This window comes from Ceratotherium simum, chromosome 17 (assembly GCF_057802395.1).
Source record: "Ceratotherium simum simum isolate JZ-2026a chromosome 17, ASM5780239v1, whole genome shotgun sequence".
NCBI lineage: Eukaryota > Metazoa > Chordata > Mammalia > Perissodactyla > Rhinocerotidae > Ceratotherium > Ceratotherium simum.
This window is the reverse complement of record NC_141916.1, coordinates 10918881-10990969: the sequence shown is the minus strand read 5'-3', so window position 1 is coordinate 10990969 and position 72089 is coordinate 10918881.

The following is a 72089-nucleotide window of genomic DNA, read 5'->3' as shown; positions in this document are numbered from 1 at the left end:
GGTATTCTGTTGTATGGACGTACCACAGTTTGTTTACCCAATCGCCTGATGGACATTTGGATTGTTTCCAGTCTTTGGCTATTACAAGGAAACTTCTAAGAACATCCATGTACAAGTATTTGTGCACTTTCATTTCCCTTGGATAAATACATTGGGGTAGGCTGATCATGTGGTACACATGTGTTTAACTTTTAAAGAAATTGCCAAACTGTTTTCTTCAGTGGTTGTACCATTTTGCATTCCCACCAACAATGTAAGAGAGTTCCAGTTCCTCCATATCCTGTGAACACTTGATATAGTCTGCCTTTAAAATTTTAGCCACTCAATATAGTTAAGTATTTTTTCATGTGTTTATTTACCATCTGTATATCTTCTTTGGTAAAGTGTCTCTTCAAATATTTTGCCCATTTTTAAAAATTGGGTTGTTTATTTTCTTGTAGTTGAGTTTTGAGAATTCTTTATATATTCTAGATACAAGTCTTTTTAGCCAATAATTTTGCAAATATTTCTTTCCAATCTGTGGCTTGTCTTTCATTCTCTTTATAGTATCTTTCAAAGAACAGAAGTTTTAATTTTTTATGAAGTTCAGTTTATTTGCTTTTGACTTAAAAAAATATATTCTTGTTGGGTATATAATGTAGGTTAACAGTTTTCTTCTTTCAGTATTTTAGATGTTGTTCAATTGACTTCCTGCTTATATTATTTCCAAGGAGAAATCTGTTTTCATCTTTATCTTTGTTCCACTTCAAGTTATGTGCCTTTTTTCTCTGTCTGATTTTAAGATTTTTCTCTTTATCACCAGTTTTGAGCAATTTGATTATAATGTGTCTTGATATAGTTTTCCTCATATTTCTTACATTTGGAATTCTGAGCTTCTGGGATCTGTGAGTTGGTATTTTCATCAGATTTGAAAAAAATTTTGTTCGTGATTTTTTCAAATATTTTTTCTGTGTACCCTGTCCCACCTTGAGGGACTCCACTTGAAGCTTTCTCATGGCTCACTGATGCTGTGTTCATTTTTTAAAATTCACTTCTCTCTCTATGTTTCATTTTGGACATTTTCTATTCTATTGTTTACAAGTTTACTGAATCTTTTATTCTGCAATGTCTAATTTGCCATTAATTCCATCCAGTGTATTTTTCATCTCAGACATTGTTGTATGCAACTAGACAAGTTCAATTTGGGTCTTTTTATATTTCCGTGTCTATTTAACATTTAAACACATGGAATACAGTTATGATAACTATTTAAATGTCTTGTCTGTTAATTCTAACATCTGTGTCAATTCTGATTTGATTTTTCATCTCATTTTTGGTTTTATTTTCCTGGTTCTTTGCATGTCCAGTAATTTTCTGATTGGATAGAAGACATTGTGAATTTTACCTTGTTACATGCTGAATATTTTTGTATTCCTGTTAATATTCTTGAGCTTTGTTCATGGGCACAATTAAGTTACTTGAAACATTTGATCTTTTTGGGTCTTGGTTTTAAGGTTTATTTATGGGGCAGAACAACGTTTAGTCTAGGGCTAATTATTTCCCAGTGTTGATGCAAGTCACTTCTGTGTACTCTACCCAGTGCTCCATGAATTGTGAGGTTTTCCAGTCTGGCTGGCAGGAACAGCTGGGCATCGTTACCTTTAATCCTTTCAGGTGGTCTTTCCCTGGCCTTCCAGGTGGTTTCTTCACACATATACACTGATTGATGCTCAGCTGAATCAATCAGTGGGGGAGACCCTCTGCAGATATCCAGAGTTATGTCTTGGTGCATCTCCCTCCTCTCCAATACTCTGTCCCGTATACTCCAGCTGTCTTGGTCTCCCCACGTGCCTGCTCTATCTCCTTGTCTCAGGTTGTGTGCTGGGCCCTGTCAGGATTCCCCCTCCCTGTGTAATGTCATGGAAACTCTATCAAGGCAGTAAGCTGTAGCAATTGTGGGGTTCATCTCATTTGTTTTCTGTCTTTTTGGAATCACTGTTCTTTGTTGCTTATGTGCTATGTCTTAAAAACCATTATTTCATATACTTGTCCATTTTTTGGGTTGTTTTAAGTGGGAAGGTAAATCTAATTCCTGCTTTCCAATCTTGGCCAGCAGTGAGAGTCTCTGGGGAGTGTTTTAAACACCAACTTGCTTCATTAGTATTGTGACTGAGCCTGAAGACCAAGTTACACGTGGCTCCTAAATAGACCTTTTCTTCTCTCAAAAAATATTCCATTAATTTGTTACTTTTATCACTTGACATCCATGATTATACTGATATTTTCTTGCCATAATTAAATCAATTTGCTCTTTAGCAGGGTGCCAATTGAATGGATTCTACTTTTAATTGGAAAGATACTATTGTGGCCATTCTGAGAAGGAGAAAATTACTCTCTTTTTGGAAGAACATCAATGTTTCAGTTCTATTTAATATGTGAGAGTGAAAGTCTATTCAGTGTACTGGCCTGACTTGAGAGTTCACCTGCCATTAGATAGTGGGCAATTATCCACTGGTTTAACCAAGCCCCAAATTTGTCTGACTTTGTCTTTCTTGGATATTTCCCTCTGTTTCTGAGAAGATGAAATAATTTTGTGATATGTTTGTATTGGTAGAATGATATAAGAGTAAAAAGCATCAGAGTGGGACTCAGGAGAGCTGGTTTCTACACCTACTTCTGCCACTAATAAATCCTTTAACCTGGGGCAAGTCACGAGACTCCTATAGGTCTCATGTTCTTAATCTATAAAATGAGGTTGACCGCTAATTTCTAATATCCTTCCCAGTGCAAACGTTCTATCACTTGTCAACAGCTTTTCGGATCCATGGTTCAGAGTACAAACTTTGAAGAAGTATACATAATAAAAAATGTAAGTTTTTTGACACTTCCACGAACATGCACTAATTCCTTGGATGAAGATGACAATGATGGCCATTTGAAGCTGTGAGACAAACTGAGTGATAAAAACAGATCAACCAACCAACCAACAAAATCACACCATCAAAATCAAGCTCCTGTTAGATATTTGATAAAAAGACTAACTGGAAGTAGCAAACTAGTGTCATAAAGTTTTTCATTTACATTATTTTAGGATGCCAGAACTCATGCAAACTGTTCACCTATTAGTATCACTGATATTGGCTAGGTCTCCCCTTCTATTTTTCACTTTTTTTTGACGTGTAACATACCTAAAATAAAGTGTGTAAAGTGCACTAGTCTTAAGTATACAGCATGAAAGATTTTTACATATGTACACATCCACATAACCATCACCCTAATCAAGAAATGGAACATTTCTATCACCTCACAAATTTCCTTCTTGCCTCTTTCTAGTCAGTTCTTCCCCTTCCCCCACCCCTACCAGAGGCAACCGTTCTTCTAATTTCTACCACTATTAATGTTGAACTTTATATGAATGTAATCATACGGCGTGTGGTCTTCTGGGTCTAGCTTTGTTCACTGAACATAATCTGTGCTGTCGTGTGTATTGGTAGTATGTTTTTTTTTTAAATTGTTGTTTAGAGTTCAGTAGCATGAATATACCACAATTTATTTGTCTATTTACCTGTTGATGGGCATTTGACTTGTTTCCAGTTTTTGGTTGTTATGGTTATGAGCAATCTTTTACATGTCTTTTGTGGACGTACACACTCATTTCCCTTGGGTATTTACGCAGGGGTACAATTGCTGTAGGGAGGGTGTATGTTTAGCTTTACTAAATATTGGCATGGACCTGATTTGAGGTCTTAAGCAGCTTAGGAATTTTCATTTTCTGAGAGAAAAGAATCACTTTAAAGAATCACAGAATCGAAGGATGGAAAGTGGGGCCTAAAGAAGAGGTACAGAGTGATTTGGTTTAGACTCAGTGTACGCTGGGTGGTTTGGCAATGACAGGTGGGAGGTCCAGGCCAGACAAGCAGGCATGTCACACTGGGGAGAATGAGAATGTGGGCTTGGACCTCCCGAGGGAGCACAGGAAATAGGGGGGGCCCACTTACAACATAGGCCAAAAGAATGATTTTATTTACACTCTTTGAATGCTGGGCTGTTAAATGATGACAGAAGGTAAGTGGACAAAATTAGAAGCATCCGTCTCAAGGGGTTAAAATGGTCAGTCAAAATTTAGAGACTGGTTAGTCTTTCCAAACCATTTCTCCTTGAGAATTGTACCAGACAAGTAGGCTTGTAGCTGATGCTATAGCAAATTCAATTAGAAATTAAGTCTAATATTTACTATCTTTAAAAGAGATCCCAAGGGTTATAACATACAAAAGCTGCTTGCATAATTCTCTCTCTTCTACAAATACCACTAAAACCAGCAAGGAGGAATTCCCTAGGGAAATCCATCCGTTTTCAACTGCTATGATCATGGCAGTCCTGGTTTCATGACCCCTCCCTGTCCACCTCCCCCACCTGCCACTCTCAAAGAAAAAGCCCTGAGCAAGGAGGGATTCCTGGGCAGTCTAGAGTTTGCACCTGGTGCATCCAGGAGGCAGGTAAGTCACAGTGAAGAGAGAGATAGGAGCTCGATGTAGGATGATTTTACAAAGAGAAAGATAGCCTCTTTTCTCCTCAGATTTGTGGCACACAATGGGAGAATTACTTGGGTAAATGTGCAAAATCGTTTTGGGGAATATTCTTAGATAGAATTTGCCTAGTGCCAGATACAAAGTATTTTTTTCTAAAGTGATTTCTGAGAAACCTTTATTTCATTCTTTTTTCTCAGAATGTTGATAGATGTTCTATGAAAAAAAGATGTTTTGTTGCCAAATGTTTGGCATTGTTAATCTGGTGCATTTGCTGCAAAGCTCTGAGCCTTGCTATGCTAATGTGCATGTGGTTCTCCAAGAGTGGGGCACAGTATGAGGCTTTTCCAAACTTGTTTAACTCTAGGAGCGTGGTTTCTTGGAGCCTCTCTTGGGGTTGGTGCTCCACAGATTACATGTTAGGAAATGCTATGTTAGAGATACATGACAACATAGACTTCAGAGTGTTTTCTAGAACACTCCGCCCAAAACCTTTCAAGTCAGGACCCAGGAAATTTCCTTTTCCTCCTTATTTCCTTTTCTAATTTCCTTCTTTTATCATTCTTCAAGTTCTTGCCAAACAGATTCTGAATCTAGCACTTGATACGTACCCTGACAGTTAAAAAGAAGTAAGACAAGTTACTTGTTTGGTCTGGGTCTCAGTTTATTATTTGTGAGGTGAAAAGCTTGGTTTACGATTGCTAATGTCTCTTCCAGCTCTTTAATGCTATGCTTTTTTGATTCAGAAAGCATGATCTTTAACCCCAAGGCGCTAACTGTCCAGCTTGGGGTACCAGGCTAACACAAATGACACAAATGGCATGCAACTCAAAATGGCACATGTCTCTATGCCAAATCCTGTGGTGCAGATTAGAGGGGCTACACAAGTGCCGAGAGGGGAACCCAGTGAGGCTGGAGCACTTCTAGCTCTCTCTGTCTTTTCTTGCTACGTTAGGTACTCAACAGAGCCCCTAAAACAATGATTTAATGAGAATGTATTTGGCTATAGAGATACAAAATGCATTTACTACATGGAAAGACTTTGTTCCGTATCTGCTTAAGCTCACTTAGTAAATCAGAGGTTAGCTACAATGTGAGATTAATGAAAACACCTCTGTCGATGATGTAAGCGTTTAATACCTATTAAAGCAATCATCGGGTCACTAAAGCCTTTTGCAGAACTTGAAGACTTGAACTAATAGATGTTTTAGCCCAAAGGTATGAATAGGATCCTGGAATGCTGGAGCTAGAAGAGTCTTAAGGGATCATCTAGGTCAGGGGTCAACAGACTTCTTCTGTAAAGGGCCAGATAGAAAATATTTTAGGCTTTGCAGGCCATTAGATCATTGTTGCAGCTGTTCAACTCTGCTACTGGAGCGCAAAGGCAGCCAAGGACAATATGTAGTTAAGCGTGGCTGTGTTCCAGTAAAACTTCACATACAAAAACAAGAGGCAGGCTGGATTTGGCCTGTGGGCGACAGTTGCAGAGACTTGATCTGGATGAAGACCAGAGTGCTAAAGGAGTTTGATCAAGGTCACACAGTGCTATGGACTGAGTTTTGTCCCCACCAAAGCCATATGTTGAAGCCCCTACCCGCAAGGAGACTGTATTTGGAGAGAGGGCCTACAAAGAGGTAATTGAGGCTAAATGAGGTCACAGGGTGGGGCCCTGATACATAGGATTAGTGTTCTTATAAGAAGAGACACCAGAGAGCCTGATCTCTCTTTCTCTCTCTACCATGTGAGGACATAGTGAGAAGGTAGCTGTGAAATAATAGAAAAAAAAAATATATTGGTCTCTGCCCCCAGTTCCTGGCACAGAGCTCCTAAATCTCTTGGAATTTCCTGGGTGATGAGAACATCTTTTGTTCTAATGAGGTGACTCGTGGTAGGCTCCTGGATGGGAGCTGGTTTCCACAAAGACCAAACCATGATTAGAAGCTTGGAACTTTCAGCCCCCCCCACCCCTATTCTCTTGAGAGGGGAGAGGGGCTGGAAATTGAGTTAATAATTTATCATGCCTATGTGATGAGGCCTCCATAAAAAGCCCCAAAGTACAGAGTTCATAGAACTTCTGGGTTGGTGAACACATCTACGTGCTGGGTGGGCGGCGCACCCCAACCTCACGGGTACAGAAGATTTTGAGACCCTTCCAGATCTTACCTATGTATCTCTTCATCAGACTGTTCATTTGTAGCCTTTAAAATATCCTTTGTAATAAAATGGCAGTAGTAAGTAAACTGTTTTCCTGTGTTCTGTGAGCAGCTCTAGCAAATTATCAAACCTGAGGAGGGGGTCACAGGAACCTCTGATTTGTAGCTAAGTCACACAGAAGTTGTAGGTAACTTGGAGACCTACCATCTGCAATTGGCAACTAAAGTGGGAGGCAGTCTTGTGGGACTGAGCCTTTATCCCGCGGGGTCTGCACCTACTCCAGTCAGTGTCAGAACTGAACTGAATTGTAGGACACCTGGCTGGTGTCGGAGAACTGGTAGGTGTGGGAAAACCCCCACACATCTGGTGTCAGAAATGTTGTGAGTGTGAGAGAAAAGGAAAAAACAGTGAGGTTTTCCTTGTCGCTGGCCATCTGCAGGACAGAAAGAGAGCTCTCACCAGAACCTGACCCTGCTGGCAGCCTTATCTTGGACTTCCAGCCTCCAGAACCATGAAAAAATAAATTTCTGTTGTTTAAGCCACCCAGTCTATAGTATTTTGTTATGGCGGCCCAAGCTGACTGGCACACACAGCACGTTTGGAGCAGAGTGAGAGCTGGTGTTCAGATCTTCCGATGGCATTCTAAGCAGCTTTGGGTAGGAGAAGAATGAACATATAGGCTAAAGTTTGAAAAGGAAAGTGCTTAATTTTTTCCCATTTCACCTTTATATACTTTGGTCCAATATACAGATTACTAGATTAAAGAATTAGATCTTCATTTTGGAAAGCTAAAGTGTTGAGTAGAATATGAAATAAAATCTCTTAGGAGAGTGAGGAAAGGCATAGATAAAAGTTGAGGATTTAGACCACATTTCTTAACTTTGCCCCCATCTTTCAGGAATGAATCTCTCCCTTCTCTGACTACTTCTAATATTCACATGCTTCTCACTCCTTGTCTTTTAGTACATGTCTGTTTTCATCTCTAAAGCTTCCTGAAGGTAGGGTCACATTTTGTTACTTTACATTAACCACAGCACCCTAGCTTGTGCCATGTATTGTGTGTGAATGGAATTGAACAGTCATGGATGTTACAACTCATTCATTCAGTCAACAAATATTTGTTGAGTGTCTATTAGGTGCCCAGCTCTGTATTAGATGCTGCAGGTAATGGTGAACTAAGAGGACACCACCCTTGCCCTCATGGAGGTCATAGACTGGTAGGGAAGACTGATCCAATAGTATAATCATTCAATTTAACATACATTTACAAACTTTGATAAATGATATAAAGGAAAGGTACAGATGTAATGAAGCTATAAAATAGGAAACCAAGAAGACTTTCCTAAGGAAGTGATGTTTGTGGTGACATCTAAAAAATGAGTAGACCTTAACCAGGTGAAGGAAAGAGGTGGAGTGGAAGAACATGGGCAGAGACCTTGAGATGAAAGGAAACTTGATGCATCCGAGAAACTGATAGAGGCCAAGGCGGCTAGGGCACAGATATACAAATGAGTCTACAGAGAATGACAAGGGCCTGGTCACTCGGAACCTTGTAGGCTGGATTAGTGGTTATCCTAAGTATATTGAGAAGTCACCGCAGAGCTGTAAGCATCATTATGATCATTCAGGCTGCAGTGTATCTCAGGAGAACAAAAGCGACTGTGGAAAGGCCAGCTCAGGGTTGCTTGCTGTGTGATGGTGGTTTGAATCAGAGATCTCAGAGTGGTTGAGCTGGGGAGAAGCAGATGGAATTGAGAGACTTTTAGGAGGACTTGGTGAGGATTGAATATAGGCATGAGGAAGGGCAAGGCGTTGGATAATTCCCAAATACCTGGCTTGTGAAACTGAAGAGATGGGGGTGTTGTTCCCTGGATAGAAACATTAGAAGAGAGCTGGGTTTCAGAGAAGGACGAGTGGGAGTGATTTGTGGCTGAATTTGAGGTACTGAGGAGATGTTGATTAGGCAGTTGGGTGTGTGGACCTTGGTTAGGCTCTGCCTTCCCCACAATTAAAATGTGTGATATCTTCAAAAGAGAAAGGGAAAGCCAAAGCATTTTCCATGGAAAATGACTACAGAAAGACCAACTTGCTTGCCTCTGACTCACAGTCCTGGGGAGATACCCTGAGCTGAGTCTGATAGGAAAGCTGAGTGTTGGGGTTGGCTTGAAGTGAAATGATATAGACCGGGTCTCTTCAACGCCCCTTATATCAAAGAGGGATCATCTTCCTGAAGTCTTATAGATCAGATGGTAACTTTTTCAGGCGACGATACTGCAGCCTCTGGTTTTTTCCCATCCTCATTCCTTCTTACAAGATCTTGCATGATTTGGCCTCGATCCACCTCTCTAATGTCATCTGGTGCTCCTCTCCCTAGATTCCAGCCAGGCTGGCTGCCTGCTTATTCCTCTCGCAAACCACACTTACTCTGCCTCAGGCCCTTTGAATGTGCACTTCTCTTCTTTGTGTGCTCCTTCCTTGCTCTCTTCTTGGCGGCTCCTTCTCTGCTTGTAAATTTCTCCAACTCAGTGGAACCTTCCCTGTTCACTCGATCTAAGTACTCATCCCCATCATTTTCTATTCTATTACTTTGTTTTATTTTCTTCATTGATCTTACACTAGCTGAAATTGGGTTTATATATTTCCTCATCTATTTCTCCCTATCGAATGAAAGTTTTATGAGACTAGGAACCGTGTCTATCTTGTTCAGTGCCTTCAAACCAGCGCCTATTACAGTACCTGTTAAGTTGGAGGTTCTCAATAAGCTTCTGTTTAGGGAATGCATTCTATTAGGCATTGGGAGAACACAGATAAATACTGGCGAGGAATCTAAATCTCGAGGGCTGTAAGTGTCAGACTTTGGAGAAATGTTGGTGCTCTGGAGAAGGGTAGGGTGTGGGGAACAAGTTCTGTGCAGATACTAAGGCCAAATAGTTCTGAAAAGTCCAGTAGAAGCATCTTAACCCTCCTCAACCTCACTGACTTACTGTATTAACCAAAACTTCCCTTCCCTATGTAAAATGTATTCACAGATGCCTCCAGCACCTTGAACACCACATCTCGAAGGCTACTGTCTAATACACTTGGGTAGTGCTGTCGCCAACAGGTGAGTTGTTTACAGAAACCATATAAACTCCCTCTTTGAGAAAGAAAATATGTAATCAGAAGCATAAGTCTCCTTAAGAAGGAAATCATCTTTAAGTAAAGGAAAACTAGTAAACAATCTACTTGGACTTAAAATTGCTTAGTTTCTGTGTGATATTAAATGGGATTTATGATCTAATAAACCAAATGAAGAGCTTTGGATAGCTCAACTGATAAATCAACTGAGTTGAAGATTTTTGAGAAAGATTAAAATTGATTACTCTCTCTGTTCTCTACCATAAGGGACAGATTCCTTCACTGGACTTTTCTTCCATGCAATATAAAGAGATAGGGACTGTCTTGCTGCCAAATTGTCTTGTTACAAGACTAAACTTCTATGCCTGTAAAGTTTGTTTTATTTTTTTATTTTTTATTTTTTTAAAGTTTTATTTATTTATTTATTTAGTGTGTGTGTGAGGAAGATCAGCCCTGAGCTAACATCCATGCCCATCTTCTTCCACTTTATATGGGACGCCACCACAGCATGGCTTGACAAGCGGTGAGTCGGTGCACGCCCGGGATCCGAACCCGGGCCACCAGCAGCGGAGCGCGAGCACTTAACCGCTACACCACAGGGCCAGCCCCAAAGTTTGTTTTAATCATTGCATAAAATCATAAAACATGGCGAGGGTAGGAGATGATTACAGGTTATACATTTTACCCACTTAATTCAGATACATGTGAACCTAAAATGAACTTTCTAGCAATAGTGTAGAGAATGTAATGAAAAAATGAAGAGTTAGTTATAATCTGAATTCTTAGAGCGTTAAGACAGCCTGCTGCATTTGTCCCTGTATCAGCCACGGTCACCTCCAGGGTCATACCCCAGATAGTACTTGGAATGTTGCTGCCAACGTTTGCCTCTTTGACCCTCTAACTCATCTTTTTATATGCTTAAATCTTTGATCAACCCTCTTCTGTTTGAGATATTCTTTTAAAAATAACACCTTTTTTCTGAATATAAAAGATACATGTGTGTATTGTAAAAAACACAGAAAAATATAAAGAAGAAGATAAAAATCCCTATATTATACCATCAAGAAAAAAAAAAGGTTAATATTTTGGGGTATTTTTACCCAGGCTAAGTTGTTTTATTTTCAGAAAATTTGCCTTATAATGTATTATTTCCTGTTTTTTTTCATTTGATGTTATATCGTGAACATTTCCCCACAATATAAAATATTTTTTTGTGAAAATGACTTTAATGGTCCTGTAAACATTCCATTGCATAGATGACTATTCCCCTACTTTTAGACAAGTGGGTTATTTCCAATCTCTTTTCTCCCTCCCTCCCTCCCTAGAATTTTGTAAACTGCAATTCAGCTGTTAATTTTGTTTCAAGGTGGCAGATTGAGTTATGAATTTAAACCATAACTTGATAATCTTTCATAACATATGACACTTAATGAAAAGCAATTTATTTATAAGCAATCATAAAAAATGAAAAACTGTAGAGCTGGGGGAGACACGAGTAAGTATCGCCAAATTCCAAACATTCATTTTTAATGAAGGGAAGGGTTAGTTTCAGGACCAACATTAGACAGAGAAAGGTTTCAGTGTCATGCAGACTTGTTTCCATTCAGACTACGAACTGCTTCCTGCTCTCTCCCAGAGGCCGAGATGCATTCACAGAACCTTCTTTGTCCGCAGCTTCAAATCTGAGTTGCTCTTGGCATTCGTCTCCTTTCCTGCCAGGCAGAGACGCTCTGCACAGGCTTCTGCTCCACCCCACTGGCTGTGTGATTCTGTTCCTTTTGACGTGTTACATTCTGCACCAAGTTTTGGTACCCGTGCAATTCTTTACTTCCTTGTATTCTTTAACATGCAGCCATTTTTGGCAAGAATCCTTCAAGATCATGAGCAATATTTTCCTTATGGACATCAAACAGATAGCGGGGCATCTAAACTAAGCCCTGCTACCTTTTCCCAACCAACCAAATCCCGAACGTGATTGGTTGAAGCTTGCTTCACTCTTCTAGCGGGGTGAATTGTTGCCACTGAATTTATCAGCTAATTCTGCTAGAGACGATCCGTAGTCTCTTAATTACAGACATGAGCAACACAGTGTTGCTGTGGTAGAGAAGGTCATTGCAGTTACAGCAGAGACGTCTTTGAGTAGAAAATACGTGATACACTCAGTGCAAAGTGTGTAAAGTCCTAGACTCCAGCTTTAGGGTGAAGCTGGATGAAAACCTCAGGGAATCTCATGAAGAGCTTTTCTTCCATGTTCAGGAAAAGGTGACAGCAGGTAAGACGTGACGACTTCTTGGTCTTCTTTACCCCTTTTCCAGGGAGAGCTGCATTCTTCAGAGAAGGAGCCGCAACGGCAGAAAATGCCACGTGGGACAAATAGTGAGTCCAGGCCGTGAGCAGCCTCAGTGCACTGGTGGCCAGGATGGGAGAACCGGTCAGCTGTGGTGCTAAGAAGGTAGCTTCTAATTTTTTGAATCAATAATTTTTATGAACAGCTTTGTGAGGTTAGAGTTCTAGAAGTATTTGGGAAGACAAATGCTCAGTCTATTTTTCATGTGAGAACTTGGCTTCTTTTTTTAAACTGTGTTGGTGGAAGTCGCATGGTCGGTCCTTGGGAAGAGTCTTGGGGAGGTCAGACCAGTGGCCAGAGTTCACAGAGCCTGTGAGGACAGCCCTGGGGTCCAGGCTCTGGACAGTGACACGCTGGGCTGAGGGATCTTCTTGTAGCTGACGCTTCCCTTGAGAAAACCTTGTGCCCTGCTCGGGATTTCAGGTCTCGGCTCTCGACATCGCTGCAAGGTCAACGAGAGGGGGTGTAATCGGGATGGGAAGAGGCACCTGGAGCCTGCGTCGGGAGTGAGCAGGGGTGGAGTGTGTGTACAATCACAGGCGGGGCATCCTCACAGGACAGATCTTGTGCATTGATGGAAGTCCTTGCTGACCATGTTATTATTCATGGCAACAGCGTTAGTTAGTTAATTATTTATTACGTTTTTTTCCCCCTAGTGGATGTAATGGAACAAGAATCTTTATACAAGGACTACACAAATGTTGTCCTTCTGCCTTATATAATGGAAAGCACTTTTGCCAGTGAAACATAATTGCTATAGTTAAATATTGATAGAGTATTAAAAAAATTTCTGGAAGTAAAAATGAAGGAAACAACTCTGGGAAATATAATCGATGTGCCCTGGACTTTTCATCCAATGAGTACCCGGCCCCAGGGAGGCAGCGAATGATCTGGAAGGAGGATGCTTTGCTTTTTGCTTTTTAATAACAGACCTCCCATGTGCTAATTATTTCCTGAGATGTGCGAGACAAGAGACATTTCACAAGGCAGAAGTGAAGAAAGAACTAGCACCTTAAAAAATGAAGCCAGAGTATGACTGTGTATTCTCTAACAGGAGCGCGCACAGGGAAGGCAGATGTTGGCTGCTGCCATGGGAGCAAGGCTAGTTAAAGGCAAAGGTCTATGACATCATGACTTAGACTGGAGTCTCAGGCTTGAAGAACCAAATCCGAAACAATGGCAGGTCCCGGACGGAGGGAAGCAGAGGAAATTGTGGGCAGAGTCAGCCTTGACTACAGCAGTTGAAGGATCAGGGAAGGCAAATCACGGCGGCATCTCCGGCAGGGCCTTGGCCTGCCCGGCAAGAGGCACCCGCTCTGCTCTCTTCCTCCTGTCCCAGGTTCATCTGAATGGTTTTTATTTTTATAAAAATAAAATGAATTTATTCACTCACTTCTTCTTTCCAAAAAGAATGTGAAGAGATTAATGGAACATCAAGGACGAGCTTGAATGAAGGAAAATAACTTACCAAAGAGTGATGTGGAATCTCAAGCAGGAGATCTTGCAGGTGGAACGAGGGAGGGGACGGATTTGCCTCGTTGCCTGGGTGATGGTGTGGTGGTGGGGAGCAGGGCGCCGTGTACAGATGATTGCTCTGTGTGTGTGTGTGTGTGTGCACGCGTGTGTGTGTGTGTTTGTGTGTCGTGGTGGTTCACTGTAGCCTCCTACCACAGGGTCAGTCTGCAGCCACTGTTGAGGGCACTACAGAGTGCGAGGGGATGTGTGTTTCATTTAGGACAAATAAGATGGGGAAATTTAGAGACCTCCCTGAACATTGAGACGCTCCTGTTGCCCCCTAGTCTGGTTGTGGATGTTTCAGTGGATGAATACCAGAGCCCTTTGGCACCAGCAGGTGAAACTGCGCATGCACACACTTCTTCCTCTCTCCAATTATGTTTTTAAGTCAATGCAGCCCTGGGACCCCACAGCCAGCAGTCTGCGGACGTCTCTCCATTGGCTTTGTCAGGGCAGCGTTGGGATTTTTGGGGCATCTTTCTCCAGTTCTCAAAATTTTCTCAGGTACATCTTGATGAGATAAGACCCAACAGAAAAAAGGAAATCTTACATTGGGGTTGAAAAAAAAAATTGAAATAAATTGAGTATCTTAGCATTGGATGATGGCAAAGGAGCACTGAGGCCTGTGGGTAGTGGTGTGATAAATTCACATGCCTCCCACAGATGTGCAAAGTGAATGGAGTTTCTCTGTTCCCTAAGACTGATGTGCTCTTCCTTACCAGACCACACTCAGCTGGGTGGTGGTAGTCAGGGGTAGGCGTGGAAATTAAACTTGTCAGTTTATGCTATCCCAGTACCTCCAGGTTTAAATAGTCTCTCTTAGATGACTTGGTCCCCTTTGGGTAAATGTTCCATCTTTCAGATTCCCATTCCCCCTGCCCCTCCCCCTCTGAGATGGCGCCTCGATGGATCAAGGTGTGGGGCATGTGTGGCTTCATGTTAGCAGGGCAGAGATGGGAGTTTCAGACCCATGCAGTGTCCTTTGGCTCCTCACTGGTCTTTACTGTGCCCTGTACTAGTGTTAGACATGGACCTGTCTGGCCACTTTGAGATCAGGCCCCCAATACTGAGTTCATGGTTTTGCATTCATGGTCTGTCCTTGAATGCTGCAGTCATTTGGTCCTGATCGCGATCCCCCACAGGCCCAGTCCAATCTCTGACCCCTGCTTCAGAGCAGGTGGGAGGTCCCAGATCCCTTGCACGCCTTGCCCAGGCCGTGGGAAGCCAGGAGCACTGCCGGGGCTCCCCTGTTTAGCCTCCTCCCTTTTCCAGTGCTGCACTTGGTTTCCAGGCTGCTTAGGATGGGGCCCCGCCTGTAGCCTCCCAGACTCCCCAAGCTACGTCCAGGGAAGCATGTCAATCATAAATCTTACCAAAAGCTCTTGTGCTTCCCTGTATCTGTCTGTCTAGATGTTTCTATCGTGCCTTCTACTCCCAGAGTTCCACTTCAGAGGGGACAAGTGAAGTTGTGGGCATTTGGTCTCTCCTCCCCGTATTCAGTTGGGATTTGGACAAGGAAGGCTTTCCATTTTCTCTTCCTGTATGGTAGGGCCTTCCTCAACATCGTTGGTGGCATTTCCTTCCCCCTCCCCTTGCACCGTAATGGAGGAATGGCTGCCAGGGAACACGAACCACACATTAATAATAGTTTCACAAATATTTTCCCAACTATGTGTGTATCAAGAGACAGTGGGGAGCCCCTTTTGTTTGTACAATTGTTGTGGAAGTTTTCTGTTGTAACAGTTGTGTGGAATGGAAGAGGAGTGGGGATTGACCAAATACTATTTATGGTTTACTATTTAAACATTAACCATGAATGTGGGAACTGGAAACCTTGCCTCTGCAAACTGAGCATCCACAGATTTTGCGTTAGAAACGACAAACGCTCCTTGTTTTCAGAACTGGAGGTGCTGTAAAGGTCCGGAAGAAAATTGCAATTTGGCTGGAAATGTTCATGCTTGGTTTCAACACATTCACAGAATGTTCACAGGAAATAATTGCAAGTTCACACAATACGCTGTGTGGGTGTGATTCAGATCAGCTCTCAAGAACGAGCACAGAATGAAGGCGCTCAGCCATTTATGCAGAGAAACATTAAAATAATGACAAAAGGATCCCAGCACGGTTAAAGGGAGTGGAACAGAATTAGATATCAAGGTACAGGTTTTTATCTTTCTTGGGATCAAAAGCTGCTGGGCATACCAGTGGATTTGAATTTCCATTATACTGAGAAGTACTTTCAGGGTTTTACAGATTTGAGTCATGTTAGTTTTGCTTGCTGAATTCTGGTCATAATAAAATTTCATTTCGTGGGAGAATAGTAGGAGGCAGGAACAATGAAGGAGCAAGAATGGGGCTTCCTCTTTATAGGAAAAAACTGCCACCGATTTGAGACTTTACTCTTACCAAATGGAGAGGAAAGTATCTTTGTGCAGCCAGTCCCATCTCCCAAGAGCACTCTTGAGTACTGAACCTTGATCTAAGCACTGCGAGGGCTGAGCAGGAAAATGCAAGATGGGACTCTGACCTTACGATTCATATAAGCTATTTTGGGAGACAGAACATGCTTATGTGGAAGAAAGACTTCACAAAAGTAAATACAAGTTAACACAAATTAAGGCGCGCCCAGCCTAAGAAACAGAAATCTGAAAACCTGAACCTGGAAGACTGTAACTGTAGAGTATTTAAAACAGCTATGTGTGTAACTAATGATCAAATAAAGGACAGAGTAAAGATGTTAAGTGTATAGTTCAGTTGAACAGTTATTAAAGCTCACATCTGTGTTTCTCTTGACCAGTTTTCAGAGCCTTTTCACACACTTATTTTCACCACTCTTGACTTATTTACACATTTTTTTGGGAGGCAGATACCAAGTGATTATTAGAGCCTCCTGCAATTATTACACAATAGAATCACCACCACTGTTCTCCACCACTAGAACAGTGCCTAACACGTAGTGGGCACTCAATTTTTTTTTCAGCAACTTAAAACAACAAATGTTTATCATCTCACATGGTTTCCGTGTGAGATGCCTTATGACATGGCAGCTAGCTTCTTCCAGGGTAAGCAATGCAAGGAAGGCAATGATTATTTGTTGAATAGATAAATCATAGAATTTAAAGGAGCCTCAGCGGTATTCTGGATCCTCCTTCAACTCGGGCAGCTTCCTTCACTGGTAGTGTTTAAACATTCCCGGTGGTGGTGGGCTCCTGGCCTCGTGAAGTGGCCCATTCCGTTGTCAATAACGGAATCAGCTACCTCTCATTGGGCGTTGTAGTAGGTGATCATCCCACCACACCGTGCTCCCCTTGTCAATACCTCTACTCGTTAGGAAGCTCTTTCTTACTGTGAATTGCAATCTACCTCTTACTACCTTCCTCTGATTGTATTAATTTTGCTCTCCTAAGCTTTAGATGGAGTGCCCATCAGGACCTTTTCAGAAAAAAACCAAAACAGTTTTGAGAGTGAAAAGGAGTGAAAACAGCTACAAATAATTAGAATGCATAGTTTTTTGAAGTATTTTGAAGTATCCTAATTGACGGGAAATTTTTTCCTTCGTTTTACATCAACTTCATTAAATTTTTTTGAAGTTCAATTACTCTAACCATGTATATAAATGAAAACATTTGTAAAGTGTTACTGCTATACTTCTATTTTTATGGGTAGAATATTACAACTTATTTCAACATAGTTATGAATTATGTCTGTACCATAACCAATTCTAAGTCATTTCCATTCCATAGGTTTTGAGCTCCATAGCTCACTTCCAAATATATGCATATATTTTGTTTGTTTGTTTGTTTGCCGCTAGGAAATACATCAGACATGAGAACAGCCGTCGACACAGCAGGATTAGAACACATGGACTTTATCAAGCTTTTCTTTTCAGCTTTTCTTTCCACAGGTTCATTAATTTAGTAAGAATATTGCTTTGACCATGACATCATACTCCAAAAATTATGTTTCCACCATAGAAATTTTAATTTTCACTGTTAAACTTTTTCATGAGACGGGTAGGAATATTGGAGCTACTATTGGAATGAACTGATTTTCTCTTTGAAACTTCAGTGATGACACTAATGTAAAACTGACAATTTTTAATTGGGAGGTTTTTCTGCTTCTGGAGTCAATCCACACAGCTTTCTCTTTACCTTTGGTATGTGCACAGAGATATTTGGATTATAAAATAAGTGGAATTAATTTAGAAGAACAGTCATTTGATCTAAATAAAAAGTCATGCCTCACAAAGTAATAGATAAATATATCTACTGCACCTGAAAGTGTTAAATCTTTATCTTTGGGCACAGTCTACTTAAAATAACTTCTGAAGTAGGTGCTGATGCTTTTCAGAGATTTGTGTCTTCAGGTTTTTATGTGGCCAATGATATTATTATAGCCCCCAAGGAGGATGGTAAATGGGGTTAATGTTTTATTAATAAACATTCCAAAAGATCATTGCTGCCAAAAAGTTTATTTCAAAATAAAAAAGCATCACAAAATAATAAAACTCCATACAACGAATGACAAAATCACTTTAGTGAGAGTATTCAAGTTACTTTCTACGTCGCACTCTATAGCAGAACTGTGCAAACTCTATTTCTAATTTCCCACATTTCTCATTCATCCAGGAACCGGGGCCTGGCTCGGTGCATCTAGACATCTCATTGGCTAGTCTACCTGGCTCATTCACCCAGTTGCTAGTAGAGAGAGCAGTGCTGAATACTTCTCCCACACCTGAGAAGGGAAGGAGTTCTTCCTGAGCATTTGTGTATGAGTATCCTTTGTGATGTGGGCGAGTGAGCACCTTGCATGCTGTTCTTGACAGGGAGGTCTTAGTTGTGTTGCCCCTGTAAAGGGTCAGGAAGAGAGAGATGAATTGTCAATCATCTTTCGGTTAGAAACCACATATTGAAGTTAGATCTCTGTTCCCTGCATGTGGGTCTTACACAAAGCTAAATGAGAATTATGGCCGAAGCTGGAAGTACCAAGTGGAAGTCTACCAAACCCATTCTGAGTTATCTTAATGCAGCTTTAATACAAATACTTCCAACGGGATGAATGCCAAACTGGCCCTGGGTCAACAGACACAGCCAGGACTGTCCCAGGGACAGTGAGAGCTGTGTTCACTTTAGTTAAGGAGAAGTAACCACTTTTCTTCACCATGTCTTAGCCCTTTACATGTTTGAAGCTTCCCTCTTTGCCTCAAGTTGACCTCTTCTCTAAGCTAAGCATCCTCAGCTCCTACCTCTGTCATCATATGAAAGGAATCCCTGCATTGTCCTCTCCCTGGGTGAAGGGCAGGACTATTCAATGTCCTTACTTTCACTTCATGTTTGATGAGATGCTCAGCCAGTTGTTTCTACCTGTGTGGATCAGCTCTTCTGGCTCTGCCCTTGGATATGATGGGCTATGTGAAGTTTATAGGAAAAAAGAATTCAGGGATAAGAAGGGCAGCCATTTCATGTTCCTAATTCTGCCTGGAGAACAGGTGTGATCCCCTCCCACCCCATTCATTTGACCTCTGTTCTGTACTGTCTTCTCTGCCAGCCTCCTTCACACCACTTCAGGAGCTCTGCTGTGCATCTAGGTCTGTCAAGTTATCTAAAAGCTGTTGGAGAAGACGATGAGTCGGCTTCCTCTCTCGTCACAATGGTCTAGCTCACCTCCATTCTTCCTTTAACTTATGACATGAATATGCTTACTACACCCTGTAGTTCTTATAAAACCCGTGTGTGCATAACCTGTTACTGTAAATGAGCCCCTTTTTCATGGTCGAGAAAGAAGAGGCACACATTATCCTGGAGACAGAACTGAAATTATTTCTTAGACCTTGTCTACTGTTTATTTCCACAAAACATGCTATATGCTCTTATAGAACTGCTGGTTGCTCTTTGATTCAGATACCTGTTGTATGAACCATCAGGCATGAGGAAAACACTCTCTAGTCTCCTGCTAGAGATGCCTCCCTAGATCTCCTTTCCCTGCCTCACCTGTGCTCATGACATTCCTGCCCACCTTGCTCCAGGCAGAGGGTGAGCACCTTGGAGGGAGATATAAGGGGGTAAGTGCAAGACTGGACAACTTTACAAGGTGATCACGCAGTCAGAGCAGAAGACTGTAGATGGTGTTGTAAGTGATTCCTGTCCCACTCTTCACCCATAAAAATGGTGCAGTGTTTAGGTTTGCTAATAGAATCACAGAACGCTATTGCTGGTCAGAATCTTTGCAGTCATGTTTCCAATCTGTTCACTTTATAGAAGAGAAATCAGAAGTTCAGAGAAGTGTCAGTCTGGGAGTAGAATATGGGTCTGTTGACTCTGCTCATCTCAGTGTCCTCTTATTCCTGGGTACCTGGCATAGTAAGAGTTGGGGAACAGAAGAGAAAAGAGCAGGAGTGTTGGAAAGAGCATTGATCTGGGGGTCAGGAAATCTGTGTTCTAGTACCAGTTCTGCCATCAAGTGTCTGCGTGATTTTAGGAAGTCAATTTCCCTCTCTAAGCATTAGTATCCTTATCTATGAATTGATCATGTCGAATGTCTCTTCCATCTCTAAAGTCTCATGGTCTGGTTGCTTTTCTTTGGGCATTTTCTGAGATTTACTATGAGCTAGATCCTGTGCCAAACACATAATCATATTTAACCTGTAAATGATTTTGAGGTTCATTCTGTTATTATTCCATCTTACAGATGAAGAATCTGGAAAACAGAGAGGTTGAGTAACTTGCTCAAGGTTACAGAGCTAATAAGTGGGAAAGTTTGGAACAAAGTTCCAAGCCCATCCAACAGGTGGAAGATAAGTGTGTGTGTGTGTGTGCGCGTGTGTGTATAAATAAAGGGGTTTCTAGATCTGCAGTATTCACCAGGGCACTGGGGACGGTGTCTTGTAATAAAGGCTGAGAAACATTGAATTGAGTCCCTTGAGCAGATATAAGATATAGGTTTTGGGTAAATTTGTTGACCACGGATGCCAGTTGAAGTCTTTGTGCAGATCATCGAAAACAAAAGCACTTTCTTATTGAGCAACTGGGCACATGCTACATAGTTCTTAATTCACAGATCTCCAAGCACTTGCCAATCACTCCAGCTTCCTAAAATGCCTTTGTTCGCTGTCGCTTGCAATCACATTTCCCTGATTGCCTCCTCAAGTTAAAATATTTTTCTCCACTCTCATAAAAAAGAGGCTAAAAATAATAGGCAATATTGTAATAGGCAATTCATAATCAGAGAATTGATTTAATATCTATTATGACAGGCAAGCAAAAGTGAAATTTTAATGAAGGCTTTTGAACAACACTCTTTGATTCCTCGATAGACTGACAGTTTGTCATTTTTAAAAGGGTTTATATTTGGCACTGTCATTATGCTTGGTATAATGCCATATATTCTGTCCTATGAGGGGATGTCTCCAACAGAACATGCCTGAGGTTTTCCGTGTCCCAAGGAAAAATGCTTACAGCATTACTTCTTGAAGTGCATGGGTCTTACAAAATAGTAATCCACAAACTTTTTTTTCTTTATTGAGGAATAATTTATATACAGTAAAATGCACAGATCTTATGTTCAATGACTTCTGATACATATATACATTTGTGTTATCATCATGCAAATTGAGATGCAAAACACTTTTACTATCCTAGAAACTTTCCATATGCCCCTTTTTAGTCAAGTCCTCCCACCCAAGACAACCACTGTAGATGTGTTTTTTTCTTTTTGACCTATTCTTCAACTTCTTGTAAATGGAATAATTAGTTGACATATTGTTTTGAGATTCATCTATGTTGTTGCATGTATTCATAGTTTTTTCCTTTTTATTGCTGGATAATATTCATATCCCACTGTGTGAATATGGCACAATTTGTTATTCACTTACCTATTGGTGGATATTTGGGTTGTTTTCAGTTTTTAAGTGTTATGAATAAAGGTGCTATGAATATTCAGGTACAGATATTTGTGTGGACATATGTGTTCATTTCTCTTGGGTATAAACCTAGGAGTGAAATTGCTGGGTCGTAGGGTATGTACGTGTTTAATAATCCTCAAACTTGTGCATCCTGGTCCTACCTACAAAAAATAGTCTAAGAGATTTGCTAACATTTCATTATATATATATTTAAAATGGAATATATATATAAAACATATATATATATATAATATAAATATACATATGTATTTGGGGTAGGATGTTCCTGATATCCACTATCTGATTTATTCTGGGGGGAGCTTGAGTTTGAGTCCACTCAGATTATGGAAGACATCTCTTTAGCTAGACAGCTGGTTACTTTTTGATTCATTGATGATTAATAAATTTATCAGTAATTTGTTTAGAGTCTAAGATATCTAAGTTCTGAGTTCTGGGGATACAAAGATATGTGATCCTTACTCTGTCTGAGCTCACGGTCAAGTGGGGAGGACAGACATGTAGACAAACCACTGCAGCATCAGGAAAACGCTGCAATGGCTGTTATGTTGGAGGGGACATTTATCTCTATCTGTGGGGATCATGGAAGGCTTCACAGAGGAGGAGACATTTGTGCTGAGTTCTGAAATATGTCTAGAAGTCCAATAGGTGGCAGGGATATGAGGCATTGCACGGGGTGGGAACATACAGCTTGACGTGTGACGGGAACTGCACGTTAGAATGACTTATATGGACCTCCAAAGGTAGGCAAGGGTCAGGTTATGAGAGGTTTTGCAAGCTCTTTGGACTCATGGTTATAGAAATAGTGATTTTATCAAAGGAAAACAATACCCTAAGTTACTGTTGGTTGCATTGATAAAGGGAATCTTTTACAAATCTAGACTTTTGAATAACCACCCATCACTTTGGATTAACCAACATGTCAGGGCACTTTATGTTCTACAGCCTAGCTGGGGGCACTGCTCTCCATGGGGACAATCCAGCTTATGTCTCTTCCTCCAAGGAGCCTTTCCTCAGTTATCCTCTCCTGCTCACATCTTGGTATTAGCAGGGAGTATGATGACAGGGATCCCTGACTCCATCCCTTTCTGATACCACCACTGTTCTTCTTTCTTCCTTACTTTCTCCAGAAGAACAGCAATAGCTCTCTTCCCCCAAGCCAACTAAAGAAAAACAAAATCTCTTCCCAGGCCATTTTCTTTTTCTATTTTCTTGTGCTCAGCTGTTAAATCTGGCCAAACTCCCACCCTCTGGCCCCCAGGAGGTGTGCCTATTTTCTAGGTTTACCAGGTTATTTGAGAAGTTGCAACTCTGCAGCAATTCACCAGGGACTATAGAGACAAAACCCACAGTTCAGTAGCAAAACTGCTACTCCAACCTGCATTGAGCTCTTTTGGTGACACCTTCCCCTCTGCTTCTGTCCTGTCCCCAATGCACTGGCTGCCAGTTTGAGAGAGTGTTAAAGAATGACCTCTGAAGTGGGCATCCTCCTTCTTGCATTTCCCAGGGTGACCATTCTACAGCCTGGGAACCGCTAGCCAGGTCAGAGAGGCATAGATGGTGCCGACTTGTTCTCTGTCTTCACTGAGGACCCAACAAAGTGAAGTGGCTCAATTTCAGTAGAAAGTATCAGGTTAACAATATGTAGAGTCATGTAATTGACTACCCAAGAGCATGCCAAAATCTCCTTCCCAAGGTAATCCCGGAACTTAAAAATACATTTGAATGATAATAGCAGAGCATTCACTTACTCATTTAGTCACCGAATATTTTCTGAACTCCTGCTTTTTGTCAAGTGCTTTTCTAAAATCTGGGGAAACAGATATCAGTAAGATTTGATTCTTGCTCTCATGTAGCTGTCAGTCTAGTTGGAGATACATGTTTACACACATGTAATACCTCACCAGGTGTTGAGTCTTATTAGAGAGTCATGTACAGGCTACCCGAGAAGCAGCAGACGGAACACAAAACCACTTGGGAAGGTTAGGCAAGGTCTCCCAGAGGAGGTGATGCTGAGTTGACCCTTGAGGACAGGTAGGCGTTCAGGAGGTGAATCTTAGGGCAAATCCTTCTTCTTCTGACCTCAGGAGCACTGAGGCCTAGGGGCGGAGAGGTGCCATTAAAGGTGGGGAGAACGGGAGAGAGAGGATACAAGTTTTCCCATTGTACACCTGTGCCTGACATGAGTCCAGGGGAGAGCGAGGGAGGTTACCTGTAGTGGGCAGAAGTGGCAGGAGATTTTTTTCAAAGTAAAGATCACATTGACACAAAATCTTTACAGTGCCAACTTCTGGTAAGAAGATTTTGGGGCCATGCTGTCACAAGTGCCATTGCTCTCCACTAGGGACACTCTCTGGGTTCTGAGGGTCACTGCATACGGCTGCATGGGATCAATGACTATGACGTTGGAAAGGATGTTAGCATGAGATTTTTCTAGTTCTCCAATTTATTTTTTACTTGTTTGTATTTATTTTTCTAGTTTTATTGAGATATAATTGACATACACTCCAATTTTACAGTTGAAGAAACTGAGTTGCCTAATGTCACCCTGCTGAGCTGGCACTGGTGTGCATGTCTTCTTGGCTGACAGTCTGGACTGACAGCAACAGTGACAAAGGCAAATGACTAGCCGTTTCATCTGTGGCACGTCTGGAGAGTGAGGGAGGGCAGGAAGGGGGCCAGATCTGATCATCAACATTTAGGAGAAGGTTGAGGAGAGTGAATCTGGCAGGGGACACACTTGGACATCAGCAATGCACATGACTGTGCTCAGTGTGGGCAGGTGGGCTGTAGAGATAGATCCTCTCCTCTGAGCCAAAGGGAGAGGAGAGTTAGTTCTTTGGGATTTCGATCACTCTTTTTGTCTGGCTTATAGCCCTCATCTCCAAACAGCAAATCCATCTCTGGAGTCCTCACCCAGCCTGGTTCCGGACTGCTGCAGCTTCTTTCTTCCAGGTAATCCAGAGAGCTTGTGCTGCATTGCCTAAGGCCGTCACCTGATACCTCCTCGGTGGGTGGACTTTTCTTCTGAGCTCACATTCTGTTGGAGTAATAGCATTGGGTGATAGAATCTTAGTATTTTAGAGCTGGTGTCCAGCCCATGTAAAAGTAGACATACAGAAAAGAGAAGAGGCTATCTGCTTAGAAACTTGGACCCTCAAGGTATATTTGAGAAAGGCCTGGTTTGCTTTCTGTTTGCTGGGCTATAAATGCTCTCTTCTGTCTTTCTCCATTCTCCACCACCCCAATGAGATATATGCTTGGATGATATTTTCACAACAGCAACAGGAACAACAGCAGAGTTGTACAGAAAACCAAAATAAAACAGTGAATTAGGCAAGATAGAAGCTTTTTTCCCTTTCCAATAAAGTCTGGGTTGATGGATCAGGGAAATGCCACTCTCCGGTGTTGGAACCCAGTCTCCTTCCATCGTTTTGCTTGACCACATGTGGCAGTAACCTCATGGTCCTTGTATTCTAGGTGGCAGGAGAAAGGGACAAAGAAGAGGCAAAGGGTGCATTCACATGCTTCCTCTTAAGGATGGTGAATGAAAACTACCACATGATACTGCTGCCTGCTTCCTATTGGCCAAATGTAGTCACATGCCCACACTTAACTGCAAGGGAGTCTGGGAAATGTAGTATTTATTCTAGGTAGCCAAGTGCCTACCTAAAAATTGGGAGCCCTTACAGCAATCTCTGCCATATATACATTATCTGACTTGATCCTGACAGTGACTCAGTCAGATGGGTGTTGTTGACCCCTTTTTACAAATGAGGGAAGTAAACATCAAAAAGACCACTCAGGTGGAGGTGTCAGAAGCAGACCCCGGGTTTTCTGATTACTAATACTGTGTCTGCCCCAATACGTTACATTGCCCCTAATGTTTAGCAAGTGCTTCACACACAGTGTGTGCTCAGTAAATGATGGTTATTTCTATTTCTGCAACCATACACAGCATAAAATAGAGCTCCACTAGTTCTTTGGATTATTTAAGCCTCTTTTTAGTTCCTAGGTCTCAGTTTTCTGCACTGTGTGCCCTTTCTTGTATGCAGGGTGATTTCAGCCCTATGACAAAACTATTTCTCTCCCAGGGAGAAGAATCTACTTAAATATATGGATTGCTTGGATCTGCATTGCCTTCCGAAGTGAATCAAGCCAATAATGTATGGAGGGCAATGGATACACCCAATTCTTAATAATTGGTTGGGTTTTCTCATTTTGGTCTTGTTAGTCAATTTAGTGCAGTATAATTAAATCAGGAGAGAGGGGGCATTCAGTTAAATGGCTTATCTCCCAGCCTCCAGTCTCTCTCTTCTGCCCTGGAGCATGGTTGGATGAGAGATTTCCCTTTTTCTGCCTGAGGTAGCCAATGGGCAGTGGCTTAATTGATTTGTATAAGTTCTGTTTTTATGGAGCCAAAGGTTATGAGATTATATTAGGAAAAGGGTTAATATAGGGGATTGAATTATTGCATTAATTGACTGATTAAGTCATGTGAATCTGGCTCACAGCATCGAGTGCTATGTGAACACCACTATCTCCTTATTTTGCTTTTTAAAATCACCTTGTCCAGTGCCTGAGAATGTACCGTGGACACCAAGTTAAATATTAATTCTTTGCAATTCAAATGCATTGTCTTACACTTGCTAATCTTCTTAAAGCCAGTTAGATATTATCTCTCTAAAAGAAAGGTCTTAGAGTCTATATATATTTAAAAAGCCGTTGTATTATGGTCGTAACATTTTTCTCATCATAAGATTTTCTCTCTTCTTTATTTCCCCTTTAGGTCATGCCAAAGAAAATACAAGTCCAGAGTGTTTTGTACAAAAAAAGTACACGAACATACAAACAGAATATCTATTTATTGAATTGAATAATTTATCTCTACATCCCCAAACGCTTTGCAAAGAAGTCTAATTTCTAAACCTCAAATAGTGAAGCTGCTTCTAAAAGCTTTGGCCACTGTTTTACACAGAGACAGTGGGAAATGCACGAACAAGGGCATGGTGTCTGTGAGAGGTGGTGGAGAGCGGTGGTTGGGACTCTGGCCCTTGGCACCAGCCTGTCTGCCTTTGAATCTCAGCTTTTCCACTTGCCAGCCATGTCACTTTAGGCAATTTGCTTAATTTCTCTATGTCTCAAATTACTATCCGTAAATCAGGGCTGACAGTAATAATACCTAACTTGTAGAGTTTTGAGGATTAAAAATAAACATGTATTATATTTAGAAGGCGCCTGACATATAGTAAGTGCAGCATTAAGCGCATGCTATAATCATTTGGTCTTTTTCTCTAAAGCATGGTTTTTACTCGACATGAATATTAACAAAAGACATCCAGCATCCCCAGGATGGCCTGAGAGATACACAGCACCACTGGAGATGGCCCGATGCAGTCGCTGATCGGGCCGTTTATCTCTCAGGATGGCTCTGGGCTCCCGTGAGGAGAGGCCAGGGTGGAGTTGTCATGAGTGAGGGCTTTGGAGTCAAACAGATCAGGGATTAAATCTTGGCTCTGCCACTGGTAAGCTAGGTGACCTTGGGCGGTCACTTACTCCTTCTGAGCCATGGTTTCTTCACCTGAGAAGGATCATTGTGGGAGGGATTAAAAGAAGCAAAGTATGGAAAGCACTTTGCACAGTACCTGGTCCATGGTAAGTGCTCAGTACCAAGTAGCTTTTTATTGTTGTGACTAATCCTGGAGGGAGACAATCCACAAGCTCAGACTAGGAATCGTGGAGCATATTCTCCCTTTATGTCTTTATTTTCCCCGGGTATAAGGTTAAAAAAAAATTCCTTTGCTGAAATAATGTCTTAAGAAGCTGCTAATGTTAACTGCATGTTGACGAGTTAAATTCAGTTATTCAGGGTAGGTGGGAGACCTTTTGATAAATTAGACCAAATTGCAGCTGAAGTGTAAGAACATGAACATTCCAGTTCACAGCGTGTATAGAAACTTCACTGTATGGCTGTGTCTACGCACACAAAATGAGAAAAACCCTACATTTTTCTAAATCACCGTTTTGATGGACTTTTCTTTCACTTTTCAAATAATTATTTCTCTGTCATGTTACAAGCTAAGGTACAAATTAAGCTATATACACATTTAAATGCAAAGATCACTATTGTTGGTAATTTGCCTCCAATTTCGTACAGCACACTTGTAACGATTGTGAGGTGGGAGCATAATTATACGTACAGTGTTGAATACAGCTGCCTTGTACAGTGTTGAATACAGCTGCCTTGTCGCTGTAACAATCACTGTTTGCTGTTATAGTTGCCTTATATTTTGTATAATGTATCACATCAACAAACGCTTATTGCATTTTATATGAAAAGTAGCCTGATAAACTCAGAGGGAAACTTAAAGCAATGCCCTAAAAACTTGTCTTAAATAAATGGCTTTTTATTTTAACCTAGTTCAAATAATTACCCAATAATGAAAGAAACCCTCTCTGATGGGACATCATGTGAAAAGTCATGGGGAAAGTAAATGCGCACTAGCAACTTGGGAACAAAACCCTGGCCTTCTCCTCTCTCTTTGCTTCCCTGGGTCCCATCCATTCCTGCCCAGAAGGTACATCCACTTCATGGAGAAACCACGTGGTCACTTGCGATGAATGGCTCCCTGCGGGTTGCTGGTCGTTCGAGACAGACATTAGTGGCAAGATTTTGCTCAGTCCATCTAAGCTGTTCAATAAATGTCAACTAATGATCAGAGGACTTTATTAAAGTGTTCTGAGTTTTCAATATTGACTTCATTGTAAGTCCTTTTATTTGTAAAAATATTTACATGAAAATTATAACAATAAAACAGATTAAAAAGATTTGTCATGAAAAAATTTAAAAATATTATAAACGTAAAGAGGTAAATAAGACCCACATCACAAATTGATTTGTGAATACTATTAATATCATGGTGTATATCTTATTGTAAGGACTTTAAAAAACATGTGATCTAGGAACTAAGAAAACCTGTCATGGCACCATATTATTTTAAGTGAAAAGTGCAGAAACCCAGTGCTCTGGATTAACTGGTCTCCAGTTCCAGCCTTTTCTATACCTCAATTCCGTCGTCTTCACACCACTCTGTACTTGTTTCTTTCTTCACCTCACTGTCTCCCACTCAAATATTTTAAGTTGAAATCTAACTTGCTGTCGTGACATAATAAGAATAGTAAAACAGTCATGCCCCACATAATGACGTTTTGGTCAACGACTGACCACATACGACATTGGCACCGTAAGATCAGTACCATATAGCCTGGGTGTGTAGTAGGCTACACCATCTAGGTTTGTGCGAGTACACTCTATGATGTTCAGGCAACGATGAAATCACCTCACACCACATTTCTCAGAATGTATCCTCATCGTTAGGTGATGCAGGACTGTAATAATAGTTACTGTTTATTGTTAGCCTACTATATACTAAGCATGGGTTAGGTTTTCTAACATTCCATCCTCACAACTACTATATGAGGCAGGTACCCTTATTTCACAGATTAAAAACACAGATGCAGTAAACTGATTAGCTTGTCCAAAGTCACATGTTAAGTGGCAGACTGGGAAAATCAAACTCCCGCCTGACATTTATGGCCTTCTTCCACCTGGACTCTACTTCTACTCAGAAACCCTCCACTCAGGCCCAATAGGTCTATTTACTGTTCTCCACACTCTCCATCAGGATTCGGGGTACTACCGTTCTATAAGATCCAGTTAAGTCCCATCTTCATTTGTTTATCCATCCATTCATTCACTTAACATTTATTGCCTACCTCTGTATGTCAGGCACCGTGCTAGGTGCCACTGTGGGTCATTTCCCAGCCTATGCTCACTGCTCTCTAGTTGTCAGATCTTTTTTTGTATATTTTGTCTCCCCAGCTAGATTGTAAACCAGTGGTTCTCAACTAGTGGTGGTGCTGTCCCTTTAGGGAGCATTTGAAAATGTGTGACAATCTTTGTTATTATAATGACTATAGTGATTATTATAATGCTGTGCCACTGGCATTTAGTACCTGGAGGCCTGGAATATGAAATATGGTACAATGTTTGGGATAGTCCTGCACGATGGAGAATTGTGCCACCCAAAATGACGATAGTGCCCTCCTCCAGAAACATTGCTGCAAAAGGATCTACATCTTCCTTTTAATAAACCCTCTGTCTTTATCAAGGTTAGTGTCCTACTCATAGAAAGTGTTGATTGTCTGTAACGATGACGTTCTCTTGATTAACCAGAAATTTTAAGCAAGATTTTCAGAGAGACAGATTCATTCATGGACATGTGGAATGTGACGATTTCTAAGATTGAAAGAAAATCATGTTTTCTGAAACAAATAGAAAGCTTCTCCCCACCCATATGTGGAACCTTGAGGCTATAGGAATATAGAAACTCCTTCCTTGATTCATAAAACATTCCTCCAAATATTTCTGTGTGTCTTTTAAAGAAGGTGGTTGAGTTCATTGCTATTACTAAGGTCACCGCTGTTTGTTTTCTAGTCACCAGGCCATGATCCAGGGCCACAACTCCTCCAAAATCTATTGGTTTTAAGCAGATTAACAATACACTTTGATAGAAGGTCATCGAGAGAAACTAATCTGTAGCAGACATTTGTCGTTATTATTTGGTCGTCCAGTATCCAATTTCCTTCTTATTCTTGGGGGATCCCTCATCAGGTGTAGTCCTGGTGGGAGGCAGGATTTCCATCTCACCACTTCTTGGCTGCCAAGGCACGAGCACACGATTTAGACCTGGACAATCAGGTACTGCGGTCCAGGACCTTGGCTGTCAAGTGAGTGACTCAAAGATGAAAAGACAGCCAGAATTTAGTCATGGCTGAGGGAAGCAGTGTCTTCTGTTGATGGTGGTGGTGTTCTGCAGCAGGGGTGGTGGCAGCCTAGCCAACTGTTCTTGTCTGGAGATGATGTCTCTCCTGCTTTTTGATCCCCGAGGGCTCCCTGGGTATCCATTCAGGCTGCTATAACAAGCAGCCGCAGACTGAGTGGCTTATAAACAACAAACATCCTAGTCCTAGACTTAAAGTCTATGACTTGACAAGATATCTGCCTTGGTTACTGGTCACATGGATTGGTTCAGGAATGGGCACAGGATTCACACCAATGAGAGTTAAGGAGATGTTTCTGGAATTTTCTGGAAAGGGAGCTTTCCTGAGGTTCTCTGGGTGGTACCTAGACAGCTGCCCTTTGCCCCTGAGCTTGAATAAGGAAGCATGTAGCCCTGGGAGCTACTTGTGATTACGAGAGAGTCAGGCCTGAAAGAAGCTGGGTGTTTCCTGCTGTGGCTGAGTGGGATATTAAGCCTGGCCTAAAGCCCTCTTTTTTTTTTTTTAAAGATTTTATTTATTTATTTTTCCCCCCAAAGCCCCAGTAGATAGTTGTACGTCATAGCTGCACATCCTTCTAGTTGCTGTATGTGGGACGCGGCCTCAGCATGGCCGGAGAAGCAGCACGTCGGTGCGAGCCCGGGATCCGAACCCGGGTCGCCAGCAGTGGAGCGCGCTCGCTTAACCACCAAGCCACGGGGCCGGCCCCTAAAGCCCTCTTTATCTCTGGACCTTTTAGTGAAGTGAGCTAATAAATCCATTTTGCTATTCAATCCAGGCCAAACTGAATTTTCTCTTAGTTGCAACAGAAAGTATCATAAGTGATATATCTTTTTCTCAGTTATCTAACTTAGGAGCTTGGCCTTTTAACATTTGACAATCTGCAAGTTCTGTACCTATGTTACCAAAACTGGTTTATGACAAATCTCGTCAATGAGAGATTCTTGTAAGTGCTAACTATCTAACACTAGGTCCAATTTTCTCTCAAGATTTCACTATCACCTTAGCTAAGAGCCGAGTGGTTCTTGCAGATCTCTCTAAAACCCCAGGCACTTTCTCTTCCCTCTTTATAGTTACTCCAGCCAACAACATGCCAATTTCAGGTGCTTCCTAGGGCAGAGCGCTTCCCAAAGATTTGTTTTCAAACTTTCCACCTGCAATAAGGACTTCTGTCATCATTTCTCCCAGGAGCCCTTAATAAAGTCATCATAACAATCACCATATATATATATTTTTTAACAATCACCATATTTAATGTTTCTCTTCCTTTTCCTTGGGAAAGATTTGCAGCTAACAAATTGTTTCTTACATAAATGTCACCCAAATTGGTATGCACTTTTCTCAGAAGACAAAGTTTACATTATTGCACCAAATAGGATATTTGTACTTGTAAAATTGCTGTGAAAAATCTTGTTCTGAAAAGAATGCCAGATTGCTCTTTGATGTGGTTAGTAAAGACTGCAAGAAACCTGCTTATTTAAAAATCCTCAAATGGGGTAATTGAGTTATGACTGGATTTCATCATTTCTGTCCAAAGAGATTATAAGGGGCTTTCGGTCATTTCCTCTTTCAAGCAGCCACCTGCCTGAGGGCCAAACCCTCTGTAGCTATTTACCAGAGTGAGAGGTCCAAATCTGCTTGTTCATATGAAAAAAGAATCCGCCTCACCAACAGGGCTTAGACAAGAGCAGTAACACCTGGTTGCTGTGCAGGGTTATTTCGAGTAGAGAATTAAGGACAGAATAACTCTTGACTCATCTCTAGGTCTTTTGGTCAGTTCTGAAATTTCTACCTCATTGCTTATTTTTAAGAAACTTAAAATTAAGCCTAACCTAGAGAAGGGAATCACCCCAAGTTGTGACAAACGCCTGTTACACTAGTGAAAATCCTCTGGCAGTGGAGGTGTCGCTCCTCGCTAACCCTAAGAAATAAAGGATACGCCACTGTGCTGTTTACTCTCTTTTTGGGACTCAACAAAGTTAGTGTTTATCCAGTGATTTAAACATGACCTGATGAGAATACACGTTGGAGTAAGTCATCCTGTATGCAGAAGGGAGATGCCTTTTGCTTTGACACCTCTTCTTCTGCTTAGAAATTATGATCTGTGCCCTAGGCTATCAAACATCAGTGCACAAAATTATTCACAAAGGGTTTATGGTTCAAGTGGTAAATCCAGGCAGTTGCAAAATGTTGACCCAAGTGAGTCAGCACAGAAAACTTGATCTTTCAGTTTGATGAGAATGTAATTTTATGGATGTCAAGTTAAAGTTCAAAAGTGACATATCGTGTCACACAGATAAATAGTTTTGCCAAAAGCAATGCCATAATTCATAAGCACTTGTCTCACCAATAGTAACTATCAGGCTGATTAAGCGAAGTGCTTGCTAATAAATGCAGTCTTTATCCCATATTATGCATCAGTCTTTTCTGAATAACAAAGATTGCTCTATTTAAGAACTGAAATTAGTGCTGCAAGTCAATATCCAACATGGAAACACTTACATATGTGCTTCTCTTGCCCTCACAAAGATTAATTTTAGAACAATACCAAACAATACAGTGTGAGCATCTGAGACGCTTTGCCTCCTTGGCTTACAGACCAATGGAATAACAATGCTGGGGGGGGAAAAAAAAAGTAAATAATAAAAAAATAGTCGTTTTTCTGGATGTGCTTTTAGTGCCAGGGAGGAAACACACTTGTACATCCATAACCTTCTTTACATTCTGGCCCCATCAGCTTTCCATCAGATCCCCCGTAGCCCTCTGACACTCCTCCCACTCTCAGGCCCAGCAGCCAGCCTCAGTCACCTGGTGCTGCCTGCTGTTCTGGAAGCCCCACGCGCTTTTCTACCGTCATGCCCTGCAAGCTTTGTATGGTTGTTATGCCTGCCATGGCCTTCTCGCTCACTCTTCTCAGGCAACTTCTGTTCCTCTCTCGACACTCAACTTGGTCTCCGTCTTTCAGAAAACATCTCTAACTTGCCAGGTAGACCATTTTTCTCTTGTAAATGGGTTACACCATTACCACTCTCATCACTTTGAGTTAGGGGACTCTCCTTGACTTCCCCTTCTGAGGATTGGATTCAGGTATTTCATTTTCTGCATTTACAGTGCCCAGCCCAGCACAGTGACGGACACATACTAAGTAGCAAATGAACAACAGAGGCTTAAACAGAGCGATGATTTGGAAAGGTGAGCGCAAGGGCATTATAGGAAAGCAAGGTTCTGAGAAGCTACCTCCTTCCAGACTCCATTCAAAATTTAACTTCAAAAATCTTTCCTAGAAAACCAACCTGTGTGCTCCCTAAATTGACAGCAATCATTCCTTTATTTGTCGTTCTCCGAGCTGTTATAAACTCTTTGCATCAAATGATTTTTCCCGTATAGATATACTACTTTGCATTTTTAACGTCATCTTATTAATAATTCTACCATCTGAGGCAAATTCTTAGGCATTCTTAATAAAAGTTTTGCCTTCTTAAATGGAAGTCCCTATTTTGTCTTTTTTTTCTAACTCTCCTCTTTCATTATATGTAGTACAGTGCCCTGCTCATAGGAGGAACTGAGTACACACTTGTCTAAGAGATGAAATTAAAGAGATTATCTGGTGTATTGAAATTCTATTTTTGATTTCCTTCTCTCATCTCATTATTCAAAAGAAATCAAAATGGTATTCCGTACACCTTTAATTTAAAAAAGTTGATTTATATTCAGAAAGTTAGTATGGTCATTATCTTGACTTTTTAAGGAAAGCTGCTCTTTGAATTTCCGTGAAAAGTAAAGGTCAAACCATAAATAATTAAGTGTATTAATATCGGCTATTCCTGTCAATCTTGAAACAGAGTGGAAATGTATATATTTTCTATGGAAAGCACTTTGATCACAAAGCACTCTTTTCAGACACCCTTGACAAACTGATAGCAAGGACAATTTTGAAAAATGGATTTGCCGATCTTTTCTTTAAGGATTTCATCCGGCACATCTCTTGAAATGATACAGGTGAATTTCTTAATTCCTAAACGATTTGACCTTTGAAGGTGTGCCGTAGCTGGTGAGAAAAGGAGCAGGCCGTTGTAATGTCATCATCGGGAAAATTCTTTGTTTCTTTGAATTTAGGCAATTTGATATTCCTACATTTGCACATGTACTCTGAAAATGCATGTCTTATGCATTAATATCAGCAGATTTGGTGCAAATATGAGGCTTACTTACAAATAACAGTAGAGATGCTTCTGGAGTACCAAACCCACGTTGTGGGCGAGGCTACCCATTGAGAACACTGACTTTGCACCAGGCATTTTGTGTCTGCTAAGTAGGTATTGACAGCAGAAGGAATTTCACCTCATTGGCTTAATACATCTCGTATGTCGTTCTTGTCCTCTGATCTTGTTTTCAACCCTTGGAAGCTCATTAAAAAAAATACTTTTTGTAGCAGTTCAAATAGATTATATAGAAGCATTTCCACTTTAAGAGAATGTTTCTATTATACTGTCTTCACTAATTAACTCAACCCCCTGTGCCACAAACCCTCGTCTGAGTCACTAAGCTCTTGGCTGGGCTGTTTTGGCAAGGGCTGTGACACATTTATAATTTTGGAACAGATCTAGATTCTCACTAGTTTCACTTGTCTCTCACAAGAATATTATTTAATACTTTATTGTGAATGTGGGTATACTTGGGAGGACCTTATAGTTTCAAGTGTTTTAGCTTATCTGTAACCTGTTTTTTCCTTTCAGTTAGACAAATGTTATATTTTGGTTGGTGGTCAACAGGTTGACCTTGCCTTGTTATGTCCAGAGTATTGTGAGGGAGATTTAACTTTTTTCTTTGTAAAATTTTTCTTAAAACAATCTTCTATTGTTTGAAAAGCCCCATGTGTAGATTTTATCCAACAAAGCACTTGATTAGAGTGCAGATGGTGCAAGAAGTGGCATTGAAATAGCTCAATTTGTCATTCTTTTTTTTTTTTTTTTTGGTGAGGAAGACTGGCCCTTAGCTAACACCTGTGCCCATTATCCTCCACTTTTGTATGTGGGACGCCACCACAGCATGGCTTGATGAGTCGCGCATCGGTCCACACCCGGGACTTGAACCTGCGAACCCTGGGCTGCCGAAGCAGAGCGTGCGAACTTAACCACTAAGCCCCCAGGCCAGCCCCTTGTCATGCTTTTCTGAGGGGATTTTTTCAAGTAGTTTTAATTCTATCTGTGTCCAGGGTCATTTTTCCTGACATGTCCCCTTTCTTTGTGTGTTTTGGTAAGTTGCTGTTTCTCACAAAATATGGAATCACTCAGTTTCATTCCAGCGTTATTTACTTCGTCCCATTGATTGGAGTCTGAATTGGAGTCCCATTGATTGGAGTCGAGGCCCCAACCAGCAAGGCTTTTTGATCTACAAGAAACAGTGTGCTGCTGTGAAATCATCGCCTCTCCTCATTTCTCCTCATTTGTAGGTCTCTCCCCATGTCGCCTGTAAAGTAAGCCTGCCCCAAGTCTTCAACGACCTGCTGCAGACCCTGCTAGCACAAAGGTAATTGTGACGCCGCCTGCACCTAGTGGGAATATAATGCTATTACAAATCACTGAAATCTGTCTAAAGATAGTGGTAAACCGTCTTTCCCACTGTCCCTCCCCTATTCAAGAGAAACTCAAAGTAAAGGAAATGGAAAGGAAATATACGCATAGGCATCAAAAAGCCAAGTGAAGCTGACACTTAAAGGTGGCGTAGGAGCTTGTGTGTCAGCTTAATGCCCATCATCACCAAGTGCCCACTTGGACTTGGCATCTTAGAGAGCAAGTTCAAAGAGTATAGTTTTTGTTGTTTGGGGGTTTTAAAAACGTAAACAGACATGTAAAAGATTTTCCAAAAGTTAAGTAATGAACATTGAACAAATAGAGGAATAAATATTCATATTTTACAAATAATGGTTAATGATGAACTAATATCTTTAACATCCACAGCATAAAATTGCTTTAGAATATTTTTTCTAGAGTTTGGTTTTAGGATTCTGTTTGTTGGTTTTAAGTGAAGCGTGATTAGAAACTTATCATTGCAACTGTCTCATGGGTTGCAGAATTAGTTCTAGAAAGGACAGGTTAGAGATCGTCTGTCTAATAACCACATTTACATATGGAGAGATGGAGGGTCTTGTAACACAGGCTATGTACTACCTGTCATGTTCTAGGCACCATTCTTAGCCCATTATAAGTAGTAGCTCATTTAATCCTCATAACAACTCTAGAAGGAGGTACCATTATTTTTCCTTTTTCCTTACTTGGGGAAACTGAGACACAGAGCAGTTTAGCAAGTCACCCAGGTCACTCACCTAGTCAGGGGCAGAGCCAAGATTGAACCCAGGCACTCTGGGGCTCAGGAGGCCAACCTTAACCACTGAGCTATGCTAACTCCTGAGTTTCAGAGGCATTTTCAGAACATGAGTTCGAAAGCTGTTGTAGGACATGCTCACATCAATGTCAATGACGTTGTATGTATCATTGATATGGGTGTCAATGACATAAGTATGTGGCCTCCCAAAAGACCACACTGATTTTGCTGTTTTCCTGTCATTGAAAAATCCATTTCTTTCTTATTTGGATATAGCTCATATTTGAATTAAATTTGTTATATAAACTATTTGAGATAGTGACAACCTTAGTTGTTGATGAAAATACAAGCCAAATAAGATTCTTGTTAATTCAAACACATTTTTGATACAAATGATAATGATAAAAATAAAGGGTTATTATTGGCAACATCATTGGCCTAGACGATCCCAAGTTGTATGACCAGAGGCAAGACCCTGCATCTCCCCATGTGTAAAAGTGGTTATTGGATAGATGATCTCTAAACTGTCCTTTCTAGAACTCATTCTATACTAATTTATAATTTTATGTAAAGATATTAATTTGCAAATCTATTTTCTGTACTGTCAACCATAATGCATAGCCTTTAGCTGCTATGTATGTTTAGAATTCCTATCCATTCTTCTCTACATATATTTATAATTTATAAACACACACATGCACACATGCCCCTCACCCTTTAATGGTTTCAAATCACTTTCAGGATAAAGTTGAAGCTCCTTGCCTTGATACACAAGGTCCGCCATGATCTACCCTTTCCTACCTCTCCAGTCTCTTCTCTTGCCATACCTCCTCCGCTTACGCCCTACAAATTACTTATTATTTTACCAACATGGGTGTTTTGACAGAGGTCTCTGTCTTTGATCATTATTCTCTCTCCCTAGAAACATTTTCCCAGTTTTTTCACCTAGTAAACTTATATCTCAAGAGTCAATTAACTTCTTTGGGAAGCCTTCTTTGACTTTCCTCTCCCCCTCCCACCTATAGGATGAATCAGGAGGCCATTCTCTGTGCCCCCATAGGACCCTGTGTGACCCTTTCATAGCACCTGCCACATTCTATGGCAGTCATTGGCTTTCTTGCTCGTCTTCCCCATTGGACTGTGGTTGGAAGACAGAGACCGAATATTTCAGCCGTGCCTATCTGGTGGCTCCAAGCATTTGGCAAAATGATAATCCTCAATGCATGTTAGCTGAGTAGAAGAACAAATGAAATTCGAAGCTCATATTTATTTCTGCGGGCTGTAGTTAGATATGATAATCAACTGTCTTCAGCTTTAGTTCAGGAACTATCGTGAAGTTGACATTTCTAGAATGGATTCAATGTTGAGAGAGAGAGAGAGAGAGAGATGGTGGTGGTAGGGATGAGGTCTGATAGACTTTACAGAGTGATTATAATGTAAAAGAAAACTGAAGAATTTAAGGAAAAACCAATAACTTTTTTTGTTGACTGAAAATTATTCATTTTTTTCAGGCCAGGCATTGCAGAGGACAATGACCAGGAGGAGTACACAGTTCCAGTCCTCTGGAAGTTCTCAAACGTGGGGAAAATGTTAATTTCAGGTTGAAGCATATGAATATTGGTAATTTCATCTACTTCAACCTATTTAAGGAAGAGTAAGAGGATAAACACAGAAAGGTTCAGTCATAGGTGTTCAGAGGAGAATGATATCTTATTCACTTGGAGGAACCAGAAAGGTCTTCATTGGGGAGACAGCCTTTGAGATGAGTTTGAACAGATGGGCAGGACATCAAAGGGAGAGAGAGCATCAAAGGGGCAGCTTGAGCCAGTTTTATAGAAGTGAGAACCACCAGAACATGTTCCAGAAAGAACAACAACACATTCTGGATGGATCCTAGGGGTAAGCGGGTTTGATGATGAGGGCTTTGAATGCTAGGCCATGGTAGGCAATATGGAACCCTGATGATTTCTGAGCGGAGGAGGGTTTGATTGGAACTCCATTGTGAGAAGAATCTGACATGGGTTTGAGAATGGATCAGTATGCCCTACCTTATTCCTCTGCCTCTGCCTTCCCCATTCCTCTCAGCTGGGCACATGAATATGACACATAGTGACTGAGCCTCTGCCACATGGGTACTGTGCTAGGTCGTGGGATACAGAGAAGGGAGAAATATAATCTCTGTGCTCAAGAGGCTTAAACTGATGCCCACCATGTCTGCTTTCCAAATGGGAACTTTTCTCTGGTTTGCCCTCAATCCAGTTAGATGGGTCTTTACATGGTGTTCTGGGGGGTTGTGGTTTGGGAGCTGTTCATGTGGTGCCCCTCATGTGGTGTAGTGTGCTGCCAGTGTTCCTAAGCCCGGAGAGAGGCAGTCGTCTCTGGGTCTGAAGCCATCACTGCTGTCGGTCTTGACACTGACCCAGAGGTAAACGTGATGTCGTGGGAAGAGTCCTGACCTGGGGCGAGATGGTCTGTGCCGGGTCTGACTCCACCACTGACTAAACTTGTGACTTCCTGTCAGTGCCTTGACCTTGCTGAGACTCCTTTTCTCATTCTTAAAACGGCGATAATACCACCGGCTCTGCCTGCCTTGCTGAGCTGCAGTGGGGTAAATGAGATGTGTGTAGGTATTCACGTTTTGACTGTTACAAAGTCCTATGCACATTTATTGGCTCTTTTGTATTTACCACCAGAGAAGATTGTTGTGGAACTTACCTGCTCTGTTATTACATAAAGAATATTGCTTAATTTTAAGACTTAAAAATATCTAGTAAACCAACAAGGAAAGCTTAAATTTGCCTCTAGTGTCAGGTGCTCGGACTCAAAAAAAAAAAAAAAAAAATTAAAGATTTAAATCAAAACTAGGCCAAAGCTTGGCCCTGTAACAGGCTACAGGACTTCAGTGATAAGGCTGCTGTAGCTATTTTTCCTGCACTGAATTTGCTAAAAGCAATTTCCTGTTTTTAACCCAAGCAGACAGCCCTGGTCCTCCAGGGGTTCATTAGCTTGGTGTTCCACGGGCAGTCTCTTTCCTGTTATTCGTCTGCAGCATGAAGGCACAACAGATGGGGAAGGTTCAGTCTCACCTTTGTGGTTAATACTTACAATCTTATTAAAAGCTAAAGAAATACACGATCAGCTAACTCCTTGTATCACTAAAAACTGATTTACCAGCATCACATCAAATATTTACCTTGCCCTAAGCTACCAGTAATTACAGACTGATATTGTTCAGGCTCAAACAAACACAGTGTAATGAATTTCTGCTAATTATTAGGCACTGATGAAAAATGTGATTTGCCCACTCCCAGAGTTATCCTGGGCATCTCATCTTTCTGCGCGAGGGAAAATTTCAATTGATATGAATATATTCAGGGCTGTTGGAAAGCACTCCAGTGGTGTCAACCAGAAGTAATTACCAGCGTGTCTGGGAAAGTGATTAAAATGGCTTAAAATTAAGATTTTGGTTTGCTATCGTTATTTCTATGCAAATATGCCACATTTTTCAACTGACATGGATGTCTTAATTAAAAACAGGCTAAAGTTTTAGAATAACAAGAGATTTTTAAATTCTGCCAAATGTCACACTATAAAGAATAATGATTCCAGCCTTAGCTGCAAATGAAAGTAATCTTTCTCCTTGTTGTAGAACTTATTGGGCGTTTTAAAAAGTTACAGTGCAGACTGTTACTGAATCATGCATTTCCTGATGGAATACTAGGATATTTCAGATATTTTTCCTTTATTTTGTGGCCCCTCTGTTCAAAGACAGGGAGAAGGGTGAGTCTCCATCTGTCTGCCCCTCAGTGAGAGTCAGATGGTGCCTTCTGATATTTCTTCTACACTTGGCACCAGCAGGGACCTCCAGAGGTGACCGATTCCTTTCACTCCTAACTTGGAGGGAGAGAGAAAAAAGTGCAGAAACGTACAGTGGGCCCAGACCCCAGACCCCACCTTGAAGTCCTTCTTTCTTTGGGTTTCTTGTTTCTGTTTCTCTTAACTCTCCAATTTAATCAGACATTATGGAGTGTACAAAAGGTGTATCAGGGAGCCTAAAATACTCTGTAATTCTTTCAGGCCCAATCTGAGAAACCAATGATAAACTAAAGGTTTTAAGGTGGTGACAAACCTACCAAGTAGCGCGTGTTTTTTCCTTCCATTTTCCCCTCTCCTTTTTGTCTAGAGGTCTGATGCGCTACCCATTGGGCCACAGAGCCAGGTCCCTCTCCTTTTTGGAAGTTCCATGCTCTATGTTCTCTCGGTGGTTATCCTAGCTGTGTTAAGTTGTATAGTTAAAGTCTAAAGTCTAAAGGTAGCATTTGTGTCACATTGAAATGCTTTTAGTGACTTAATCCAAGGCAGGAGTAATGTGAAAATTCTAGGAGTAGAAAATTCTAGGAGATCAACAGGGAAGGTATATTAGGGCCAGGGTTACTTTTTCAAATTGCACTGGAGACATCTCCTAATGATATCAATTTCATCCTCAGTTTTCTCTCCTCCCTCTGAACATACCCCCGGGGGAAAGTTGGTAATTCCCAGGACTTCAACTGTCCCTTATATATGCTGATCCCTTTCAAAGCCGCTTCTCAGTTCAGATCCCGTTGCCCACTGGATAAGCCACCCCAGTGTCAGTATGTCTAGAACCGCATCTCTCCCTCACCCTACCCTCCCTTGGGCCAATCACCAACCTGCCCATGTCTTGAATTCTTAATCCTGGTTATTGTGCTGCCATCTAACCAGCTGCTGGAGCCAGAAACTAGAGAACTACCTCTGACTAGTCAACATTTTTCATTCCTCATTTCTCCAGGTTCTACTGTTTCTATCCCTAAGTACCTCTCAGTTCTGTCCCCCCTGTCCCCTGTGCCCCTACCACCCCCAGCTGGTGCTGCTTTATGTCTGTGTTTGACCATGTCTTGCTTGGGCTGACGGCCTCTTAACTCCTGTCCCTGAATTTCCTTCCTCCGATCCCTGCATCACTTCTTTCCTTCCATTGTCTTTATGCCTCTTGCCTGATTAAGATTCTTCCATGACTATCCATCGCCTACAGATAAAGTTGAAACTTCTAACCAAGATGTGGTGGGCATCAGATTGTGCCCTCCCCAGGCCCAGCATCCATTCACTCCTCTAGTATCAGTAGCACTGTTACTGATTCTGTCTTTATTTCAAATTGGAACCATCGTGGAGCCTGAGGCAAAAGAAAAATCAGTAATACTGATCTTGTCTTTATTTAAAATTTTGTTCATCAAGGATTTCTTTGCTTTTATTTTGAATTTAAAAAATATTACATTAAAATATTATTTGTCTCGGTTACTGAGTTTTTGGTTGCCCCCTTAAATTTTGTGCCTTCCTCACCTTACCTTAGTCTGACCTTGGGCTATGATTCTGGAATTGATTCTGGAAATTTCCATGTGGAGTCTGAGAATAAAGCCAACCCAGCAAAAGGCTGGGGAGAACCTGAGCCCTAACAATCTCATTTGAACCCTGAATCCAGCTGTGCATGAAGCCTAAACCTGGATCTTTCAGTTTTGTGAAACAATAAATTCCCCCTTTTTGCTTAAGCTAGTTGGAATTGGGTCTTTTTTCACTTGCAGCAGAGAAGTTCTTGAATGTTAAATGGGGATATGTGGCTCTTTAGGATGTGGCCCCTCCTTTTACTTCTCCAGCCTCATCCCCTCACTAATGATACGAGCACCCCGTGCCTCTGTCACTCTGCAAAATGAGCTGGTGTCTGAACATGCTCTGCTTTTTTGTGCTTTGTTCCTCTCTGCGTGGGCTTCCTCTTCCCAGAATGTTCTTCCCCCACTGCTGAAGATCCACTCATTCTTTAATATGAAGTTTAACTCTCACCTCATGTGTGCCTGAATGACATCTGTGGTTATTTTCTTTTGTTCCAAGGCTTTTTTTTTTCCTTAAAATTTTCAAACATATGAGTAACAACTCATTCAGTTGCAATGCTGTTAAATTCCTTACTCAGTTTATTCTGCATTGCAGAGTTCGACTTTCCATCTCAGAATCATGTCCTATAAAATATAATGTGGATTAACTGTGGAAATTAAAAACTTGGAGCACTCTGATGGTAAGGAGGGCCGGATTCCGGATGTCTCTCCAGAGAGGCCCTGAGTGCCTTCTCTCTCTCTTTCTCTTAATACACACTGCCTGATAATAGATATTTTCTTCTTATAAAATAAATGTGGTATCTAATAACATAGATGATGAATGCTGGGTTTTCTGTATTTTATCCAGTCCTAAAAACCTCATAATAAAATGAACAAAGGAAATAGTTTAGCAGACCCTAGACTTCTGAGATTTAAGCACCCTCTTCCATGGTATTTTTTGGTACGTAAATTCATGATTAAACACAGATTGCACACTCCTTGGGACAGCATTTTCCCTTTCTAGCTTCTGTTTTACACTGCATGCTCTACAGCTTCAGGACATATGCCATATGGGGAAATATGCTGCCTCAGTTGCTATGTGGGGAAAAGAGCCAGCTCTTTGCAAGGTTAGAGCCCAACATGCTATCCCAAACATAAGGAATCCACCTTCTTTCCCACCATTCTACATTTTGCTTGGATTTCTTAAGCTATAGAAAGAAGGGTAATGAAAACCTAAAAGAAAAAAGCAAGCCTGACTTTTGAAGGTCTTTCCGGTGTCCTCAGAGACTGAAGTTTGAGCATGAGAGTTTCTGCTGAATGATGCACATGCTCAGTCCTTCAGGGACCCCAATTCCCTGTGTTGCCCTGCAGGGATCCTGGGCCCGCTTTGTGAAGAGTCTCCTTGACCTTTCCCAGAGCCTCCTATCACTACTGCAGGTAATGAATGTGAGAGAAGGCAGGTTCCATCAAGATTTAGTGACACTGGAATTGGCTTCTGGAAAAGGCAAGGTGGGAAGAAGGGACAATTTTGAAGTAGCCCCTTCCTAGGTGCCTCTTTGTGTCCCTGTTTCTTTGCCACATATGGGTCCCCTTTGCCTCATCCTCTCACGCTGTCTCCTACATGTATAAAGCTCCCCACTTCAGAGTTCCCTCAAAGAGGCCTATGCCCCCAAATTACCTCCCTTCTTTTCTGGAGCAGCCATGCCTATGAGTGCTGGGGACCTAGGGATCATCTTGCCAATCCACTAACGTTTTCTGTTTAGGGTAATATTTGCTCTAGGGTTTTGATTGCTTTATCAGGTTAAGAATATGCCTTTTGATTACAAATTTAATAAGTGTTTTTTAAAATCGTGTATCAATGTTGAATTTTATAAAATAATTTTTCTGTGTTTTTTAAGAGGGTCATCTGGTATTTCTCCTTTAATTCGTCAATGTTGCAAATTATATTTATACATTTTGTAATGTTAAGTCATTCTTGTGTATTGGGAAAACCCTAACTTGGTAATAATACACTGGGGTATGTATTGAAAATATTGCTCCAATGTCTTGTATCCAATGTTATCGTTGAAAACGTGATATCGATTTTCTTTTTATTGATATGTTTTGTGATATCAATGTTTCTTTTTATATTGATTGCTCTTTCTTTCTCTAATATTTAGAACTTTCTCTTTGCTTTTGATATTCTTAAATTGCAGTAAGAGTGAGATTTTTCTTCTTTCTCCTCATTGGCACTTTATGGCACTTTCAATCTAAGGTCTTTCATTTTTTTTTTTTTTTAATGTCAGGAAATTTATTTTCATTATTTTTTCAAATATTTCTAATCACCTTAAAAATATTATCTTTGAAATTTCAAACACACACAAAAATAGAGAGATCTTCTTTATTTTTTACATTTTTCTTTGTCCAGGATTCCTATTGTCTGAATGTTAGCACTTCTACTTCTAGCCTCCATCTTTGTTAGCTTCTATTTTACATTTTCTATTTCTTTGTCCTCTCTTTCTTCCTTTTTGGGAGGAATCTATTCTTTTAGTTCTCTGATTTATCTCCTGAGTGTTTCCATTCTGCCATTTATTTCTTCTATTATATTCTTTATTTCGCTATTGCATATTTTATACTTCATATTTCTTCTTGGTTTTCTGTCTTCTCTTCACCCATAAAACAACTCCCAATTCAGAGTTTTACCCTTTGCTCCTCCTCCACGAGAAGAAGCAACCTTGGGCACTCTCCTTCCACGGTTGTTCACCAGCTCTGGGGCTTGGATGGGGGCAAGGGTGGAGAAGCAACTGTCCAGGGCTAATTAGGGCTATTTTCCTCAGCTCTTTACACAAGCACTGGGTTTCCATTCTGTCCTGGTTTTGCTCCGGAGGACAGCTGGACCAGGTGAGGGGCAGGCGCTGTTTGTCCTAGGGCAATGGCGAGGAGTGTGCTGGGGTAAACCCAGACGCCCACAGTTCTATTCCCATTTTATCCTTCCACAGCTGTGCAGCGTTTCCTTCCCCCATCAAGCTTCCATCTCACTCAAGCACCCCAAGGTCTCTCAGAGTTTTCTCCACTTCGTCTCAGAGGAACTGCTCTTGGAGGCTGGAGCTGGCAGACGTGCTGGTTTAGCACTTTGGTCCATTAGCTGTTCTTTGCTCTGCTTCAATGTTGAACTCCAAATGGGCTTGCCTGGAGGTTGAGAAAGGCCTCAGGCCAATTTGTTAAAGCTCCTTTTATGTTAAGAAAGGAAGAAATAGCAAAATAAGACTAAGAAAATTGGGCTACATTTCAGAAGTTTATTTTTCATAAATTAACACTTTTAATATAACAAATACACTGATTATACATTAAGCTTAATTTGGAAACCACAGAACAAATGTAAATTTGGGCCCTTTCGTGGATGTGAATTCATCGTCCTGTCCTCACCTGTGCTACCCCTGCCCCAGTCTGGTTGGCGTCTGGTATTGGGCCACAAAATTGTCATTTGGCTCTCCCTTTTTACTGAGTCTCAGTTCGTTGTATTTTTAAAAAACCAGAGCCCCTCTTTTAATTTATTACAGCTCCTTTCTCTTTAGGGAGCCTGCAGACTTTCCTGGGGATATAAGAGAAGGCAGTTCGAAATTGAGTGTGCCTTTCTCCTAAGTTCTTTAGTCACTGGCAAACAATAGCTCCAGACCAAGGTTGTTTCCTGAACTTTCTCTTCCCTCCAGCAAGTTCTTTCTGCCTGATGTAAAGCACCCAGGAGACTATTTCTTGATGGGTTGGGGGTCAGAGACATGGGTCTAGCATCAGCCCAGTCTCTCCCAGGAGGCTAAAGAAGGCCCATGCCAGTAAATTCCTGACTTGGAGTGACTCAAGGACTTTCCTGGATTTTCAGTGGATACTGAAAGTAGGCCAGGGGTCAAACTCATATGCCCAAAGTTTGAAAAAAACTTGCAGTGTCAAAAAATGGCAGTTATGTAGACTAGTTTTGCCCGCACACTGCCTGTTTCTAATTTCTGAAACTTGTGCTCTGCACCAATAAGGAAACTGAGGCAAAGAGAGGTCGTGACAGAACAAGTAGTAAAACCCATGTGCTAGAACCCAGATCCTAAAAAATTAAAATATTTTTTCCAATCAAATTTTTCTGTGAGCAAGAAAAGATCACTCAAAAGAACTATGGTGGAAGGCCCATATAATTTTTCCAAATAGATGGAAAAAAAGTACAAACTACTCCATATTCCTAAAACTGCTGACTACTAAAATTGTGTCTTGTTTATTTGCTGATAGAAAAAGCTCAGGAAAATTTCAGGGAGAAAAAGATTTTTCCTTAGCTCTTAACATTTCTGAACATTCCAAGCATGAAAATTTAATGAACAAGCAACTTGTATATAATTTGTTTTATATTCCTGCATTTAAACAATGATTATATATCTATCCTGCATGTTTATAAGTCTTTATTTACAGATTTCTAGTTCTGTCTTACAGAAATCTTTTCCTCTACACACCTCTGGTTTCACAACTTACTCTTCCTTCTTCTCCTTCACCAAAATCCTTCTGTGTTGACATATCTAATATAATCTGATGAAACAAACTTAAGCTTCCTTTTGACTATTCCACTTGCTTCTCCTTGGCCTAATGGGTTTCTAATGGGTCCAGTATCTATCAAATGGTAAGAAAGGCTTGTGTGTGTGGAAAATAGGTAGGCATGATGCTTGAGTTGTAGATAGAGGGTCTTAGGAGAGGCCTTAGAGCAGGATTTCTCAATCTTGGCACTATTGACGTTTTGAGCCAGATAATTCTCTGTTGTGGGAACTGTCCTATGCACTGTAGGATTTTTAGCAGAATCCCTGGCCTCTGCTCAATAGATCAGTAGATGCTGGTAGCAGTTCCTACACTCTCTGGTTGTGACAATTGAAAATGTCTGCCAAATGTGCTTGCAGGTGTGTGTGTGTATGAGTATGTGCGTGTGTAATCTCAGTGGTTCTCAAAGTGTAGTTCCTGGTTCAGAAGCATCAGTAAATCCTGGGCATCATCTGCTGAATCAGAAGCTGGGGGTGGAGGATGAGGAGTGAGGCCTGGCAGTCTGAGTTTTAGCAAGCCCTCCAGGTGATTCTGATGCTTGATTCGGTTTGAGAACGCCTCATGTATGTATATATGAAATCTTGTTTCATGCTCTTGTCTAATCGGAGTGGTATTTAGTGTACTTTACAGATGTTGAAACTGAGGCTTAGGCAGATGAAGTAATTTGGGTACCAGGTAGATAACCACTTGCCCAAGGTGACACTGCTAACATCAGAATTTATACATAAGGGTGGTTGAGTAGTTCAATAAATAACAGTCTTCTTTCCAGCCTGAGTTTTAGTTAAATTAAGAATAAAGCAAAGGAAGCAGGTGGAGGCCAAACGATCACCTTAATTACCAATCAAGGCAAAGTTAGAATATACGGCTTGGTGCGAGAGCTAAAGAAGCCTGCAAATCAGAGTGAGTGGCCCTTGCAGTCATGGCAGCCTTGGGCCTGGGAAGACCTCCATGTTTGAGGGAAGAGCAGCAGAGAACACCCACTCCTTCAAATATCTCCATTCCCACAAGGAGACGGGGCAGAGCTGAGCTGAGCAGAGCATGCCTTGTTAAATTGCGCCAAATTATTAACCAGATCCATCACTCCAACTCCCTGGGGGCTAAGTGAATACAAGGGCAGAGAGAGCCCAAGAGTTACACTCTCGAGCTCCCTTTCCACAGGCGGAATAATCAGGAATGAGGGAGGAGAGTTCCCCGCAGCACTTTGATCTGATGTAGGCTCTTAACACACGCATGGCGTTGACTCAGCTTCTGTTCTCTTGCTCTGTTAAATATCTGCCTCTTCTTCTTTTTTACCAACAGATCTTTCCTGTCAAATATGTTTTGGCAGCTTTAGATTTATACCAACTAGTTGGTGTGTGTATGTGTGTGAGTGTGTGTGTGTGTCGGGGGCAGTGGTGGTGCAAAGTTGTCAAAAACACCTGGAAGACATCTGAGGATCTGTTTCACTCTGAGTCTGCCTTTCCTTGTAAGTTACTTCAACTTTATGAGCATTAGTCTTTTCTTTTTTAAAATCTAGAAATAAAGGGCAGTAATAATGAGACACCACAGTTTTCTATGAGAATCAAATTAAGCAAATGCTAATATTAACATCGCTATCAGTCGCTGTGTACACCTCTCCATTTCTAGATGATCACTACGCTGAGAGGAACGACTGTTGTCTTATTAGATGTGTGGTAAAAACTCTACAGATGTGCTGCAGCTTCATTGTTCATGTAGTGTGGTTGTTTTCTCACAATTTAAAACGATTCAAAGGAACAAAGCAAACACATTTTGAGAGAGACACCAGGAATGCAAAGTGAATGTGAGCTCAGAGCCCATCCGGGAGACACCAGGCAAACATAACTCAGTATGTCTGCAGACATTGGGAGACAACAGATAAGGTGTTACGTGGGTGGGACTCACAGGAGTGTGTTGGGGTGCTGGTTGTGGGGATGTGTCCTCCTGCTTTGAAAGCCCAGAGACTCACTGTTAATAATGATGACTGCACTTCACAAGCTTTGCCATGTTTAATCCTCCACTCACCCTATACAGGAGGCATTATTATACACATTTTATCAATGTGTAAAACAAGGCTTAGGGAAGTTAAAACTTGCTTAGGATCACACTGCCTTAGAAAGGCAGAACTGGCGTTTGAACACAGTCTATGGGACTTAAAATCTTGTAGTCTTCAGCACTAGGCCCTGCCACCTACCTCTCGTATGAGTACTGGGAGGTCATCAGGCCCCAGTGGCTGACTCACACTAATTAAAATGCACTTGCAGCTGATTTAGGCATCAAAATGCCAATTTCCTAATTTACAGTGAGAAAGAACTTCACAGGAACCAGAATGAGCTGTTTGATTAGGGCCATATGAGCAGATCATTTTTCAGTATTCCTTACCAAATCAGTAAGTAGGTCAAAATGAAAGGAATTTAGTTAATCTCAGGAAAAATCCTTTAGCAATATCTCTCCAGCCTCCCCTCTAGGGGCAACCTGGACTTGGGCCCCACAACCTGGCCAGGGCACCCTAGTCTAGGTCTGTGCCTGCGTTTCTTTTTACAGGGGGCAGTTTTGAATATTTTCTGTTGTTTCTCTCTCTGGACTTTAGATATTCCACAGCTTTAACATGATAATAAACTTTGCTTTGAGTTACTCTCAGATTACTTAATTTGAGGAAGTTCTTCAGCTATTACAGCTGATAACTTCTCCCAGTACAAGCTGATTTCATAGTCTGACTCTCCAAGGAAGATCTTATTTCTCTTAGTTTAAAGTTCTTGGGCGATAGCTTTCCGTAGTCCTCCAGTATCAATAAGAGATTAATGAACAAAATGTAAATACAATTATATAACTCAATTAAGAGACATATATACTGTGATAATAATGTCCTATCAATATTAATTCCAGTTTGACAAACTCTATGTGAACAGAGGCACACATAAGAAAAAAATCCATACATTTATTGAGCTTTTATTAGCACTGATAATTTGGCCAGTGTGCTGTGGAATATTCCTACTAAAGGTTTATAGCTGGTCTTTGTTCTGATTGGTGGAAGACCATGCCTTACAGATGGTGAAATATTTTGAATATCATTCCTGGCTTCTACCAGGTTCTGGGCACACTTCTAGGTGCTTTCACATGTTAGTCAATTGAATCTCAAAGTATTAAATTCTGTTTTCTCCTATAGTCCTGATGGCTAAAGCTCTAGCACTTTTGAAAGTTTATCATCTACTCAAAATCCAAAGTAGTCTGAAGATTAAACACGTGCATGCATGGCATGTGTGTGTGTTTACAGGAGTGCAAAATATGTGACAAATTTAAATGAAGCCTAAAGCTTGAAGGGACTTCCAGAGAGCATCCATGTCATCTCCTTGTCTCTAGAAAGAAAAGTTTGACATATACCATAATATTTTATAATATGGTGACCCACCTGTGCCATAATAAGAAATATATGTTTGGTTTCTGCACCCAGGTCCTAATAGAGAGCTCCTAAAACTCTTGTAATTCACTGAGTGGTGGGGGTGATAGGAGCATCTTACACAGAGCTCCTAAATCCCTTGGAAATTCCTGGGTGATAGGAATGTCTTTTGTTCTAATGAGGTGACCCTTGGTGCTCCTGCATAGCTTCAGGATGGGGGCTGCTCATCCAAGACCGAGCCTTGATTAGAAGATTGGAACTTTCAGCACACCCCTCATCCTCTGGAGAGGGTAGACGGGCTGGAGATTGAGTTAATAATTGATCATAGCTATGTGATGTAACCTCCATAAAAATCACTAAACTATAGGGTTAAGAGAGCTTCCAGGTTGGTGAAAGTATCCATGTGCTGGGAGAGTCGTGCACCCCAACCCCACAGGGACAGAAGCTCCTGCACTCGGGATCCTTTCAGACCTCACCCTGCTATACATCTTCATCTGGCTGTTCATTTGTATACGTTGTAATATCATTTATAATAAACCAGTAAACATAAGTAATGTGTTTCCCTGAATTCTGTGAGCCATTACAACAAATTGTTGAACCTGAGGAGGAGTTATGGGTATCCCTGATTTGTAGCCAAGTCAGATAGAAGTGTGGGTAACCTGGGAACCCACTATTTGAGATTGACATCTGAAGTAGGGGGCAGCTTTATGGGACTAAGCCATTAACCAGTGGGGTCTGTGGTAACTCAGGGTAGTTAGTGTCAGAATTTAATTAAAGTAGGACACCCAGTTAGTGTTTGCAGAGAACTGGAGAATTGCTTAATGTGGAACACCCACACATTTGTGTCAGAAGTGTTGTGAGTAGAGCAACAGTTTTCTTTTACCACCCTAGGTTCAAAATACTTGAGGGATTGACATCCCACTCTGAGACCTATTAAGAAGAATTTCTTTACATCTAGACTCGTCTCTCTTGCTGAACTCTTTTATTCAAAATGCATTCAAAATACATAGTAGAATTTACATTTTGGGTCCTAAGCTCTGGAAATGAGATTGACATTTGGTTGCACAAGAATTTTCCCCGTCAATTTACAATGCAAAACCTGTCATCTAACTTAAATACAGTATTCAAAACAAGAAATCAAATTTTTAGACACTAGGGATGGGTTGTACCATGTAGTGGAATTGCTTGACAGCCTCCCTATTTTCTTTGGAGACAAAACAGCCTTTCTACCAGCAAGAAAGTTTCAGTGGGGATGGTAATAGCTATAGCTATATTTCAAATTACAGTTGATGCAGTTATTTTTCTCAAATGGAATTTAAGGTATACATTTGTTGATTTAAATTGTCCTCCTTTTCATATTATTTGAATTAAGTGATTAGCTTTTCAAAACATGGGAGACAGATACAGTCTAGGAGGCCTTAAAGGGAAGTCACAGTGTGGAGGAAACAGTGTCATTTGAACTGACATTTGAGCTAGTCACTCACAGGCAGACACCCCTTCTTCAACATAGTTCACTGAATTGAAGAGGATAGCTAGGGGTAATGATTCAATATTTTCATATCAACATTTTAATTATTTTTATAATAATTTATAAAGATAACACATCCTCACTATAAAAATTAAAACATTGAAAATGTGTTTAAGTAAAATAAAAAGTGATTCCTACTTCACCTTTATTCCTTCATTTGTGAGAGTAAACACTGTTAATAGTTTGGTATACATCATTCCAGTTCATTTTCTATGAATTTGTAAATTATGTGCACATTCAAATGGCAAGCAAAAGAAAGCAGGTGTTGCCATACTTACGTCAGACAAAACAGACTTCAAGACAAAAAAGATAACAAGAGACAAAGATGGGCATTATATAACGATAAAAGTCACATTCTACCAAGAAAACATACACTTAATATATATGCACCTAACACAGAAGCACCAAAGTATATAAAGCAACTATTAACAGGTCTAAAGGGAGAAATTGACAGCAACACAATAATTGTAGGGGACCTTAACACTCCACTTACATCAATGGGTAGATCATCCAGACAGAAAGTCAAGAAGGAAACAGTGGCCTTAAATGAAACACTAGACTAGAGGGACTTAATAGATATATATAGAACACTCCATCCCTGAACAGCAGAATACATATTCTTCTCAAGAGCACATGGAACATTCTCAAAGATAGACTATATGTTGGGAAACAAAGCAAGCTTCAGTAAATTTAAGAATATTGAAATCATATCAAGCATCTTTTCTGACCACAATGCTGTGAAACTGGAAATAAACTACAAGAAAAAAGATGGAAAAGTCACAAATATGTGGAAACTAAACAACACGCTACTGAACAACTATTGGGTCAATGAAGAAATCAAAGGAGAAATAAAAAAATACCTGGACACAAATGAAAATGAAAACACAACATATGAAAACTTATAGGATGCAGCAAAAGTGGTACAAAGAGGGAATTTTATAGCAGTACAGGCCTCCCTCAAGAAACAAGAAAAAGCTCAAATAAACAATCTTACAAGATACCTAAAAGAACTAGAAAAAGAACAAACAAAGCCCCAAGTCAGGAGAAGGAAGGAAACAATAAAAATCAGAGCAGAAATAAATGAAATAGAGACAGAAAGGATCAATGAAACTAAGAGCTGGTTCTTTGACAAGATAAACAAAATTCACAATCCCTTAGCCACACTCACTAACAAAAAAAGATAGAAGACTCAAATAAATAAAATCAGAAATGAAAGAGGAGAAATTACAATGGACACCACTGAAATACAAAGGATTAGAAGAAAATACTATGAAAAGCTATACGCCAACAAATTGGTTAACCTAGAAGAAATGGATAAATTCTTAGAATCATACAACCTCCCAAAACTGAATCAACAAGAAATAGAGAATCTGAGTAAACCAATCGCAAGTAAAGAAAGTGAAACAGTAATCAAAAAAGCTCCCAAAAAATGAAAGTCAAGGACAAGACAGCTTCTCTAGTGAATTCTACCAAACATTCAAAGAAGATTTAATACCTAACCTTGTCAAACTCTTCCAAAAAATTGAAGAGGACGGGATGCTTCCTAACTCATTTTGTTCTTTTTACGACATTACCCTGATACCAAAACCAGACAAGGACAACACAAAAAAGGAAAATTATAGGCCAATATCACCGATGAACATAGTTGCAAAAGTCCTCGACAAAATATTAGCAAATCAAATGCAACAATACATGAAAGGATCATACACCATGATCAAGTGGGATTGATCCAGGGATCCAAGGATGGTTAAATATCCACAAATCAATCAATGTGATACATCACATTAACAAAATGAAGAATAAAAATCATATAATCATCTTAATAGATGCAGAGAAAGCATTTGATAATATCCAACATCCATTTATGATTAAAAACTCTCAATAAAATGGGTATAGAAGGAAAGTACCTCAACATAATAAAGACCATATATGACAAATCCACAGCCAACATCACAGTCAGTGGCAAAAAACTGAAAGCTATTCCTTTGAGAACAGGAACAAGACAAGGATGCCTACTCTCACCACTCTTATTCAACACAGTGCTGAAAGTTTTAGCCAGAGCAATTAGGCAAGAAAAAGAAATAAAAGGTATCCAAATTGGAAAGGAAGAAGTAGAGCTCTCACTATTTGCAAATGATATGACTCTATATATAGAAAACCCTAAAGAATCCACCAGAAAGCTATTGGATATAATCAGAATACCTTAAAGTTGCAGGATACAAAATCAACATACAAAAATCAGTTGCATTTCTTTTTTTTTTTTTTTTTTTTTAAAGATTTTATTTATTTTTTGCCCCCAAAGCCCCAGTAGATAGTTGTGTGTCACAGCTGCACACCCTTCTAGTTGCTGTATGTGGGACTCTGCCTCAGGATGGACAGAGAAGTGGTGCCTCGATGCGCACCCGGGATCCGAACCCGGGCCGCCAGCATCGCAGCGCGCGCACTTAACCACCAAGCCACAGGGCCAGCCAAAAATCAGTTGCATTTCTATACACTAATAACAAACTAGAGGACAGAGAAATCAAAAATACAATCTCATTTACAATCACAACAAATGAATAAAGTATCTAGGAATAAACTTAAATTATGTGCATATTTATCAGTATGTATGTATTTATGGCTGCATACTTTATTTGCATAAAAATGAAATTGCTCTATATGATATACTTAGTATGTCCTCATTCGGATTAAATGTGCTAAAAACATATTTGGGATGGTTTTCAAGATGCTGGACGTCAGACAACAAAGGTCAGGGATCCCCTAGAGCGGAAACAAATGATGTGAGGTCTATGAGTGCCTTGGCTTATTGCCTTTTGCATCTGTTCAAAGCTTTAGCCCATCTGCTGTGCCAAAGATATACATATAAATATTGAAAATCTAGAAGGATGTATAGGAGAATAATTTTATTATATTGAGTGGAGAAGGTCTTAACATGGCATGGAAAGCAGAAGCATTAGAAGATAATTTAAAACTTCTATAGGGTGAAATATTTCACGAGTAAACTTAAAGAACAAAAGAAGTGTCCTGCAAAATGCTGGAGCCTGTGGCTCACCCCTAAATGCTTCAGGGCTTGGATCTGAGACCTCTTCTCCTCTTAGTTCTATGACTTTAAGCACCATATATGTGCTGATGACTCCTGTGTCTGTATCTCCAGTCAATTTATACACACAATATGTACTTGGCACTCATTTTCGGCACTTGGATATCTTACAGGCATGTAAGACTTAACAAGTCCAAAATACTTGATTCCCAATTCCTTGCCCCCATCCCCAAATCTTTCCTCCTCTGTCCCACTCCATCTTCATTTCAGTAAATGATACATCATCCACCTAGCTGCTCAACTAATATATCTAGCGGTCACTTTTAATTCCTCTCTCTCCTCATGCCCTATGTTCATTCTATCTGCAAGTCCTATTGATTCTACCTTCAAGATACTTCCCAAATCCAATCCCATTTTTTCTGTCTTCACTGTGCAAGTGGCATCTTCACTTACTTGGACTGTGGTAATAGCATCTAATTATTCTCTACTCTCTTGTGAGACTTCTACTCTCTTGCTTCATTATCCATACGAACAGCCAGAGTAAAGGTCTCAATGTTAATTCAAGTCACTTAACTTGCTTAGAAACTTTTAATGCCTTTCCATTGGACATATTAAGATATCATTTGTCCATCTGCTTTCTGTATTAGAAAATTTTGTTGTCATGCCTTGTCTGGGATTATTTTCTATTCTGTTATCTTTGTCTCTGCTTTTTACACCTTTTTAGTCCTCAGCAGTCATTTTACTGAGATTTAGGAGAGAGGGGCATATAGAAGGGTCTGTTTTCAATTCACTGTGTTTATCCAGTTCCTTTGATTTTTTGCTTATTGACCCCCACCCAATACAAATACCTCGAGGGTAGGGATTTTGTCTTGTTTATTATTTTGTGTCAGGCCTCTAACAGTGCCTGGCATAGAGTGAGGGCTTAAAAAATATTTGTTGAATGAATGGATAAAGGAATTTCATACGTGTGGTTAACTTGTGACTGTTTTTAAAAAAAGCTTCTTGAGATACAATTCACATACCATGTAATTCACCTACTTAAAGTGTACAGTTCAATGGTTTTTAGTATATTTACAGAATTGTGCAACCATCACCATGATCAAGTTTGGAATATTTCCAGTAACCCCAAAAGAAACCCTGTACCCATTAGCAGTCCCTCTCCATTTTCCCCCATCCCTCAGCCCTAGCAACCACTAATCTACTTTCTTTCTTGTTTTTTTTTTTTTTTTTTGGTGAGGCAGATTAGCCCTGGGATAATATCTGATGCCAATACTCCTCTTTTTTTGCTGAGGAAGATTGGCCCTGGACTGACATCCATGCCCACCTTCCTCTACTTTATATGGGACGCTGCCACAGCATGGCTTGACAGTGGTACGTCAGTGCATGCCCAGGATCCGAACCTGCGAACCCCGGGCCGCCAAAGTAGTACACACGCACTTAACTGCTGCACCACTGGGCCGGCCCCACCACTAATCTACTTTCTGTCTCTGTAGGTATGCCTTATTCTGGACATTTCATGCAAATGGAATTGTACCATATTTGGTCTTTTGTAACTTGCTTCTTTCACTTAACATGACGTTTTCAAAGCATCCATGTTGTAACATGTATCAGTACTTTAGTCTTTTTTATGGCTGAATAATATTCCATTGTATGGATAGATCACATTTTATTCATCATTCATTTGTTGACGGATATTTGGGTTGTTTCCACTTTTTGGCTATTACGAATAGTGTTGCCTTGCACATTGATGTACATATTTTTGTGTCAATACATTTTTATTTCTCTTGGGTATACACCTATAAGTGGAATTGCAGGGTCATACGGTAACTCTATGCTTAACTTTTTGAGGAACTCCCAAACTGTTTTCTGAAGTGCCTGCACCATTTCACGTTCCTGCCAGCAGTGTACAAGGATCCCAATTTCTCCACATCCTCTTACATCCACACTTGTTATTATGTTTTTTTTTTTTTTTTTGTTACAGCCATCCTCGTACTGCTTGTAAAGTGGTATCACATTGTGGAACTTTGTGACTTTTAACTCAAACAAATAAACATTTGCTAAGTTCCTAATACACGCCACGCACTGGGCTCTGAAAGATTTGAAAACAAATGAATCAAGAACCTGGTTTCCTACAGGGAAGAAAAACACATGGCATTTGAGCTGGGTCTTCCTTCCTCTTCCCAGTTCTTGCTCCATAAGCTTTTTTTCTTTTGGTCCTTTTTCTGCTTCATTCATAGCTGAATGCAATCTTCATTACGCCTGAGGAGCAAGAGCAATGCTAGAGAAATATCTGTATCAAGCAAAAAGAGAAGCTCCACGTTCTTAACTGAAATGAGAAATAATTAGTCCCCAGGAGTGCGCAAATTCTCATCAGAATAGCCTAGACACATTTCTGTCTACTTCCTGGGATGACATTCCTTTCTTCATCTTTCTGTCAGGCTTCCGCTCCTCCTTTGAGTGCTGGATCAGAAGTCACCTCCTCTGAAAGGCCCTCATCATCTCCCAGGCAATTGTGCTTCATTGCTCCTAAGGCATATCTCTGACCTTCTCATTCTCTTTGTTTTCTTGTCCCTTCCAGGCTGCTGTAGCTTCTTGGAAGCAGGCACTCAATCTGGTGGTACTCAGTATATTCTTGTTAGATGAATACTTATTAAAACTCCTTTACTTTAAGCATCGACATTCAAGATAACTAAAATCTGATAATTTACTTTGGAAAATATTGCTTTAATATATTCTCAAAATTTTTAATTGCAAGAGTATTGCCGCTTAATGTATTTTCTGTAATACCTATGGCATTGCACTTTTATCACAATTTAAATGCAATTTATGCATTTATTGCATAATCTAAATGCATTTTATGCATTTTTATGCAATTTACCATAATTTAAAAACAACCCTATGGGTTGTTTTGGCACTAACCCACCGTTTCCAATATTGTTTCTATGGGAAAAATATAGTTCGAATTTTAACCCACTGATTTACAAAGATTTTGAACACAATTTGCTTGTAAATGCAGAGGTACTTAACAGTTAAACCACGGTATTGAGTGTAATACCCTTTTAGGAGAAAAAGGAGAAGCCCATCTGCCAGGACCTAGTGTCCTTTAGTACCAATAGCGAAAGGATGCACCGGGAATGGCAGTTTACTTAGCAAATTTCTTTTCATTTTTTTTTTTTTTGTGAGGAAGATCAGCCCTGAGCTAACATCCATGCCAATCCTCCTCTTTTTGCTGAGGAAGACCGGCTCTGAGCTAACATCTATTGCCAATCCTCCTCCTTTTTTTTTTTGCCCCAAAGCCCCAGTAGACAGTTGTATGTCATAGTTGCACATCCTTCTAGTTGCTGTATGTGGGACGCGGCCTCAGCATGGCCGGAGAAGCGGTGCGTCGGTGTGCGCCCCGTATCCGAACCCTGGGCCGCCAGTAGCAGAGCCCACGCACTTAACCGTTAAGCCACGGGGCCGGCCCTACTTAGCAAATTTCAATCTGAAGTCACTGTCGTGTAGTGGAAAGAGCATTTCTAAGGAGAGAGATGACCTTGGGCAAGTCACCAATGCTCTTTGGCTCCCGTCTTCCTCATCTGTAAGGTGAAAGAATTGGACGAGGTGATTTCAAAGGACGCTTCTAGCTTTAACAGGCTGCAGTATATAAAAGCCAAAATGACTATGTTACCTTGTGATTTTTCATTCCAAGTTTAAGATCTTTTGTTTTAATATTTGATTCTTCATTCCTCAAACAGACTCATAAAAACACCACTCAAGGTAAAACCCGACTCCCGCTGAAATGAGGTCATCGCCTGCTAGAGAGAGTTGGAGCTGTGGAGATTTTCCATTTACCCGCTAGAGGTTCTTCCTAGGCTTTACCCTTGAAGTCGTCGGACTGCTGACAAAAGTAATTAAATCCAAGTGTAATATTCCTCCGGTTGGATTTTCCATGATAAAAATCAATAATTCTTTTCTATGGATGGACTACATTGATATATTTCTCTCATCCAGGAAAGGTCACGTTAGGGATGTTTAACTAAATAAATCACAAGTTTGTAGCCACAGACGGGGGTTCTAGAGAAGACGGAAGTGCTGTCTATCGAATGGGTGTGTGGTTGTCGGGCTTCCTCTGATACTGTAGGCATGTCCAGGACGTGTTAGGAACTTTCCTTTAACACTGTGACCTCAGTGGGGTCACAGTGTTAAAGGGACATTTTTAGGTGCTTTCTGTTTTCCTCTGTTGAAAGGTGGAGGGGATTAGAATTATGGTGGTTTTCTGTGTCACAGCTGTGTTTTAACTGCTAATTGTTCTCAACTTCTTCCCCAAGGAAGTCCCTGGACTCTGGCTTGGCAGAGGACAGTTAATTTGTCAAAATGTTTGGATGCTTCACGTAAACAAGACTAAGGCTCTGTCTATACACAGAAAATTTCTTGAAAAAGATGGCATTCAGTCAAACACTAGGCTCTTAGGAGAAATGCTTGTTAGTGACCATTTGCATTCTGGGTCTTTGACTCAGTGAAACCATTTCTGTAGAGTAACCTGAAGCAGCATCTTTGAATTTTCATAGGTGGTTATTTTGAGGGTGTTCTCATTTTCTAGAGTCTTTAGCTCTGGGCACTTTCAGGAAAGCCAAGTGACAGTGTGATTCTCACTAGCTCTTCAAGTTTCTGTTGGAGGAGTTTGGGAGCCTGTGGGCTAAATGTGGCCCCATCCAGAGCCCTCTAGGGCCCCCCAGCCACAGGGGCAGGCTCAAGTCCCACAGTCCTTGTTGGTCCTAAACCGAGTTGCGGCCCCACTCCTCCAGGTGAGTTGTCCCTGATCGTCCCGTGCAGCCTCTGCCCCATATCAAGCCGATCCCTGTGACTGCTGATCTCCCTACTCTCCCCAGGGAGATGGGCACATTTGGTCCTCACCAGCGCTCCCCAGCCTCACTTTGTGCATCCTGGAGGTCTCAGACCTGTGACGTCTTTTATTTATTTATTTATTATTTTTTGGTAAGGAACATTGTCTCTGAGCTAACATCTGTGGCAATCTTCCTCTAGTTTGTATGTGGGACACCACTACAGCATGGCTTGATAAGTGACGCGTAACCCCAGGCCATCGCAGTGGAGCGTGCGAACTTAACCACTATGCCACTGGGCTGGCCCCTCTGTGACATCTTTTAGATGTCCCAAATAATAAGATAGGATAGGTGTGAGCTGTGTTTTCACAGTAGTAATCTAACCAATAGTATTTTGCCTGTGTGTGTGATCAGTGCACATCTTTTCTGGTACATACACATCTGCCTTTTCTGGTACATATACATCTGATTTTCACATCCTGAGAATCTTGCTTTAGTTAAGGTGACTTTTTCTAGTCCTGTACTCTGCATGCCAAATCTACACAAAAATCAATTCTTATTCCTTTCTACTTTCCCCTTCCCATGTAAGTAGTGGTTTGATTTCTAACACTTCCCCAGAACAGCATTAAGGGGCCCACGGTTCTGGGGAGTGTTCTTTCTTATAAGAAAACAACAATTTGAGAGAGAAATTTTTCTGATTCTCACTCACACACACACACACACACACACACACACACACACACTGGGGTAGGGAGGGTTTGTGTCTTCTAGTCTCTGAATGCAGGAAAGGGTTGTCTAGCTGACCTCTATTTCCATGTAGAGTTATATGTGATAATAGAAGTCCTCTCTAGGGCTCACTGGGCTAAGTTCTTTTTCTTGCATCATCTCATTCTTCTCTCCAACAACCCTGCAAGGCAGAGACTCCTAGTATTCCCATTGTACAGACAAGAAAACTGAGTGCCAGAGAGGTTGTAACTTGCTCAGGTTCACACAGCTGGTAAGTGTGTGTCCAAACTGGCTTCTGTCTGACTCCTAATTCACATGCTTAACCTCTGTACTCACTGCCTGTGGATCTGTTGAATGCCCAAGAAACATGGAGCCTCCTCTCCTTTCAGCAGTTGGCCTTCACTGTCTGCAGGGGACTGTGAGTGGTGGCTGGGTGGACGTCTTCCCATCTTCAAGAACACTTGATCTCTTCTCTTGGCCAATCTCCTGCTACCAACACTTCCTGCTGCCACTCCAATTTCTCTTTTTATTACTCTGTTTATTTTACTTTGAATGTGTCACCACATTAAATCTTCCAAGGGGTATCGGGCATGAGAAAATGGTGTTTCAGGTGTTGAATGAAATTTCAGCAGCCCGAGAAGAGGAAGGGAAAGAGTGGGAGGATTGGTCACTGGATTCGTGAGTGCAAATCACACTTTGTCGTTTAATTTTAGACCTTTCCGCTCTATGGAAACAGCTCTTTCAAAGGTCACCAGTTGGATAAAGAATCCTTACTGCTGTGTGCCAGGCCCTCCACAGCATGGCACCAACCAACTGTATTTCAACTTGCAGCCCAGGAAACCAAGTACCAATTCTGGGAGATATTCACTCTTTTATGCCTTTGGTGGTGCCCCGCCTCCACTCGTTGACATCCCACCCACCGGACCAATTCCAAATGGCACCCACGAGGTCATGGTTGTTACTTTTGAACACTTGTATGTCTTTCTTTATGATGAGTCTGATGTTTTACTTACAATTGCAGTGGTTAGTGTACCTGCCTTATCTCCCTAACTAGACTGTGAGCTCTTGGAAGGCCACGACTATTCTGTGTCCACTCCAAACCTCCAGTGCATAGTACAGGGCCTGGTACCTGCCCACTGCCCTAGGGATTGGAGACAGCGATGGAATTAGGAAAAGCCATGTTGTAACAAGTGTCTGATGGTGCCCTTTATTCTGAGATCACGCCCCTCTCTTCCCTTTCTGACAGTTTTAGGTAAAAGAATAGGTATGCAGGATACAGAAGCGATGCCTCTGCTTTGTCTCTAAATTTTAGTGTCTGGTTTACCCTCGTGGGGAAGGTGGCACCACATCACCCTCAACAGACGACTTATTTTCTGTTTTATATTGCTTGTATCAGTTGTTTTCTGTAGACACTTGTTCTGGAAAATACCCTAGACCTCAGGATGTAAGGTATAGTTGGATGAAGAAGTACTATGTCACTTCGTGACTCTGTAATTCTATGCTACACTAGATAATTTTCAAGTTTTTATCTATGGCTTCATGACTAGTTTGAAATCTCCTAGGGTCTTTGTGCACTGAGTGTTTGGAAAAGGCTTTGATGATCTCCTCTTGTCTTCTCCTAGCCCCCTCCTGGGTGTCACGTGATCTCTGTCGTCACAGACTTGTTGACAAGAGAGGCTTAATTTAGGGAGGCCACACGGTATAGTGAAAAGATTATGGCCTTTTGAGTCAAACTAAATATAAACTCCAGTTCAGCCACCTGGGAGTGTCACTCTGATCCTCAGTTTTTTAATCTGTAAAACGGAAAGTTAAATACTCAGTGCACTTGGTTGCACAATGATATAACATGTTAAAAGTGGCTGGCAAACTCAAGTCAGTGCTCAATTAATATAAATTCTCTTCCTCCTAATTAGAATTAATATTATTCTGTATCTAAAATGTAATACATTCATCTGCTACATTTAAATAGTAACATTTATATGGCCCATCATAATGTTGGAAGGATTTCTGTGAGTATAACATACTTTTTAAAATCCAAGTTTATCTTATGAAGGTAGTGTTTAAACCTTTTACAAACTTTCTGTGGGTGCCATAAACCCATGAATGTGCTATTCTTGCCTATAGAAAGTGTTGCATATCACGAGTTGCTTGATCTTAGTATAAATTACATTTTTAAAATATTATGACTGTTTATTTTTTGAAGATTTAGCATTTTGTTATTCCTTTTTCAGGTTAATATTGTCAATCAATACTGGTAACCATTAAGAAGCATAATGGTAGGAATTAAAAACTTGAAAAAGATAAAAAAAAGAAAAAGAAAAAAGCTAATTTAAATATCTGGCTAATGTAAATATAAATAATGAGTTAACATACTGAATTCCTTATTTTGAGTGCTTTTGAAGGTAAAGACTACACATATTAGTCATATAGTAGATTATAAATAGGGGAAACCTAATTTCATAGAGTTAAATCAAATCAGAAACATTTAAAAAATAGTTACCTTACTGTCCAAAGAATAGTGTAATACAGAAATAGTATTCTTTTCATTTGATAACTACATGTGTTTTCTAAGTCTGAAGTGAAGTTTTAAGGAAAAATATACAGAACTACCTTAGCTCTTTCATTTGAAAGGTTTACTAGTAGAACTGGTGTAAAAGCTAAGTGAACACACTAGGACCAGGGAGGGGAGCACAGTGAGAAGATCCATTTCCCAATTATGAGGAGGTAGCCTCATTTTAATGTCAGTAAAAATTATTTGCTATCATTAGTTCCAGGCTAAAGTATTTTGTTTAGAACCGTACAATGTGAGGATGCTGGAAAACCATTGCTTGGGGGAACTGGTCAGAGCTAGAGACCTAGACTAGGATGCACTGAATGCCCTAGCTTGGCTTATCCTTGGAACTGGGATGGGGTGTACCCTACACTCTGCCTGTCCAGCCAACCTGCATCTAGAGTTTAGATAACATAAGAATTCTGGGCAGTTTTGATGTGCTGTGACACACACACACACACACACACACACACACTCTCACACACACTCTGTGATTCAGATATAAACATGCTGTGGAGGTTTTGAAGTGGGGAATGTCACTCTTTAATGAGGATCTTCACAGAGGAGATGGCATAGGAGTTGAGTCTTTAATGATGAGTACTATTTAGCTAAGTTGTTAAGGTGGGAGGGCTTTTCTTGCAGAGAGAACAAAATCAACAAAGGTAAGAAGATGGGAAGACACTGGGATATTTGGAACAAAATGTATTTAGACATGAAAAAGCCATATTTCATAAAATAAGAAGCTTACAGGTTTGAATTTGTGAGTTGAATGCTAGAAAGTGTGTAGTGACAACTCAAAACCATTGTGTTGGGTGGTGGGGTGGTGGTTACAGGAGCCCTGGAAGCCGAGGGTTCCAATTTACTACCTGTATACCCACAGACCCCGGATGCTCTTCTCATCACCGTGAGGCTCCTGTTCAGGATCTCAGAGCTGCAAGTTCAGGCAAAGTCGTAAAGTAGGTTAAGATTTAGTCAACCCTATGTCCTTTCTTTCCACGACCTGCCTTTTTTTCTTCCTCCCTCGTCAGACACTCACTGTTCTGTGATGCCTGTTCAGACCCTCTCTCGGGCTTGTCTACCTAACTCTGTCCTTATTGGCAGCACTACGTCTTGGATGTTTGGTTATGGGCAAAGCTTTAACTCAGGGACTCATGTGTGGCAGACCATTGGGGCAGACAGCTTTGGCTGTGGGGAGGAAGAGTGTGGGCTTTCCCATCCCTCCGAGGACACCATCTGGGAGCCAGTCATACACTGAGCATTCCCTGGGAGGAAGTCATGGTCATGGCGGGTGCTGTGTGTCTCTCCATGTCTGAGAGGAACAGAGAGGCTATTCCTTTCTTGGGGTGAAGTTAATCATCCTCCTGAGTGTGGTTACTGTTTGTGCCTCTCACATGCAATCCTCTGAGCCTGATGGTGGGAGGGAAAAGCTAAGAACCTAGAATGGAGCTTGTCACCTCGAATATCCAACAGTAATTGATAACCAGAGTGCACTTCATATCTGAGACCTATTTGGTATTTGAGAGATTCTGGAATATAAATGTTTTCCAGCTCTTTGTCTTGACAGACTGAGATGGTTAATGATATGTGATGTCTAAGGAGATAAAATGAGCCAGACTGGAACACGTGTAGTTTTTCTGACAGAGGACTTTTAGGAGGCATTAGAGAAGCATGAATATGTTTCTTCAACTGACACCTTGGTGTTTTGTCTTTCTCCCTGACTGACAAACAAGAGACCTCCCAGCCTCCTAGCCACAGCGCTCTCAGGGGAAGAAACTGATTGTGTGATGCCACGGCCGCGGCTGAGGTTCAGAATCCTGCTTACTTTTAAATCAAGTGGAGCTTTAGTTTCAGTGATTTTGCCGTGAAAACTGAAAAACCGTTTGGAAAAGATTTCCTCCCTTCTATTTAAACGTCCTTTCTCCTTAAAAGTTAAGCTTGTTATTTTAAAAAGAAATGATTTCAAGCATCATGAAAGGAATTCTGATGTTTGCAATTCTATGAGCACTTCGCTGGGGATTAAAATCTCTCATCTTGCAAGGAAGGAAACTTCATTAACCAAGGTAAAATTCTTGGTGGAAAGCTGTTGCACCCACTGAGTTCGTGATCATTTGCAAGCAAGTTCCTTTCCAGGCCTCAGTCATTTCAGGGGTAGCTGGAGAGATGAGCAACAACACCTGTTCATTTTGGGGTTCTCTCGATTATAAACTGGGCTCACGTTCTTCAATTCAGGAGAACACTATCATGTCCTATTTTAATTTATTGCTTCTGAGCAGGATGAATGCGATCCCTGAGGGCTGTTCATCATGTTTCTTAGTTATATTAGTTATCCCTCCCTCCCCCAACCACCACTACAAGAAAGATACTTTTGTGATATTTTCCCAGGGGGACTATAAAACTCCTATGGGAAGGTTCATATATTCATTCACCCTCCCCCCAAAATTGTGGGGTGCTTCTATTTTGCTAGGCACTGTGTTAAGTGCTACAGGGGAAGGAAGAGGAACGCGGCTGAGATCTGCCTTCAGGTTACTTACGAGGCTGGTGGGGGAGCGAGGACACGCACACCCAGCCTGCTCACCCTCACCTAGCCCTCTGCTTCAACCTGCACCGAGTTGGGCCCAAGGCAGTTGCTCAGTCACTGCTTTTTGGCTGAGAGTTAACTAGAAGAGACTGTGGATGTCATCCTGTCCCACTCATCCATATCACCAGTGAGCAAACATCCTCAGAAGGGCTGAGCGACAAGCCCAAGGCAGCACAGCTAATTTGAGGCCACCTCTGATTCCCAGTCTGAGGTGTCTGCCTTCTAGAGAAGCTGCCTTCTCTTGATTTCACTGCAGACAAATCCATACTCCAGATTTATAACCCGCCTTAACTCATCGACTTCTCGTGAGGACTTTCCCACTGCAGAATTAAGTTAGAAGTTGGGGACTCTGGATTGAGTTAATACAGAGAGATCACACTTGGCTTTTGTGCTTTACAAAGTCTCACTTCAAATATGTAACAATTTCCCCTTTCCTTCTTTTTTTTTTGCATCTTACATTTTCGTCCTCAGAGATGGAATTGGTAAGAAGATTGAAGATGTCAGTTTCAGGGCCTGCTAGCCCTGCCACCAAAGCTAATTATTTTTCCGTGTTGCAAATAGTATGAATGAGGAGGGGGACGTGTAGAGAGAAGAGGGGAAAGCATCTCAGGAAGTATAAGTATTTGTGAGCATTTCCACCTATTCTTTTTGCCTATAATTAAAAATCAGGTTGAAATTATTTTTGGTTTGACATCAGTCTTTTTCATTGAGCTGTTATTGCTGAATTCTCCGATTTCAACTTATTCCTCTTGCAGGCGTCACAGTTGGTCTGAGGCTAGACTAATATGTGTGAAATAGATTTCTGACAACTGAAATACCTAGACCCATTGGGGAGAATATATTTTCTGTATATGTATGTTTTCCCGAATGTAACACAAGACCTGCATATTTAAAATACATAACAGGCAGCTCCAAAGCACATTGCAAAAGTAGGAGGGGGGAAGATCAATACTCTATCAGCCATAATATTACGCAGAATTTCTATTCATAGATGAGGAAAAAAATCCTCCTTTGATTTCATCTTTTGTCAAAATAGATACCTAACTTGGTTTTAAAATCAATTTCCCTCTTTTCCACTTAAGTTCTCCAGGCTTTAAAACCGTATACAAAATAACAAAACAGGAACGAAAATGATTAATACCATCAATAAATTGCAATTACCATGTGCTGCAGGGTTTTTTTTTTTTAAATCAATTCTCTAACACCGTCTCATGTGGAGTGAAATGCAGAACTTAAATGAACACATTCAATTCAACAAAACCTTGGTCGTTAAGAAGTTAATATTGTAAGAACTACTTTTCTTTCATTGTCAAAAGAAACTGGCTATCTAATTAAAGGGAAAAAGTTGTCCAGAGAATATTGTCAAATTACGGGCTAAATAGGCCTTTGCTTCCTTCTGTCTCGACTCAGATTGTTTTCACAGAGAGGAACGTAGATTTGAGCGTCTGAGAAGTCGCAGAGAAATGCACGTCTTTGCACAGCTTTCAGTCCACTTCCGCTGACGTCACTCTCCTCTCCTCCTGTCCTCTTTTCCCTCAAGTGTGACCTAGATTCGCAGAGTGACGAGCGCAGGAAGGAGAAACAGAGGCAGCAGCTCGAGGTCCTGCTCATCCTTGGCCTTTCAGCCTTGGGAGGACGCTAACAACGTAGCTTCTGAAATCAGCTCCAAACTTAGAGAAACTCAGTTTTCAGCATCTTTCTGCCGCTGATTTCTGCCAAGGCAAATACCCAAGACTTATTTGCATATTTGACAGTTTGGCAAGACATGCCTTTTATTTTTCATTTATTTATTTATTTATTTGTAAGGAAGATCGGCCCTGAGCTAACACCTGATACCAATCCTCTTCTTTTTTTTTTTTGCTGAGGAAGACTGGCCCTGGGCTAACACCCATGCCCATCTTCCTCTACTTTATAGGGGACACCGCCACAGCATGGCTCGACAAGCAGTGCGTCAGTGCGCGCCCGGGATCCGACCCAGTGAACCCCGGGCTGCGGCAGCGGAGTGCACGCACTTAACCGCTTGCGCCACTGGGCCAGCCCCCGAGACAAGTCTTTTAAATAAACGCATTTTGCTTTTGGTAACCTTTCCTGTGAATATCTTCCAAAATTTATAGAAATTGGAGCACAATTCCATGGATGACTGAACTCTATCTTAGGCCTCAGTTGGACCATTTAGGCCTAAAGGGCCTGAGGAGAGGTCTTGTCACAGGACAGAAGTGCACAAGACTGGCTGGCTGTGCAGTCACTCCACACCAGGCCTGGGTGCATTAGTGAATCCCATGGCAGGAAGAGAGGTGGCACCGCCACCTCCAGGACAATCAACAATCAGCTAATCAACAATTCCCAAACATCTTGATGCTCCAGGCCGACTATTGCATCAGGACAAAAGAGCCCATGATAAGAAACATTTAAAATGATACAAATGCTTTGTGTTGTGAGAGGAAAAAAATCAGCAAAAATATCTGAAAGTGCTAATGTTTTATCTTTTTCTTTGAGGAGGATTTGTGGTTGGGACTATTTCATCCAGTAACCATTGCAGAAAAAGTGCTTCACGGACTACAAGATTTTCAATCACCTACAACAATGTTTGAAATTTTAAATTCCTTTGTGGGCTCCAGAATTAAAAAAAAAACAAAAACTCAATCCTGCAAAATTGAAATTGTTCAATATTTAATTTGAATATCTTCAGAACATAACATTGTATCAACTAGTCTGCTGCAACTTAACCTAAAGCTGTAAGTGATTCCCACGGCTTATTTTAATGTTTGCTACATTACTGAGATGGTACCTCTGAAGTAAGAACTCTTACGTCTTTCAAAGGTCTTAAAATTCTTTGTGTGCGGCGGGGGAGTGAGGGTGGCATACGGTGTAGGGAGGGGAGGAGGTTTTGGATGGAGGGAAAATTTCTTGAAAACTACGGCAAAAATTAAAAGCCATGGTGTTAAATATGATAATTTCTGAGAAACTCATATGTGATTTCTAAAAGTGCTTCTAAAGACCAAATTGTTTCCTTTTGAACAAAGACGACAACTTAATTTTGAGATGATAAACGGGACTGAATGGAAGTTGTGGCCGTTCCCGACCATAAGATTCCTTTTCTATTACTTTAAAAATAATCAAATAAAGAATAAACCTTTATCTTTTTTGATAAGTTGTGGTGCACAGCTCAGACAAGTTTTGGAATTGGCAGTCATCATTCCCAGAGCAATGAGTTAGAAAATCTGTTCTTAATGATCATAATGAGCACACGTGCAGAGGAAAACCTGAGATACTGAAGTTGGAATTCACTAAACACGTATGTTAAGGATTTGTTTTATCAAATGACTCTTTGCTTTATAAAGGGGTTTCTTGCAGATTAGGTCATTTTAAAGGCATGCACAAGCGTGAGGCATTTGTTTAGGGACCTCTGTCTCTTTGGAGGGATGATTAGAGAATTGTAAAACCCAAACTCAGCATGTCTGTCTTGGTCTGTTTGGGCTGCTATAACAAAATACCACGTACTGGTGGCCTAGAAACAGCAGCAATTTATTGCTCACAGCCTAGAGGCTGGAAGCCCAAGATCAGGGTGCTAGCACAGTCAGGTTCCGGTGAGAACCCACTTCCTGGTTCATAGACAATGTCTTTTCACTTTTAATGGCGGACGGGGCCAGGAGCTCTGTGAAGCCTCTTTTATAAGGCACTAATCCCAATGGTGAGGGCTCTGCCCTCATGACCTACTCACCTCCCAGAGGCCCCACCTCCTAATGCCACTACCTTGGGGATTAGGATTTCAACATATGAATTTTGGGAGGACACAAACATTCAGACCATAGCAATGGCTAAAACTCAATCCGTTACCAACCCAAACTAAACCCAATGCCATCCTTCCTCATAGTCTCTACTCATCCCAGCCTCTACCGTGCCCAGCTCAGTTCAAGGCACCTTTGTTCACTGAGTTGCCTAAGCCAGAAGACTCTCTCCTCCATCTCCCAGTTCTTCTCTTCTCACCTTGCATGGTTACCAATTCATTCTATTACCTGTGCTTCCTCCATGGGTCTTAAGTCTTGGAAGGAGAACTTTCTGTTATATATTTTTCTTTTAGCAATCCTGTTTCCCAGGGAAGGATTTTTGCAATGAGTCAGATGCTCCACACCTTTCTCTGCATCATCCTATAATTAATCCTTACAGTTCTCTTGTAATATAGGTTATCCAGATTAGGAACCAAGGCAGAGAGATTAGGGAGAGTGAATAGGGATGTGTGAAGAGATAATAAACTAGCATTCACTGAGCCCCAGTCATGATCTGGCATTCTGCAGGATGCTTCATATATGTTGTCTAGTTTCATTCTTACATCCACTCTTGAGGCAGGAATTACACTCATTTTTACTAGTGAGGAGGGAACTGAGGCTCAGGGGTTAAAACACCGACTTAAGGCCACACTAGCAGGAGGTGGTGAAGTCAGACTTGGGGGCCAGTCTTACCATTCTTCCTTCCTTGTATTCCCTGGCAAGGAAAAAAATGCTTAAAATTGAAATCTTTTGATTTCTTTTCTGGTTTCCAAATGCCTTTCTGCTAGTATATCCTCTTCACAAGTTGATATATCTGACAGAAATTAATAGAATACATGTTTATAATTAGTAACAGTTCCAATGACAGAAGTGACTGCTAACTTTACTTTTTAAAAATACTTTTTATTTCTTTGCTAAGGAATCTTGCTTCTCCAAAAAGGGCCCTAACAACTCCCCCAGAAATTGCAATTCTTTACACTTAACAGCATGTCAATAGATTTTCCGTGGAATTTTAAAATATAGGAGTTAAATATGTGAGGGCACGACCAAAGCTGTGTAGCCTAGAACCCTTCCGCAAAAGGTCATGGTGCTGAACCCTGCACAAAAAATGCTCAGATTCGTAACTTTAAAGAACATTAACAGAGCCAAGAACTTATCGATGGTGGAATTTGCATAGTACAAATGTAGACGAAAAGTAGATAAATACCAACGAGTGGGTTAGCTCACAATAAGCAGTCAAAAATTGACTGATTATTTATATTTAGTTTAGGATCCTGTGTTGAGTGAGTTAAAGGAGGCCCATACATAGAAGACTCTGGACTGTTTAGAAAAACTGGAATTAGGTGAAATTTTACCCCTCTTTTGGGTCAATGAAAAGATCCCTGATTTTGGGAGTTCAGAGGTCTATACCATCTCTGCCATTAACTCACCAGGTAAAGGTGGGTGAGTCTCTTAAGAACGTTCATTCTCCATCTCCTTTGGGTAAATGGAAGGATTAGACTAACTCTCCAAGGCCCTTCCGGCTCTCACACTCCGATATGCACCAAGATTCAAATTTGTTACAACAGTTCTCCTCACCTCACAAAGAGAAAGATAATAATTCACTTCTTTCCACATTCATGAAGATTAATGTCATAACAGCACTCAGTCTTCACATTCGTTCTCTTTATGAATTGCAACTCCAGACCTTGTGTTGTGCTGAATTCATGGAAAAACAACTGACTTCCATGCATAATGAGGCTCGTATCTTGCTAATCTGTCTTGTATAAACTAAGTCCCTAAGGTATAACAATCATTCTTAACTACACATTTGTTTAGATGTTCTGACATGCAACTGTAGTTATTTAAAAAGAGGCTTATGCTTTTATAATTCTGGAATAAGACATTGATTTGTTATTATTACTTTTCCGGAAATGATTCCATCTATTTGCAAATCCACAGTTGAACTGAATCACCTTAAATAATATAAATAGGTGTCATGAATAAGGTAATAATTCAACTGCCCCTTAGAACATGCCTGATTTTCTAATAAATTTATGTTTATGTGCCAATTAAGATATGAGTTGTTTCATAACCTCAGAAAAGAGCTAAGAAATCGCAGTAGCTAGGAGGGCAAACTGCAAAACGTAAGTTCTGACAACTGAATGCCGCTTCCTCCCCTCTCCCCTCACTCCGGTCCCCGGGCTGGGTCATTGCAGCTCTCCACGGGGGAGGAAATACAGGCTCTCAAGGCCCCGGCAGCCCTCTTGAGGCTGCTTCCCAGGACATTTCTGAGGAGATTTTGTTTGTGAGCCACAAAATTGGATCCACAGCAAAGCATGTTGCTGAGGGGAAAACAAAAGCCAGAGATTTATAGAGTAAACTACAGTGCCTCAAAATTCTTCATGGAGGGAAAACCCTTCCTGGAGTTGAATGAGGCGAGAAGTAAAAGAGTGGACTCAGGCAAAAATTTAAAGTACAACTTGGCCTTATTCAAATTTTGAAGTAGATTAATCCCTTTAAATGTTGGGCAATTAAAATTAAAGATTCTCTTTAGGAAGATGAGCCATCAGCAGTTCCATTCCAGGAGGGCCAAAGCTGGGTCTCTCAGGTGAGGCTCTGGTTGGGTTTCCCACCAGCTTGCTCAGGGGTCTTCTTTCTCATCTTAGACTCTTTCATTCTCCACTTCCCTATTTTGCAGTGTCACCCTCCATGAACATTAGTAATATTTTATCAAAGAACTCTTTGTGCCTCTCTGCCTTAAGATTCTGACTACACAGCAGCCATGTAACCCACCAAGAGAATCTATTATATCTTAATTGGTCTCTTGTGAGGATGACGGGTGGCATATGCAGTCTGTGGAACGGAAGATAATGGTCCCTTGAAAATTGAAACTTGAAACCGAAACTCAGGAAGCCTTCGTTGATGGTTTCTCTGACCTCTCCAAGGAGAGGAACAGTAAGAGTTAATATTTATCCAGGAGCTGAGGGTGTGCCAGACATCATAATTTAAATGCATTAAGTCATTGAATCCTTACAACGGCCTCGGGAGAGTACTATTACTGT